Genomic DNA, 72,089 nt, shown 5'->3' on the forward strand with positions numbered 1-72,089 from the left:
TTTGTGCAATTTAAATGCAATGTTTATCTTAATGCATCTTTTAGTTTAGTAATGTTTAAAAAAATAGTATTTCCACTCTTTTTCAAGTGTTTTAGTTTTATCGTTTAGGGTTTCTTGGTGGGACATTACAATTGGTATCAGAGCCCAAGTTTCAACACTGGGTACTCTGGTTTCATATGAGCCCATCTAACTAGACCAAGTGCTAAAACTTAGTGCATGTGTCTTCCTTGTTGATATCCTTGTTGTAAATCTGAACTTTTATTCTTGTGGTGTTGTTGTTAGGATTATGTCTGGTAAGGGTAAAGGTCATGGGCGTGGTCATGGTTGTGGCCTAGGTAGAAGTAGAGGAAATGGTCGTAGGGATACCTGTCAAAATCCTTCACCTCAGCATACTCATGAGAGTGTTGAGGCAGAGGAGCATTAGTCAGTTCACCCGAGTGAGCAGAGGGATGTGAGTCAACATAGTGATTAGCCTAGTGTTTAGCAAGTTCCTAAGAGGGATGAGTTGTGTCAGATGTTTCAGGAGGTCCTAGCTTGATTAGGTCATAGACCTAAGGTTAGGCAGTAGGATGATATGCAATTTTGTGAATCTCACCAATTTGAGCATGTGGATAGAGATAGAGAGAGGTCCCCTAGGAGGAGAGAGTATGCAGTTGATCAGGAGGTAGCAGTTGTTGGTCACATGAGGGATTTGTTGAGATCTCGCCCTCCTAAATTTGATGGTTCAGGCAGTGGACTGGAGGCTGAGACCTGGATTATTCATTTGGACCAGTGTTTTTCCATGCATCTATATGGTAGCAACACTAAGGCGAGATGTGCTATCATGCATCTCAGAGCTTTTGCTTCTACCTAGGGGAGACTTGAAGAGCAAAAGATTAATGTGGACATAGGTTTAGGGATCATTTTCTTTCAGTTCAATGGAGGCAGGGTCATGTAGATGATTTCCATGAGTTGTGCCAGTTGGGGATGATTGTAGAGCAATATGAGAATAGATTTTAGGAGCTCAAGTGTTGGCATTATGTGAACCAGTATGAGGACATGATGACATTGTATGTTGTCATTGATGTCAATATGCTTAAGAAGAGAGAACTGGTATAACATTGTGAACCGGTATATGTGCCAAAGTGAAGCAGTGTGTTTCTTCAAGGTGAACCGACATGTTGATATGGGAACCGGTACATGGAAGCTTTGTATGACTACCAGTTGGTAGTCTCAACTTCAGGGTTTCCAGTTGAAGTGCTTCAAGCCTGTGTGACTCAATCGGTGACTTTGTGTGATGAGTTAGCATTGTAACGAAGAACAGACCATGTTTCCACGTCAGCCTTGTGCTCATGAAGGATCTTGCATGAAGGAGATTGTTCCCTTCTACCTCAGGAATTTGTGAAGTCTGTAAGCAGTGAAAACGCATGATGGGTTATCAACTGCCATGAAAGCGGTGGAAAATGAACGATGGAGAACGTCTTGAGATCGGTTCAAGACTATTGCATTTAATGCAATGTGCTCAATGGTTAGGATTGAATCATTTGAATTGCTTAACCTAACAGGTTTAGGGTTTAGGGTTTATGCTACCAACCTATCTGTTTCCTATAAGGTCGTTGTTGTGTTTCTTTCTGAGGTTGTTGGCAAAAGTTGTGTGTGTGTATCCAAGTGAAGAGATACGTGATTCTTTCCAAACTAGAGGAGAGAAGTGATACCTATAGAGTGTAAGTGTAGAAGGTGAAGAGGAGCTAAAGCAGATCTGCATTGGCATTGAGTGTTGTTACTAGATCATTGTAATACCTATTGATCTCTAACCACTTCAACAGTTGGGAAATCCCTTAACAGGGTAGCTTTAACCAGCTTACTATAAATCCTTTGATAGGGTGATTCAAAACCATTGTGTTCTTGAAATCCTCTAACAAGGTAACCTTTAACAGGGTTTAACCCTTAACCGGGTATTCTAGCCATCCCTTAACTGGGTGATCTCTAACAGGATCAATTCCTAACAGAACCCATTGTATCATTCTTTAACCGGACAAGGATCCTAACAGAGTGGACTTCTAAAGAGTTCAAAAAGAGCTTGTGGGTATTAATCCCCACCGTGGTCTTTCCCAATTGGGTTTCCACATGAAAAATTTGTGTGTCATGTGTGGTCTTATTCAAGTGATGGTTTAAGTGATTTGTGTCTGAAGGTAAATCATGTTGATCTAGCTGTTTATATATGTTTCATGATAGATTACCTATTCATGTACTAGGGTAAAATGGAAATGAAGTATTAGATTGTATGAAAAGATAAGTATCAACCGATTTATGTTTGTCTCAGCTATTCTGGGTTTTGCCAGTTGTACTCTGTTTAAGACCAGTGTTACTGTTTGTCTGCCAAATCACAGTGTCTGTTGACTAACCGGTTTCAGAATTGTGTTTTTGTCTATACTGATTCAGCCCCCCCTCTCAATACCGGTTTGGTACTGTCCGTTCATCATTGAGTTACCATCAAGTAGTATGTTGGTATAGGAAATGATGAGGCTATATTGGTATAACACTTTTTGAGAGGTATGAATGATCGCATTAGTGGAGTAGTTAGCGTGTTTGAGCCGACATCTGTAGAATTAGCCGTAGCGAAAGCTTGGCTAGTGAAGCAGGATTTATCCCATACACTGGGTGGACTGTGTTGGTTCCCAAAACCACAAATTGGAAATCCTAGAGCTTTGCTAGATCTCCTACTGATTTCTCAATTAGCCATGACCAACTAACAGGAATGGTCAAAGACCAAATTCCTCTGCACTTTACGCTCCACTAGACCTAAGCGGGTATACCTTAATCTCCAAAGCACAAAGAGACTTCTTTACAATGAATTTAAACTTGTCAAATTAGTTGTTTGCAAGAATGGAAAAATGTTTCCTGCAATTGTGCTTTATTATGTTCTTTTAACTTGATTTAATCTAAAACCTTGAATATAATTAATAGTGAATGAATGCTTATAAAATAATGTTGTTGGAACCTTAAGTAATTATAAAAAAATAATACTGATAGGAATAAGAAGTATGTTTCCCTAATGAGGACCTTATACACACCAAATTTACTTACAAATAATCTAACAATAGACTAGTGCCTTATCTAACAATTTATATGTTACTTAGTGGATGAATATTTGTAATCAACTTTGCAGACAGTTTGAAAAAACTCACAAATATGCAAGAATATCACTACAATGGTTTCCTTATGTGTTGCAAGAATAACAAAAACAATTTTGTTTCCTACAAAATAGCATGTGATGGCACACTGCAAAAAATATTAATTAGATTTATCCAAAGAACTTGATTCATCAACACCATGCAACATAAAATGATCTCAAGATAAAGACAGCGAATCTTATATATTAATTTTGGAATAAAAATATATACAAAATCTAAGACTCACAAGTACTTCATGATATTCTTGCTTGCACAAAAATGACTTTTCATTTCTATAGACTTGCTTTAACATAACACTACTAGTCCCAATAAACAATTTGAAAGATAGGAGCTTGTAAATTGTGAACTCCTCTTGTATACAAATATGACTCCCTATACATATGTGACTCAAAAGACACAAATGAAAGGGCACACCCTTTCATTAGTACAAACTAAAAACTGACAAAAACCTAACTAATAACTCCCTAACTGCTATAACAACTAACAATTTTACAAAACATATTACAATGGACACAAATTAACTTTAGCCATCCAAGATGAAACCACATTTTTTAACATGTTGCATGTAGGCCTCATCCTTGTAAGTGTTGGTGTTGAAGATGACATCGAACACTGGCATCTCTATAGTCACAAAGTTTTCCAACTGGTCCAGTGTCTCTACCATGTCCAAGGTGTTAGCACGTGCAATATCTAGGGAAGCATTAAGTAATGATTGACATTATGTAATCCACACATTCTTGTCCTTAATCTTCCCTATTTCATCTATCACTTTTGGAATATCGTGTCGCACAATACCCTAAAAAATCATCATATTCAACATTCAAATATGCATCAAACTTCTCATGGTTTTTTATCAGTCTTGGGATTTTCTCAATAATTGCACTATTAGCTTGACTAGCCTTCTTATCTTGTAAGAGAATATGTAATTTCTCAGAGATTCTCCTATGTGACATATTATTATGCATATTCTTATGGTAAACTGTCCAAAAGTCTTCAAGAACTCCATTTAACTTTTCAAATCTTTTTGACAATAAGAAACATGTTGTGTTTGCCCTTATGTTCTGCATTTTCTATTTCAACTTCTTATTTTCTTTATGCAATTCCTCACACTTCTTCTTCAATTTTGATTCATTTGTTATTTGGGGTATAGGATGACCTCTACTTCTCAAGATCTCTTCATGCAGTGACTTGTATTTCCCTGCTTCTTTTACCAACATCTTCATATGTGCCTTATTCAATTTGGAAATATCAATCCCCATATTCATTGTGACCTGTTAGGTCCAACTAGGAAAGCTAATGTACTGAGAGGGGAGGGGTGAATCAGTACATCAAAATATTTCTTTAAAAACAATCTTATTGATAAACATAAATTGTGTATAGCTGATCTCATAATATATAAAGCTAAAACATAATCATAGAACTAACATCCATACACATTTCACTCCATAACACAAATATTTTGGTTACACAGAAAATCTTTGTTAGAGAGAAAAAATGCGGTGGGGATGGCACCCACAACTTCACTACTGCAATAATAAAGATTGCTCGGTTAGAGCTACATGTTTAGCTATTTCTGATAGCTTACCCTGTTAGGAGTATCAAGATCTTTAGATCTACCTTGCTAAAGGATTTTACAAACACTTTTACAAAATGTTGTACCTAGTTAAAGGCTTTACAATTTATAGACTTTGTTAGAGTCTTTTACCCTGTTAAAGGTTTCTAACACAACTCAAAATAATTCAATTAGAATCTTTAAAAAATATCTACAACTTTACATCTGAAATGTTATAGTAGACTCTATGTGCTCAATATGAAATTACCATTCTCATAGCATACCTTGGTAATTGATAAATCAACTCAGTGATCTCTTCTGTATACTCTGTCCCTTAAGTTGTTTTTAGAAAAACCTTCTCGATGACCACTCAATATCTTTGTCACTCTTCATATCTTATCTTCTCTCATTATTTTCATTTTCAAATCAGCAATCTTCCCTCTCAATGTTAGATACTCAAATCCCTCTGTATATATAGATCTTTGAGATGATGATCTTGTTCATACATCGATCATACAAACATGTTTTATCAAATGAATAAACATAGAAATTATTTCATTGGATAAACTTCCTCAAAATCATACAAAATCTTTGAATGCAATTTCCTATGTAATAACGATTCCCCGTTATCAAATCTTGTAACACGTTCCCACATATGTGTCCAAGTTCATTGAATCTAGTAAAACTTTTCCACTTGGTTCAGATTGACTTGGTATACCTTCTTTGCTACTCGGTAGACATAAGAACTTTACTCAGTAGGCAGTTCGGTATTTCTCATCTCGGTGACTAGCCTTTCTTCTATAACCGACACCCTTAGTACTTACCAACTGAATATTTTGATAGAATTAACCGACTAGAGTATATAGGATGACTTTGGACATAAAACTAATGACAAATTAGTAAATAGTAACAATCTCCCCTTTTGACATTAGTTTGGTATGTTTGACAAAACTCCTTTCAAAGTCATAACTCAAAATCTACATACTTACAAAATTTGACTAAAATTGCAGTATATATATTTGTTCAAATACATACTTCAAATACATACTCCCCTTATCAATATGATGTACATAACTTGATTTGCATGCTTCTGATGTTCCATGCTCCCCCTTTCAATGTCATCTGTACACTTGGTAGATAGTATAAAACTTTGTAAACTCTATACTATGTATACTCGGTACACTCCCCCTTTTTGACAAACATCAAAACTAGTTACCATTAGGTGGGGCAACTGGTCAAAAATAGATTTATACTTAGTACAAGCGTCGGTGAGAGTGTTGGTAAGTGCATCCTTGACACTTTCCATTACAGAATTATGAGTTGTAATATCAGCTAACAGTGAAATCAAACCATCTAAAGTGCTTCCCTTTGTTTGAGTGGATAATTGGGTACCTCGGTTGATCTGCTCTTGAACGGATGATAAATGGGGAATAAATAATGTTTGAAGAGTCATGATATCCATCCTTATTTTGTGCTCTTCATTCTAAAGTTCTAACTACTGAGCCATAAGAGTTTGTAGTTTTGTATAAAAATGTTGAATAAAATTGGGCTTGGTAGTCAAGTTATTGGAGAGATCGGTAATCTCTTTTTCAATGACTTTGGTCTTATGCTTGATATCTTTGATAAACAATGAAAATGTACATAACTTCTGGAATAAATAAATAATGTGCTTGAGTTGAGGGGCCAACTCAGCAATGAATCCAACAAGCTTGACTTTACCAATAGCAATTGTAGACACTTAAAAATAATTATTTTTAATTATTTTTAATTCCTCACATAATTAATTAATTAATTATGTTAATTCAAATTCTCTTCAATATTAATTAAATATAATTGATATTGTCACTATAGTATGTGACTGATTTATTTAATAAATCAATTCTTTTCTTTATTCTTCTAAAAATTGAATTCTCACAAATCCTTCTTAGCTAATTAATTTCAATTAATTAGTTAACCCACATGCTTCTTACAAACCATCTTCTTAATTCATCATTAACCTAATAAAGTCTTCTAGAAGCTCCCTAAACTCACTTAACCTTATTCTTCTAATTTTTAATTCCCTCCACTCATTCTCTCTCCTAGTCAAATCCTCCTACAAATCCTAATCCCACCTAACATTTCCTCTAAACCCCCTCCTAATGAGTTGCTAATGGCTAATCATCATGATTAGCCACGAAGTCAACTCCTTCTCCCTTCCATCCAACCACTACCTTTTAATGCTCTTTTCCTAGGTGAATGTGAGATCTTCAAAATCTCACAATCCTCTAGGCATCTCCTCTCCCAAGGAATTTTTAATTCATTCTTATTCCTCCAATCCCCATGATTATCCCTTTTTGGAGAATTTTAAATTCCTCCTCCCCATTCTTCAAGGAATGTCACATCCCTTTCTCCTCTCAAGGCACATTGGGAAGTCTTCCCAATGCACTTTTCTCTTCTCAAGGTACCTTGGGAAGTCTCCCCAATGTACCTTGAGGAGTGTGGAGACAAGAAATGTCTTTAAGGCATATCTCTTGGTCTCCACACCCTCTCTTGGGCCTTGTGTGAGCTCACAAGCAATCCTAGCCCTTCATCTTGAATCCATCCTAGCCATCCATTTTTTCTCTACTCTTCCTATAAATTGAGGATGCCATCCCTTCATTTTTCATCTCCAAGTTTAGTAATTTTATGCTGCCCTTTTGAGACTAGGAAAATCACTTTAGCATCCTTATCATGTTCAAATCATATCTCATCCACACTTGATCATCTCATCCTTATCATCTTAAAAATCCATTCCATTTGTGCACAACATTGGAGAGCCATCCACATCATGAAAGCAAGAGGATCACATCAAGTGGAGCATCATCCAAGGGTGCCTTCACTTCATCAAGCTCCATCTGAAGAAGAAGGTAAAAGGATTGTGTGAGGTATATACATTTTCATTATTCATGTTTTTATGCATTTCAAATTGTCTTTGATTTCATATACTTTCATGTTTGATTTGCATGTTTATTAACTAATCCACCTCACAAGTCTTTTTCCCCTCTTCATTCTAGCACACCCGGTGGGACCCACGTCCCTAAGAACTAATACTTTTCTTTTTTTTTCTTTTTTTTGAGTTTTTGTGAGTTGTGAGATGCAGGTTCCGGAATAGCGCGGCTGCAGAAAAACAAAAAAAAATCTTTGGCGGCTCTGTATTTCAAGGCGAGCGCTTTGCGCATTCTCCCATCTCCTCCTCATTCTTCTTCTATCTATCTTATGTTTCTGTTTAATTTTAATAATATGTCTAACCGCAGGAATTAGTTAAAAAACTCTGTTTCTTTACTATTTCTGTTTAATTTTAATAATCTGTCCGACCGCAAGAATTAATTAAAAAACTATGTTTCTTTTCTGTTTCTATTTAATTTTAATAATCTTTTTGACTGCAGGGAATTAATTAAAAAATTTGTTTCTTTTCTGTTTCTGCACGATCCTCATTTCTTTTTCTTTTCTGCAGGAATTAATTTTAAATTTTCTCTATTTAATTATAATCTATCTAATTGCAAGAAAGTGTGAAAGTAGGAGAGTATGCTCTTGTCTATCTAGACAATCAGAAATCCAGACCTCTGGCACTTTTCTATTATGTTGAGTACGACTGTCTGCTCTGTAAAATTTATTCTATTTTTTCACCATATCTGCTTTATCTTCACTCCATTTTCCTCCAAACTTCACTAGATCCACTGCATTGCCATTTTGCACATTTCCTTCCTTGGGGGGCCTTATCCCAAAAATCCACTTTTTGAAGCCCAAAATCCCACATTCCTCTATTTTTAGGGTTTGCCATAACTCCTTCCCCTTTTATCCAATCACCTCCAAATTTTCCCGTATTGTCCATCTCCAACTTTTGCTTCTTTGTCCCTCTTGGACAAATTTTTCCATTCCTTCAGCTCTCCTCCAAAATCCCCATTTTTTACTTGCTTGTCCCTTGGAAACTAGCAAAAACCTAGTCAAACACCATTTACCCATCAAATTTTCTTCCAAATCCACATTTGTCATTAGTAAAAAAGTTTTTATTCATGTTTTTCTACTTATTCCCAAAAATTCAAAAATAATTAATATTTTTGTCATTTTGTTGTCTTTTGCAGGACGCTTGTTGAAGACTCCATTTTTCAAACTACTAATCAAGTTGTTTTGCAAGTTGCCTAAGAAATCCGACCAAACATTGTGCATTTATTTAAATTAGGCACCTAGATATAAAATAAAATGGAATGAACCATTGTCTTATGTGTCTTTAAGAAAAGCGTAAAGGTAGGAGAGTATGCTCTCGTCTAGCTAGACGATCAGAAATCCAGACCCTCCAACCTTTTCTTGTTTGATTGCATGTTTACCTCTAGCGGGCCTGCCCTCCCAACTTGCTCTTTGAGAAGGTAAGAGGGGAATGACCCAAGTGAGTACACCTGGACCTGGGGTTCCCAACTCACTATAATAAATAGGTCATTGACTACGAAAGGGTCAATGGTTGGGGCTATATGAGAGTTCACTCTCACATTGGGTGCTTAGTAGGATCCTAGAGATCTCAATCATGCTTGTGTGACTAATAAGTTCTTGGTGCTTCGTTGGGCTATTGGCCTCAATTGCGCTTGTGCAACTTCGAAGGGTAGCTCCTAATGGGAAGACTTACTAAACACCTTGTTCATAGTGGCCAAAAACCTTCTAGTCATTGGTGCAGGAGGTCGGACCTCTGAAGCCGCCCATATTTTTACAGCCCTTAGTAGAGACACAAAGTTCTCCATGAGTATTTTTCATGGGAATTGATGTTTGGCTGCCCCAAGAAGTGAGTGTCGTGGAGGGGAGCCAGTGGGGTCAAGCATATAAGTGTCCGCTCTGGGTAAGCATAGCTGGGAAACTGATTGGGATCCAATGACTATTGTCCTTGCCAGCCTTAAGAATGTTGTATATTAGCATGAGTGTCTTTGAGATGATATGCATTTGATCATTGTGTTTGCTTTGTTTTATACATACTTGCCAAGAGAAGACTAAAAACATATCACTATCCCCAAACACTTTGCAAAAACACTTGTCAAGACACAAACAATTGTCCAAGTCATTACCCACACAAAGTCCAAAATTGCATCAAAATTCCATTTAGACCTCATCATTAATCAATTGGCTCTCATGCTTGAAGGGGAATCCTCTCCAAGTACCTTTTGCCTAATCCTTTTGAGTCAATCAAGACTCTTAACTCACGTCTTTACTTTGCTTAGGGTCATTAGTCAACCCTTGGTATAAGAGAGGTTCTTTAATCATCAATCCAAGGTCTAAATTCTACACAACTTGGCCATCACCTTACTTGTGGTTGCATCCACCACCTAAAATCCTCATCCAAGGACTAAGGTGTCAAATCCTAATCAAATCCGGGCTCTAATCCAAGAACCATACCAATCAACAAAATCCCTTGTCATAAAAGACAAAATCCAAAACTCCACAAATATCTTGCTAAGTCCTTTCATCGCAAATTTCCCCCTCCAAACCTTTCCAAGGTTATTCGTGTATGGTTACAACTCAATCCCAAAAGAGAAAGATGGTTGAACAACAATATGGCATGCTGGACATTAGTGCCCTATATGAAGATCCCATGCAAGATCCTACACAAAGTGGGCAACCTAGCAATCAAGATCAAAGCCAAAATCCTAACATGGTTAGCCAAGATGAACTTTCTCCGGAAGTGTAAACTTTCCTAGCGGATTCTTATAACCAAGAGATGATCGAAAAGTTTATTCAAAAAAGTCCTACTGCACTTCTAAAAACTCTCCTTGAAAATGGAGCTCAACTTCTGCCTGAATTTAATAGATCCACTCTCGCCCAACAACCACAAGGAGACCTCACTCCCACACAAAGTGTTGCACCTATTATTGAAACTCAATCAATTGCAGCCCCATCAATCATCCAAGCTCAATCAATGCCACCTGTGGCACCTCCCACCATGGTCTCCATCCCATCTTCTTCCTCCTTACCATCTATACCACTATCAAATCTGATCTCATCTATTCTCCAACACACTTCTATACCACCTCCTTCCATTCAACCACATATTTCTATTCCTCAAACTTCCCTTCCTACCAACAATGTCACAAATTTCATCCGGGCTGTACTCAATCTCGTCACAATAGTTTGTGGACCGCAACCAACTAGCACACAAATCCCAACGACATTGGTCCTCACATCCCATGTTCCCGCCTTCTCATCATATCAATACATTGGTGGTGGTGCATCTTCTTTGGCTCACCCAATTCTTGGGGCAAATACAATTCATCATTATCAAAGTCCACAACAACACCTCATCAAGGAAATTAAAGACATGAAAAATATCATCAAGGACATGAAACAAAGGACTAATAAAAGGAAAACTTACTCATTTGAAGAGTTTTTCCCTTGTCCTTACGACCCGTCTATATCAATTGCACCCTATCCCTCAGGATTTGAGATCCCCAAAGTCACCAAGTATGAAGGTAAAGGAGACCCCCATGACCATGTCTAAGAATTCCACATCTTATGCCAAGAAGTCTCCTATAGTGACCTTTATCTTCACAAACTCTTTCCCAAGAGTCTCATGGGAGACACCCTGGCATGGTTCTCATCTCTACCACAAGGTTCCATTGTCTCCTTTCCAAACTTGGCAGAAAAATTTGTGGCCCACCATGCTTACAACATGGTTAATGATGTTTCTATGATGGACCTATGCAATACAAAACAAAGGCCTGAAGAAACCTTTGCCAATTTCCTACAAAGATGGCGACATCTTATCAAAAAATTCCAGTGGGACATGCCAGAACAACATCAAATTGAACTATTTCAAAATAACTTGGTGCCTAAACTTTCGAGACCCTTAATATCCCAATGTATCAAATCCTTCCAAAAATTAACTGATAAGGGCCTCGCCCTCGAACGTGTCTTGATGGAGGAAGGAACCTTGAAACATTACCAAAAATTAACACAAAGTTCTTCCTCTTATCATAACGACAAGCCAAAATTTTGGTCTAAGAAAAAAAATGTGGTCAATGATGGTGTAACTGATGCAAAGCGGGTCCAAACCATGGCCACTCCCCTAAAATCCACCACCAATAATCATCAATTCAATAATCAAAACAATCAAAATCAATCCCAAAAACCTCACAACAATGTCTCAATCCAGGGATGACCACCCCTATCAAATAACAAGACCCCAAGAGACTTCACTCCTCTTGCTGAGCCCATTGAAATGGTGTTTCAAAAACTTGTCCAAGCAGGTGTAGTGGTTTTTCCAATCACTCGCCCATTTGACCCCAATCAACCTAAACCAAGATGGTATAATGAAAATGAGTATTGTGAATACCATCGTATCAAGGGACATGATACACGAAAGTGTATGAAACTGAAGATCTACATACAAGATCTCATTGATAGAGGTGAGATTGAAGTAGAAAATGCAAAACCTGATAATAACAATGACAAACTCAAAATGTACCAGGAACCCTTCCCAAAGCATGATAAAGGAAAAGGCTCATCATCTAACGCAATTGGTTATGACTACTCTAATCACATAACCGACTTTGATTTTTTAGTAGGTCACATTGAACCTGTAGACACTCATGTCAATGTCATAACCATCCAAGGAGTTCATCCTCCTTCTTCCCAAAACAGACCAAATCCCTCTAGGATAGTCATTCAAGGCGCCATGCCTTCCACCTCCCATTTCCAGAATGACTACAATGTAACTACACGCCGAGGTAAAGTCACCATCCAAGGAGTCCCTCCCCCACCAAACCCCCCACCCATGTCTTCCACCCACCGATATGACCTCCTTGACCAACTTGGGAAGACACCCATGCAAATCTCTATTTTGGAACTTCTCAAGACTTCCCTGATCGATAAAGAAATTTTGGAACAAGCCCTTCTTGAATCACGTGTTCCTGATAACATCAACGCCACCCAATTCCAAGCCCTCATTGGAAACATTTCTGCCCAGCAGCACCTTGTATTTACCTCCAAAGATGCTCCCATAGATGAAGACCATAACAAACCTTTGCACATTGAAGCTCTTATCCACAAGCACAAGGTCAAACGTATCCTGATAGACGGTGGATCTGGGCTTAATCTGTGTACATACAAATTAATAAAACAATTTGGACTTTCTGAAGACCTGGTAGACACATCAGGAAGGATCACAATAAAGGTATATGATGATGCGAAAAGAGTTTCAAAGGGCATGATCACCTTACCTCTTCAAGTGGGCCCCATTATAATTGAAAGCCCTTGCCAAGTACTAGATCTTGATCTCCCCTACAACATTCTCCTTGGTTGGTCATGGATTCACTCCTTGAAGGCTCTACCCTCCACCTATCACCAATGCATCAAATTCCCCTTCAATGGAAGAGAGATAACCATTAAAGTGATCCACAACCCTTCCAGTATTGCAAACTCCTAGAGGAAAACCATCTGTATCATTGCCCATTAAATAGACCCTCGCCAACGCCTCCATCTGACACATCAAATGTTGCCTCCACATCATCCCAACCAAATAATCAAATCAAGATCTTGGACAATGGTTGTGGAGAATACAAATTGGAGGATGTCTTATTAATAGGCAACCTCCCTCTCTCTCCCAAGTCATTTGGAAAACCAAAAGAGCTCAAAAAGGACCCAAAACTAGTCATACAATGCCAAAATACCACCTTCTAGCAATGGGGCCCACTTAATGAGGAGAGCTTTGAAGCAGATGTCTCTTCCTGGTTGTACTGGGAAGAGGATGATGATCTAGCAAGAATATCCAAAAAAATGTACCCAAAAGCATCTGCCATAGTTGAAAGAATGGGTTACAAAGGACATGACCTGGGACCAGAGGAGAAAGGAAGAAAAGTACCCATAAATCCTATCTCCTACAGATACAACAGAGGCTTGGGGTACACCCTAGTGCCTAAGATTACTATCATTGGTGCCCCTTCTAGTCGTTCTTCAGATATCGAAAGCGTTGACGAAGAGGAATTCCATGAAATGCCTTATGAATACGAGAAAGATATCTTCCTTGACACTTACATCAATACCATCACCCCCGTAACCCCTCCCACTTCACACGAGCTACATCTTGTCCATCATGAACTCATTGACTAGGGCCAACGAGACAAACCCACTTTAGATATCTGTGTCGATGATAATGCTCTCATTGCTCTCTTGACGGCGTGAAACCTGGAAGATTGTAATAGAATCGAGGGTATTCAACTACATGAAAAGGGATACTTTGGTAGTCAGGTCAATGCCCTTAGCCACAAAAAAGATAATAAAAGGAAAAGATATGATTCCCTAGGTGAAAACCTCCCTGAGGCACCTTTGGATGAACAAAAAATAAAAACAAAGGGCATATCCGAAAGTGAAAACTTGGAAAAGGCACTTGACGAGGAGGGACTTAACCTCCCTATCATTGGTTACCTTCCACAAGACAAATCAAAATTGCTGATAGAAGAAACAGACAAAATCAACATGGGCACCGAAGTCATTCTGAAAAATGTGCTCATTGCCAAATCCCTCACAAAAATAGAGAAACAAGACTTCATCAACTTCCTTACAGAGGTAAAAATCAATTTTGCATGGTCCTATTCTGATATGCCAAGGTTGGATCCTGCCTTGGTGGTTCACAATCTCGTTGTCCGCCAAGAAGCAAAACTTGTAAAACAAAAACTGCACAAAATGCACCCACATATTGCACTCTTGGTCAAGGTGGAACTCCAAAAGATGTTAGAAGCAGAATTTATCAAACCAGTAGACTACGTTGAATGGGTCTCTAACATTGTACCTGTCGGCAAACTTGTCAGGGGCATCCACATCTGCACAGATTTTTGAGATCTAAATAGAGCTTGTCCTAAAGATGATTTCCTGCTCCCCAATATAGACATGATTGTGGACCTTACAATAGGACATGAAATGCTATCGCTAATGGATGGGTTTTTTGGACACAACCAAATCAGGATAGCAGATGAGGATCAGCATAAAACCACATTCACAACACCATGGGGTACTTTCTATTATCAGGTCATGCCTTTTGGTCTCAAAAATGTTGGAGCTACATACCAATGTGCCATGACAACAATTTTTCATGACCTCTTACACAAAATTATGGAGGACTATGTGGATGATCTGCTAGGCAAATCTAAGACAAGACAAGAACACATTCCCATTCTAGAGCAGATCTTTGAAAGATTAGAAAAATACAAACTACGCCTGAATCCCAAAAAGTGTATCGGGAAAATTATTAGGGTTCATTGTTTCCCGCAGAGGCATCGAGGTCGATCCTACAAAAGTAAAAGCTATCATGGAAATGCCTCCGCCAAAAACTCTCAGACAACTATGCAATCTCTAGGGAAAACTCCAATCTGTCAAGCATTTCATTTTACAACTAGCAGACAAGTGCCATCCATTTGTACACCTGTTGCATAAAGACACAAAATTCAAATGGGATTGCTTATGTCAAAAGGCCTTTGAGAAATTAAAAGAATATCTAGCATCACCTCCAGTTTTAATGCCACCTACCCCTGGAAAACCCCTCATTTTTTACATATGTGCTACTACAGTGGCATTGGGGGCATTAGTGGCGCAAACAGATGATCAAGGGAAGGAACACGTCATTTACTACATTAGTTAGATATTGGTAGGATATGAACTCAATTACACCCCCATTGAAAGAGCATGTTTGGCACTAGAGTTTAGCACACAGAAACTACAACACTATATGCTAAACAACAAGACAAAATTAATTGTTAAAATTGATCCACTTAAATATTGCATGTCAAAAGCTGCTCTCACTGGTAGAACCACCAAATGGGTCATGCTCCTAAGTGATTTTGACATCGAATATATGGGCAAAAAGGCAATCAAGGGACAAGTCATTGTAGATCAGTTGGCTGAAGCTCCACTTCTAGGTGACCATCCTATTCTCATAGAATTACCAGATAAGTTCATTATGACTGTTTCTACATCCTCCACATGGCAATTATACTTTGATGGCTCCTGCACCCAAAATGGATCGAGGGCAGGAATATTATTGGTCACACCTCAAGGAGATGGCATCCCCGAATCATACAAGATAGCCTTTGCATGTACCAATAACATAGCAGAATACGAGGCACTCATCACAAGTTTGCGTCTAGTTATCCACTGGAAAATAAAGGAGTTGCAAGTTTATGGTGATTCTCAGCTCGTTATAAAACAAGTCAATGATGAGTACTAGACAAAAGATGATAAAATCCTTCCTTACTATACCATGGTTGAAGATCTTAAGAAACATTTCACAACAATCACATTTAATCAAATCCCATGAACAAACAACAGGGTTGTAGATGCAATGGCCACCATTGGCTGCCTCCTTCAAATGTCAACACACAATTAGAAGTGTGAGTTCTTGGTTGAGAAATTATTTGTACTAGCATATGACCTACCAGAGTCTGAAATGGTGTGTGTTCTTGTTGGTTCTGAGTCCCCTTGGTACCAAGAAACCTTCGCTTTCCTCAAAGACAACACCATTCCCCCACATCTCACAAAAATCCAACAACAAACCTTCATCCGCCGATGTGCTCATTACACCATCCTCGGCGACACCCTATTCAGAAGGCATTTCGATGGTTCCCTCCTAAGGTGTTTAGATAAACAAGAGGCGGAATGGGCATTACGTGAAGTACACGAGGGTATCTATGGGGCACACTCAAGTGGGATCACATTAGGTAAAAATATTTTGAGAACGGGATACTATTGGCCTAAAATGGAGGTAGATGCATATAATTATATGAAGAAATGCATCCCTTGCCAGCAACATGGTGACAAAATTCATGCACCGTCACAAGAATTGCAGCCATTTATAACACCATGGCCCTTCTCATAGTGGGGGCTCGATCTCATTGGGAAAATCCACCCTTCATCTTCCAATGGACATAAATTCATTATCACCACCACCAAATACTTCACCAAGTGGATAGAGGCTATCCCTCTTACTTTCACCACCGGCAAGCAAATATCAAAATTCATCCTGAACTATCTAATCTGTCGGTATGGCATCCTAAAAGTTATTATCACAAATAATGGAAAACAATTTAAAAATCAGGATGTCAAAGAACTCTGCCAAAAATTCAACATCCAACATCGCTTCTCCACCCCATATTATCCCCAAGGCAATGACCAAGCTGAGGCTTCTAATAAAACCTTAATCAAAATCCTCAAAAGGCAGTCAATGAAGTTGGTCATGATTGGCACCTCCAACTCCATCCCACTTTGTGGGCCTACCGCACCTCCATCTGCACCCCCATAGGCACCACCCCTTATTCCCTATTCTTTGGCTTCAAAGCCATCCTTCCCCTTGAGATCAAGATCCCCTCTCTAATGGTATCGCTACAAGACATCCTACCAGAGGAAGAATACAGAATTGCCTGCTTGCAAGAGCTAGAATTGTTAGATGAAAGGTGCCTCAAGGCCTTGAACCATCTCCGGGTATATCAAAACCGCTTGTGGATGAGTTATCACAAAAGAGTCAAAACCCGAGAATTTCAAGTTGGTGATCTTGTAATCATGGAGAATCAAAAAAATCTACAAGAAAGAGAAAAGAAAGGCAAGTTTGAGCCTAATTGGCTTGGACCATATGTAATCACAGCAAAATATGGATCAAGAGCTTATCAGTTGGCTACTCTTGAAGGTGATCCTTTGGATGATCCAATGAATATCATGCACCTCAAAATATTTTATGCTTAGTCCTCAGAAAGTCTTAAATTGTCAAAAAAATCAAGAAAAAAATTAAAATTAAAAATTAAAAATAAAAAATAAGAAAAAGATCCTGAAAAAAATCATCACTTTGGTGAAAATCTGGCAAACAGGTGCCTTATGACACGAAAAAATTAAAAAAGAAAGAAAAAGAAAGAAAAACAATTCGTCCATTAGTGAAAACCACTTTGTGGCGCTATGGACAAGTACCTTGGTGAAAACCTCTACACAGGCGCCAAGGTAAATAACCTGATCCACTGTCTATCATGTTGATACTACAAATAATCTGCCATCCATCCCACCCATGTGCAGCATTCCTTCTTTTCTGCCTCCTAATAAAGCATGTGTATGATGATGAGTCTTCACCTGAGTCATGAACAAGGAATGTCCCATTAAAACTGAGCTTTTATGCCTCTGTGTAAGCTTCAAGAAGTCTTGAGAAACAATCCCAAATCCACTAGTCACTCTCCAAAACCATAGAATCACTTGCCTAATCCAAAAGCCTACTTTGCCCTAGCGATGACCCCTTCCCTCACCTGGCAACCTAATCCTTCATCCTAGTTCTACTCTTGGCAAGAGGTATCATTTGGTCGCAAGGAAGTGACTTGTTAGATTTTGTTAGATCTTTTCATATAGACTTGCATCTTTTGCCCTATGACTGCCACTATTTATGGCTGCCTGGGTTCTTCCATATCCAGATAGGTTATGATAGGCGCATACTGGGGAATATTTCATAGTATGGGATGTTTGGGATCCTTCTTGTATAAACCGGCGACCTAGTACTAGTGTTTATCAACACTTACCTTCTCGTGTACAAGAGGTATCAGTGTGTTTGAGGGTTTCCTTGCACGAACCCACAACTTTGTATTAGTGTTTCTTAACACTTGCATTATTGTGTGCAAGAAATTCCTGTTTGTCTACAGAGTCAGTCCATGCCCTGGGTTTCTCATGGCATCCTGATTTCTATAATCAGTGGTGCAATCCACTCAGGGCAACATCAAACTAGGTTGGCTCTCCACATTTGTTGTGCACAAACTCTCACCATCATCCCATCAAATCCTAAACTCAATAATCCCATGGAGTTCTCAATTTCCCCCACTTCCCATCTATTCCATATTCTTTTATCTAAGATCATTGTGTTATTATTGGCATATTCCCTCTTTTTATTAATTCATTCACATCATGTAGAGTGCATTTCTTAGATAGTCTTTTTTTCCATAAAACATTTACCATATAAGGTTGCATCACATAAATAAAATATACACTCATCCATATAGCATTACATCTAGACTGCATCATAAATCATTCACACGTGTATTTATACATAAAGCATAAAAAACACTCATCCTGCACATATATATATAAAGAGGAAAATATGTCTGTCATGATGCAATGACCCCTCATTGGGTCCGTTGTAGCGTATATGGGCCCCCGTGAGGGCCCATCTTCCCCTGCGGTCTCACCTCTACTATTCTTCTTTCCAAATTCTTCACGACTGCTTCATATTTCTTCCTCATTTATCCCTTCCACCCTGATTCTTCTTCCTCTTTTTTTTCAAGAATTTTTCATCCTTTTTTCAAAAAAAATCTCGAGGGGGCATACACCTCCCATGCTTTACACTGGGGCATCCTTTTCTTCTTCTATATTCTACACATCGCCAAAATGTAGACACTTAAAAATAATTATCTTAGTTATTTTTAATTCCTCACATAATTAATTCTAATTCTGATCATGTCTTATACAGAATGAATCATTCCTAAAACCAGACATTGCGCTCTGATCATGTCTTATATAGGATGAATCCTTCCTGAAACTAGATGTTGTGATCAATCATGTCTTCTACAAGATGAATCCTTTCTGAAACTAGACATTGTGATCAATCATGTCTTATACAGGATGAATCCTTCTTGAAACCAGATGCTCTAATCATGTCTTATATAGGATGAATCCTTCCTAAAACCAAACATTGTGATCAATCATGTCTTACACAGGATGAATCCTTCCTGAAACCAGATGCTTTGATCACCTTTGTCTTATACAGGATGAATCCTTCCTGAAACCAGACTGAATCTAGATCTTATCAATCTAATCAAATAAGATTATTCTTTGAATCAACGCTTCATCACACCTCGCTTTAAAGAGGGGCAAAATGTAGACACTTGAAAATATTTATTTTTAATTATTTTTAATTTCTCACATAATTAATTAATTAATTATGTTAATTCAAATTCTCCTCAATATTAATTAAATATTTGATAGTATGTGACTGATTTATTTAATAAATCAATCATTTTCTTTATTCTTCTAAAAATTGAATTCTCACAAATCCCTCTTAGCTAGTTAATTTCAATTAATTAGTTAACCCACATGCTTCCTACAAACCATCTTCTTAATTCATCATTAACCTAATAAAGTCTTCTAGAAGCTCCCTAAACTCACTTAACCTTATTCTTCTAATTTTTAATTCTCTCCACTCATTCTCTCTCCTAGTCAAATCCTCCTACAAATCCTAATCCCACCTAACATTTCCTCTAATCCCCCTCCTAATGAGTTGCTAATGGCTAATCATCATGATTAGCCATGAAGTCAACTCCTTGTCCCTTCCATCCAACCACTAGCTTTTAATGCTCTTTTCCTGAGTGAATGTGAGATCTTCAAAATCTCACAATCCTCTAGGCATCTCCTCTCCCAAGGAATTTTTAATTCATTCTTATTCCTCCAATCCCCATGATTATCCCTTTTTGGAGAATTTTAAATTCATCCTCCCCATTCTTCAAGGAATGTCACATCCCTTTCTCCTCTCAAGGCACATTGGGAAGTCTTCCCAATGCACTTTGCTCTTCTCAAGGTACCTTGGGAAGTCTTCCCAATGCACTTTTCTCTTCTCAAGGTACCTTGGGAAGTCTCCCCAATGTACCTTGAGGAGTTTGGAGACAAGAAATGTCTTTAAGGCATATCTCTTGGTCTCCACACCCTCTCTTGGGCCTTGTGTGAGCTCACAAGCAATCATAGCCCTTCATCTTGAATCCATCCTAGCCATCCATTTTTCCTCTACTCTTCCTATAAATTGAGGATGTCATCCCTTCATTTTTCATCTCCAAGTTCAGTAATCTTATACTGCACTTTTGAGCCTAGGAAAATCACTTTAGCATCCTTATCATGTTCAAATCATATCTCATCCACACTTGATCATCTCATCCTTATCATCTTCAAAATCCATTCCATTTATGCACAATATTGGAGAGCCATCCACATCAAGCAAGCAAGAGGAGCACATCAAGTGGAGCATCATCCAAGGGCGCCTTCACTTCATCAAGCTCCATCCAAAGGAGAAGGTAAAAGGATTGTGTGAGGTATATACATTTTCATTATTCATGTTTTTATGCATTTCAAATTATGTCTTTGATTTCATATACTTTCATGTTTGATTTACATGCTTATTAACTAATCCACCTCACAGGTCTTTTTCCCCTCTTCAGCAATTGATTTCTACACTTCTTCAATCATCTTGGCAGTTAGCTCTTTGTCTTTTAATTTTCTAAGGTATTCTAATGTGTCTACTTCTGATGTTTCTAATTGAGTGAGTAGTTCATCTGGTTGCATATGGATGTCAGCATCTTTATTCACGGTAGCTTCAGGTAGCATGTCTGTCAATAATGCTTTGACCTTCTGAAGTACTCAGTTCTTCTTTTGAATAGTTATCTATTTTTCATGTTATGTTTTGGCTGTACACAACTCTCTAAATTCAATAAGTGCTTGCCCTTTTAGTTTTGAAATGTCAAAATTTGGCAACACAATAGGCTTTGACAGATCTATCTTAAAACTATGCTTCTTTGCTTTCTTCTCTTTGGATGATGATGCCTTCACCAGTTGAATGAGTACAATGGCTTTGGAGGCTTGTTCTTCCTCAGTTTGTTGCTCGATTGAAGCAACACTTTTGTCGGTTCTTGTAGCCTTTGATGTATCCTTCGGTGTTTCCTTGATTGGGGTCTTAGTGGCAAAAGTTTCAGTGTTTGCAGGTGCTTGAGAATTTTTCTCACATGTGACCTGAGAGATAGATTCACCTTGTGTAGCCTTTTGATCCTCTTTACCTTGTTCTATGTCCTGAGGTTTCTTGGTTGACACTTGTTGAGTTACCAGAGGATAAGACTTAACCTATTCCAAGACTGATTCACTTGATATCAGTTTGGCATAGGCATTTCCTTCTATCATCTCTTCTTCATGTTCCTCAATTTCCATGACATCCTCATCTAGTTGAATAGTTGAAGCAGGATCTTGCTCGGTGATGTCAACTATTTCCACTTCACCTTCAGGCACTTCAGTCCAAATTTTGAAAATTTCTTGCCATTTTTCTTTAGTTTCCTTCTCTACTTCAAGATAAGGGCCATTCATCATTTTCAAGGCCCTTTGCTTTACTTGAAAATCCATCTGGTATTTTTTCAAATGTTTTCTTATATCATCTACCGACATGTCTAGAAAGAGATGTACCAAAACTCTTTCTCTTACCTGTTTCTCCGAGTCCATAGCATATTTCCATCTGTTGTCAATATGAGAGTACAATTCTTTTGGAAGAAAATCAATTACTTCCAATGGAACTACTCAAAATTTGAGAAGTGTACACACTACTGACTCTTCTATTTGCCTCTTCTCTTCTTCTATTTGAGAGTCATATTTTACATACCTAAATGATCCAAATCCTCCATATTGTTTCAAGTTTGCACAAAAATTGTCAAGACTCTGTACATCTTCCTTTGTACTTTTAACAATCTGAAATTTATTTGCATCTTCAGATTCTGTGTCACTTGACTCCTTATTCAAAATGAGTCTCCTGGTCGACTTTCTATAAGTCTTTGTAACCTTAAGCAATTCAACATTTTTCTGCCTCTTCCCGGGTGACATTGCAGATGATCTAGTGTTAGGTCGCTTAACTAGTGGAGTCGGTGATACCTTAGTTATATCCTATTTCTTTCTTTTCAAAATTTTGCCCTTTGGTAACTTGGTGCTCAGTGTAATTGCTACTTCTTGAGCTTTAGATTCTTCCTCAATTGTAAGTTGATCATTTTTCCTACCTGCTGGCTTAGTAGGTGTGGAGGTAGAACCTTCTCCAAATTTCTCAGTTAAAACTAAGAAATATACTCTTCTAGAGTATGCTCGGTTAAAAGCAAATCCTGTTAAAGATTATAAACACATTGCTAGATGTGACCCAGTTAAGGGATTTCCCTCGGATCTGTTAGGATATTCACTTTGTTAGAAGTGACCTTGTCAAAGGATTTCAAACACTCATTTAGAATGTCACCTTGCTAGAGGGTTTACAAATAAGACTGTTAAGTCCACTCGGTGAAGAGATTTTTTGTCACTTACAAAATAACAGTAATAAAAATATATCTGCAACTTCACATCTAAAATGCTAAAGCAGATTATTATTTGCTCAAAACAATCCTGTCATAGGACTTATCTTGTCCCTCTGTTGGGCTCCTTACTCTGTTATTCAAATAGTTCTTCAAGCTTCTATGCTCGGTAATCACTATGTAGCATCCATGTGCTTACACTTGCCCGCATACATTGTTCATCAACAATTTCTTATTTATAAACAATTTTCTAACCGCTAAATCTCCTTGATCACATTTCCCATGATCAATCTTAGCCATCAGATCTTCAATATTGACTAGGTTCAATGCATCCTTTGATCTGAAAATGTTTTACCTTGCCTAGGAACTTGCATTCCTTTCTTGGAACTTGCACAAAGTTACTGCAGTTCAATTTGCACTGTAGATCTTCCTGCCGATCTTTCTTTGCCATAGATCCTTAACAAACTTCATGTGCGGCATACCAATCATTTATACATCTCCAGCTCATCATTGTCCTTCATTAAATAATGCTTTTATTCATCTAATATGCTCTGTCATAACTCGGTAAATACTAAACTTTACTCGGTAGACATTCTGCCTTCATTAACTGATATCGATAACCTTAGGGTTTACCGACTAGGTATCAGAGCACATGTTGCAAACATTGGGATCTATGGTGTCGCGTGTGCCCTTAGTTGGTGTGAGGTGTATTGACCTTATGTGCATGTTTGTCCTCCCTTGTGTATGTGAGTGATTGAGCAGAACTTAATTGGTGTGTAACGTGGGTGTTCACACCTTGTTCTCACCTTCTTGATTTTGGTGTTTTGAGTGATTGATCATGCTTATTGATGTCTTGGTCTATGATTACTCATATTCTAAAAGAGAGTCGTATGTACCTTTCTTATTGAGTGTTGTACTCTTTGGACTAATCCATTTGGGTTGGTCAATGCTTGTCTGGAATTTGAAAGTGCGAAATGTGCTTGTTTAAGATTATGATCTAGCTTAGTGTTGTCCACTTGAAGGACTAGTATGGTAAATGTTGAATGCTTATTTTGTAGCAAATTGAATGGTTATAACCCTTCCTCCTCTCTCTCCCTCTCTAGAAATTAGAATGTTTGGGATATGTGTAATTACCTTTGCTTTAAGTTTTTTCTTTTTTTGCGAGAGAAAAGGTTGTGACTTCTTGAACCCTTGTGTGAACCCTATGACGCTTCTATGTTTTAGATAATAAAAGGGCTTTGGGTTTGAAAGTTCATATTGGTTATTGGGAGAAAACTGTATGTTTACATTAAAGAATTCTCCATGTCTATTGTAGGAGTAACGTAATTAAATTCCATCTTATGTAATGTGCATTAATATGCGAATAACTGTTATGTAAAACTACTTTGTTTGTAAAAGAGGTGTTAAAGGGAACATGTTATAGTAGCTTTGAGAGTGTATTAATGTGTTCCACAAAATATTGTTTTAAGTGTTGCATTAAACTAGTTGAACCGAGGATCTATTTTAGCAATGCTCCAGTGAACTTGCTTTTGGGTATATGTAATTACCTTATTATGTTTAGAAAGTGCAAATGAAAAGCTTGTTTGATGTGCATGCATTAAGATGTATTATCTTGTTGATAGCTCCTTGCTTACCTTTTGATCGTAAATTGATTTTCAATAATAGTTTGCAAATTATGATATGTGTCTATATTGTATTAGAATAGTGAGTGTTCTCAAGAGGTTTGGTATTATCAAAAAGATTGTCTGTTTTGATCTTTGTTGTTTGGAAAACTAGAACATTCTGTTGCAATCATGATTATTGGAACATCATGTTAGGCTATTTGGAAATCCTTCTAAAATGGTAGCGAAATGAAAATCATGCAATTAAAATGATAGGCTTATAGTGAGAAAGTGTGATCTTGTTGATCTTGTGTCTTTGTAGGAAATAGTTGGATTATCAAACCCTCTTTCCCTTCCCTTTTCCTAGATTATAAGATTTTTAGAAATGGTATTAAAGAATGCATTGATTTAAATAGAATGTTTATTAAGCATGTGAATACGAATGCTTAGTGAAATTCGAGAAACATATAGGAATGATGTTATTTCCTTATGTAATTGTGAATTGTTAATAATTTCAGTACTTGAATCTAGAGTAAACTTGATTAAGTTATTCATGTGGGAAGCATTATTTAAACCTTCCTTGAGTAGATGATAGCGTACTGAAAAGTACTCCCCATAAATGTGATTAAACAAGTACTGGTGTATTCATGTGTATTGTAAGAAACCAGTGCTTATTATATGTGCCCATGGATTGGTGAAGTAATCAACCATGGAGGATATGTTGCTTATGAGTATGGGAAACCATATTGTCTATGTGATGTTGCTTATTTGTTTCCCTACTGAGTACCAAACCTTGGGTTGTGGGTAAATCAGTATGTTAGGGGGTAGTAGTCGAAGTCACCATTCCTTAAATAGTATTGATCGGCGTACAAGTAATGTCAGCGCGAAGTGATTTTAGCCTCTTTATTTTGAGGAATGATATAGTTATACAATAAAATTGTATCAAAGGTGTAATATTTTCCCTTTTGATGAATGTATTTATAAGTTTATGTGTGATAGCCCGTTCCTCTCTTTTAATTGAGCATTTTGATGGCATTTATTGAGCATAGTGATGGTGTATTTTGGAGGATCCTTTGTCTTGTCTTCATGAAGGTAGGTTTATCCACATGAGCTTCCAGTTAGTATGTGTTGGTGGGCATGTGGGTGGACTTTAGTCATGTATACCTCTGGCTTATGGTGAGTATCCTTCTAGATATGTCGCTATGCAGAACGTGACCTGTGTGTGCTTGTTTCCGTGAGGTACACTACCATGCGGGATATGTCCATTGCGTATCTTCTCTGCTTGGGGTATTTCCATGCCACGTGATGACGTGATGCAGGGTGATGTCGAGGTGAACACCGCCATGCCTTGTGGGTAGTGTGACTATGTTGCACCACATGAAGAGCTACTGCAATAGCTAGATGATTGTTCCTTCCTTCCTCGTTGGTGGCTAGATGCTAGTCACATAGTGATGTTATGTGCAATTGTGATATTCTTATTTATTCCTTTGGGGATCAGCAATTTATTTTACTTTGACTTTGAAGGTTTAGCCACAATCTTGTGATCTTTTGCTTGCTTGATTTGGTGTTGCAAATTCTGGATTATTTTCTTGCCTTACTATTGGAATTGATGATTTATTATCTTTATTCATTGGTACTTTCGTGGCTAAATTGATTTATCCTTATTGTTTTTGTATGTTGGTCTTGTGTTGAAATGTGAAATTCCTCTCCAAGGACGTATGAGATGGTCTTGATAGAGTGTGTATGAGGAAGTAGACGTAAGGAACCTTGAGGATGGGGGTATGTGAGGCTATGATGTAGCTAGGATCCACTACTTACCTATGTGTGGTGACTATCTCTTGGAGGCTAACCACCTTACTGTGAGGCCTCACCTCGACTCAGTTTGACATTCAGTGGATTTTATATTTTAGACTATTATGGGTACTTTATTTTGATGCATTTTGAGACTTAGAACTTATATGATTTCAGGATATTGGATAACATTGCTATGATTTGATGATTTACTTACATGCTTTATGGGATAGAACACTACATGATTATTAGATAGGATGATAATTGCAATGATAGATGTCGTCATTGAATTTGCAGGACTTTACTCTGAATATAGAACTATGATGTATGTTTAGTTTATGTGAATTGGGATGAAATTGCTTATGTGAAATTTGCTTGATAAAAGATGTATTCAATCTGTGCGGATGGAAATTGTATGCAAGTGATGATGTGCATTGTTATATTATGGAATTATATTATATTTGGATATTTGGAAGTACTAATGTGTAAATTGAGATGCGCAGGAAATTTACCATGTGACCATGGAAAATTACGGAGAATCAAACCTAGACTTATCTATGTTCGTAAGCCAGGGTTTGTCTATTTGGAGAGACAACACCCCATTTGTGTTGTATTTTATTCGTATCAGTATATGCTGCATGTGTGTTATGTGTTATTTAAATTTATTGTAAAAAAGCCTCAAGAGACAATTTCATGTTCATTTTTGTAAAAGTATTTTATTAGTGTCACTTGACACATGTGTCGATTTAAATTTAAATATTTTATTTTGTCTCTTGATGGGAAAGTGTTAATTATAATTAATTTTAAATAAAATAATGTGTTGTCAAAAAGATATTTTGAGAATATAATATTTGGAGTGGTCAACTTATGTTTGACCCGAAAATAAACTTCAGGGGGGTTTAAAATGGGTTAAATGAACACCTAGGGGTAGTTTATTAGGGTTTCCTGAAGCCCATAAGGTATACCTAGGGGTTAGGGGTAATTTTAGGCAAGTTTCTACTTTATAATGATCTTTTTAACGCTTTAAAAATTGGCTTTTTTGAGTTGAGCGAAAATTGAAAATTGAAGTGAAATCAAATCAAGATATTTTCCTTTTGGGAAGGAAAGTCTTTTTGCATTTTTTGCTTTCTTCCTTCTTTTTGGTTTTTTTTTTTAGAATCCTGTGAGAACTCAGAGAGTGAGCTTCTTAAGGAAGATTTTTGGGAATAGCTGGTTAATCACCCACTCTCCATTTTTGGAGACAGAAGAAAATTTGGAAGAAAAAATAATGTTATGGGATAAAGAATTTGATTAAGAAAAAAAAAAAGAATTGTTGATTGGGCAGCTCTTCTTCAGATATCATTATAACCTTTGGGCAGACTAAGGTTGGTTTCAATTTTTACTTTTAATGTCTTTTTCTTGTTTATTTGTGAAAGCTGTTGAATGAGAAATCTGTATTCTTGAAAATGGATGTTTGAAAATCTTTTTGTGTTTTGTTTTATAAATGAATGTGTTTTGGGAGTTTTCTCAAGATCTCTTACTCTTGGGAGAGAAGAGGATCTTGAGGGTGGTAGCAGTGACAGCCCTCGAGTGAGAGACTCTCTTTTGAGAGCGATCACAAGGGATCTTGGTGTGACCCTTGTTGCATGGCCTGTTTGTGCAAAGGGGGTCATAAGGAGGGTTATAAGGCTAGAATGCCTTTGGGGGGCATAAGGATTAAAGGGTTGAGATTCTTGATATTTTTTATTGGTGCCATGAGGTGGCTTCTTGTTTATTACATACTTGCAGATTCTCCTCAGGGTATTTGGTCCACTACCACCCTTTGAAAATGTACACCACCAGAGTGTGGTGCTGTGAAAGCCAGGTTGGGAATGTGTCTGGAATATTTGTATGTTTTGTGTTCCTTTGTGTTTGCCTGTTTGTTACCCGTCTAGGAATTGGTTCTCCGAGCTCGGGGGTGGCTACCAGTTAGCCTAGGCTGGGAGGTGAGCACTCCGTGGTCATTTTTGTGTTTACATTATGCAGGAAAATACAGAAGAAAGTGAATAGGAGTCATGAAAGAGATATAGAAGATTGTTATTGAAGATACTTGAAATTCAGTTGCAGATGTTTGTTTACAAAGTTGTTATAGAAATATGCCTCAATCATAGAAAAGAGAAGCAAGTTGTAATTTTGTGGAAGTAGACTTGAAGTCTTAATGTTTTGACCTATTCAGAGAAAGCATTCTGTAAATTTGTAGAATATCTTTGATATGTTTTAAGAAAAAAAAAGAAAAGCTTGTTATTTTATTTCTAGTATATTTAAAAAAGAAAAGTTAATTAGTGATGCATGCAAAGCTTCTTGTATTATGGAAGAAATAAAAAGGTCTGTTTTCATTTAGATTTTACCTGTATTTTAAATTGGGACAAATTAGAAGTTTATTTAAGCTGAAAACTTTTAAGTATTTTAAATGAAAAATAAAGTTGTTTTATGTGAATATTTTATTTTAAAAAAAATATAAATGGATTTCTTTATTTCCAGAAAAAAAAAAATATAATGCATCTTTCTAAAATGCTTTAAATTGTATTTTTGTTTACATTGATTTAGAAGCTTGTTTTATAGAGGAATATATATATATATATATATATATATATATATATATATATATATATATATATATATATATATATTTGATTTAACTTAATGTTATCTTTTCCTTTATTATATTAGCTTAAAATTTTGCATGTAAAAATTCTCTTTAAAAAAAAAATGTATATATAAATTTTATTTGGAATTTAGAATTATCTTTTTATCTATGCTTATTAAGTTATGTAAATACCACATATATATAAATATATATATTTATATATATATACATATATTTTTAAATGTTATAGTTGAAAAAAAAAAAAAAATTTAAAAAAATAAGTTTGGGTCCCCGCGGACTCCACTGTGTGTACGCACAGTGGACGACCGCGCGGCGCCCACTGTGTGCACACACAGTGGAACCGCTTGTGGCTCCCACTGTGTGGGCACACAGTGGTGCCGCCAGCGGCGCCCACTGTGTGGGCACACAGTGGTGCTGCGGCGCCCACTGTGCGCTCACACAGTGGCGCGCGCGCGGCCCAAATATGCCACCCAACCTCTGCGACCTGCAAATAATTGTGAACATGGCCGCCTGTAGGGTCATCGGCCCAGCAAGGAACTTCCAGTGTTAAAAAAAAATGGGTTAAACCCTAGCCCGAAAGGGGCTAGGGCAGTTTAGCTTTTAAAAATAAAAAAAATAAATATGTTATTTGGTTTAGGTAAAGGTTATATAAGAAATTAGAACCCTAATTAGGGTTGAGGGAATTAAGAGATAATAATTAGAAAGTTGCAATGGATTTTGAGGTTAGGATTAAAATATTAATATATATAAGTAAAATATATATATAAATATATATGTTTCCATATAAATATATATATGGGAATATATATATATATATATATATATATATATGTTTTTTTGAGTTTTTGTGAAATAAGAAATTAAATTATAAATATACAAAATATATGCATAATCAATATGTATATATGTACGTTTTATATGTACACAATATTGATTTGGGGTAAATTATAAAGAGAAAATTAATTAAATTTGCTAAGACTATATAGTCATAATGGAGGATAAATTAAAATATATCTCCTAATACTTTTAGAATGTTTAATCTAATAAAGCTATTAACTAAATATCTTTTGGAGATAGAATCTAAACCAGTAGGTTTTCCGCAATTAAATTATAACATTTTATCGAAGCTTAGTTCGTTCGGAATTAGTCAGAATTTAATAATGAAATTTTCTTTAACGCTCGTCGCAAGAGTGTGCTTGTTAATTAAATTAGTATCTTTTAAAAAAGAATTGTTCTGTTTTTGCCCTAAATTTTGGGCATGACATTTTGGTATCAGAGCAAGGTTTCCACACTAGGAGCCTTACTCACTTACGTTTCGCCTTACAATATTTTAAATTATTTTGTTAATGAAATTCTGAATTTAAATAAATTTAATTCTAAAAGAAATAAATTAATTGTTTTGTCTTATTTCCTCTTAGGATGCCTCCGTTGACGCGACAAGCTCGCAAGCGCGGACGGGGTCCTAGACGTGAGCACCTAGCTCGCGATGAGGAAGAGAGGGAGGCATCGGTTCCAGAGGAGAACCCAGGAGCACCTCCCGAACAGCCAAATGAACCTAACCATGACCTTCTAGCAGCCATTCAGAACCTTATTGGCATTGTTCAGGAAAGGATTCCAGCAGAGAACCCTTCGGTTAGGAGTCATGACTCTGGGAGTCATAGATCTGTTGATAGAGAACGAAGCAGGAGCCCGGCTCCGATTCCTGTAGAGAGCTAGGGTGGTAATGAGCCAGAGTCAGTGCATATGCCAGGACCACCTCCTGCGGTGGAACCAGTTTATTTTGAGAGAGGTCGTCGAGATCCAGGGGATCTCATCAGAGAGGTCATGCGCCTCCAACCACCATCCTTCGGAGGTTCTACAGATGGAGTAGAGGCCGAGGCATGGCTTCTGAGTCTTGAGAGGTGCTTTGCGTTGTGTTCTTATGAGAGCAACTTGAAAGCACGTGTTGCAGTTCATCTTCTGAGAGGGACAGCTTCCACCTGGTGGAGACAGGAAGAGTACAAATGCGGATTAGTACCTGATACACTCACTTGGGAGATATTCACCGAGAGGTTCCGTGAGAGGTACCTATCAGAGCACTTCAGGCAGCGTCGTATAGACGAATTTCATGATCTCCAACAAAAAGGATTGTCAGTAACCCAGTATGAGAGTAAATTCTTTGAGTTGTTGCCATATGTAGATTATCTAAAGGATGAGAAACTTCTTGTAAACCACTTCATCAGGGGATTGAATGTCGGTATAGCCGGGCCTGTTAGGATGTCCGCTCCAGAGAGCCTTCGGGTTGCTGTAGAGAAGGCACTGATTGCCGAGGAAATTCAGGTTAGACCACAGGACAATAGGGATCGGTATCAGAACCGAAGTCCCGCACCTCAGACTTATGGATTCCAGAAACCACATTGGAAGGGGAACAACCGAAATTCTCAGGGGTTCTCCAAACCCCCTCCTCCACAACAGACACCACAGAACCAGAGGCAGAAGCCTCCACAGTATCCGCAGGGCTCCAAGCCCAAGCAGTGGGAGACTCAGGGACATAAACGTGATCAGAGAGCACAGGGGCAGTACACACAGCCGACGGGGACTCAGCAGTCCTCCAGGGGTGGGTACAGCGGATCCAGTAGGATAGGAGGTCAGGCTTTTTCTAGGCCTCAGGGTGCCCAGTTCCAGGCACGGGGTGCTTGCTTTGCATGTGGAGCCATGGGGCATTTGGCGAGGGATTGCCCTCAGGGACAGGTAGCAGGGAGTCAGCGGATGGCCGCTTCAGAGCCGACAGTTGGTGATATAGGCAGGTCCCATAGAGTATTCGCAGCGGTTGACAACCGCCAGGCTGATCATCAGGCCACGGTTATCGAATCTTCAGGTATTATCAGAGGTAACAATGTATCTATTTTGTTTGATTCAGGAGCTACTGACTCCTTTATATCTCCATTGGTTGTGGAGCGTTGCGGGCTAGTGGCAACTAGGCAGGATGTCAGTTGGGAAGTGGAATTAGCTTCAGGGGCTAGAGTGTCAGTGGAATCAGAGGTTAAGGCATGTCAGCTGCAGATTGGCAAGACCACCACTTTAGTTGACCTTAGAGTGACTCCACTTGGATCTTATGGAATCGTACTTGGCATGGATTGGCTTTGTGCCCACAGAGCCAAGATGGATTGCCGCCTGAAAAGGATCGAGTGTGAGGATGATCATGGTTCGCCCATAGTTATCACCGGAATTCAGAGGCCCGTGTCTCTTCGTATGATTTCTGCAATGCAGCTTAAGCGGAGCATGCGGAAGGGATGTCAGCTTTTTGCTATCACTATCAGTGACAGAGGAGAAGAGGAGGAAAAAGAAACATCGCTAGATGACCATCCTATCCTTCAAGGATATTCAGATGTATTTCCTTCAGAGTTACCGGGAATGCCTCCCCGCAGAGAGATTGACTTTCATATAGACCTAGTACCAGGAGCCGAGCCAGTTTCTAGAGCACCTTATAGAATGACCAAAAATGAGCTTAATGAACTTAAAATCCAGCTTGAGGAACTTCTTGAGAAGGGTCATATCCGTCCTAGCGTATCCCCGTGGGGTGCACCAGTCATCTTCGTTAAGAAGAAGGATGGATCTCTACGATTGTGTATGGATTATCGGCAGCTAAATAAAGTAACCATCAAGAACCGATATCCTTTGCCCAGAATTGATGATTTATTTGACCAGCTTCAGGGTGCCAAAGTCTTTTCCAAAATAGATCTGAAGTCAGGATACCATCAGTTGAGAACAGTGGAAAGTGATATCCACAAGACCGCATTTCGCACTAGATATGGTCACTATGAGTTTACCGTAGTCCCCTTTGGACTTACGAATGCCCCAGTAGTTTTTATGAGTCTCATGAATGGGGTGTTCCGTACCTTTCTGGACCGTTTTGTTATTGTGTTCCTCGATGATATATTGATATATTCTCGGAATGATAAGGAGCATGAGGAGCACCTGAAACAGGTATTGCAGTGTTTGCGAGATAACCAGTTGTTTGGCAGCCTATCGAAGTGTGCTTTCTTTCGGTCTGAGGTCAAGTACCTTGGACACGTTATTTCCAGTGATGGGATCTCAGTTGACCCATCAAAGATTAGGGCTATTATGGATTGGCGAGCGCCTACCAGTGTGACAGAGGTCAGGAGTTTCATGGGTTTAGCAGGTTATTACCGACGTTTTGTCGAGGGTTTCTCCAGAGTCGCACACCCTATTACCTCTCTTCAGCGTAAAGGGAAGAAATTTGAGTGGACAGAGAAGTGCGAGAAGGCCTTTCAGGAACTCAAGAAGGCACTTACTAGCGCTCCTATCCTTGTTGTACTAGATCCTTCAGCTGATTTCATGGTCTATACAGATGCTTCCCTAGAGGGTTTAGGGGCAGTTCTTATGCAGGGTGGTAGGGCCATAGCTTTCGAGTCTAGGAAACTTAAGACTCATGAACTTAATTATCCCACTCACGATCTTGAGCTCGCAGCAGTAGTGCATGCACTTGTGAGGTGGAGACACTTCCTTTTAGGTCATCACTTCGAGTTACATTCAGATCATCAGAGTCTTCAGTACATCTTCACTCAGTCGAACCTTAATGCACGTTAGAGGAGATGGATGGAGTTCTTGTGCGAATATGATTTTGACATTCACTACATCAAGGGAAAGGAAAATGTTGTTGCAGATGCCTTGAGTAGGAGACGTCATGAGGTTTACACCATATCCATGGGCACAGACTTGAGAGACCGTATGCTTTGGCACTTGCCAGAGGATGGATGGTATGCAGAGGTTTGTCAGGTATTACGTTCTTAGGTTACTCTAGAAGGGAAATTTGCGGATTATTCTTTGGAGTCCGATGGACTGTTACGCCACAGAGGGCGCATTTATGTACCTTCCTCCGGAGGGTTGCGAGAGTTCATTGTCTCGGAAGCTCATAGAGCTCCTTATGCTACGCATCCCGGGGTTAAGAAGTTGCATGCAGACTTGAGGCAGTTGTATCATTGGCCGGGTATGCGGCAGCTCATTGCTGAGATAGTAGCTCGGTGTCTCGAGTGTCAGAGGGTAAAGGCGGAGCACCACCATCCAGGTGGGTTGCTTCAATCTCATGCTATACCAGAGTGGAAGTGGGATACTATATCCATGGATTTCATCATTGGTCTCCCTATGTCTTCTCGTCGCCATGATGCTATCTTGGTGATAGTTGACAAGTTGACCAAAGTAGCTCACTTTTGACCAGTTCGTACTACATTCATAGCTCCAGCAGTAGCACAGGTGTTCTTGCGAGACATTGTTAGACTACATGGCGTACCCCGCAAGATTATTTCTGACAGGGATTCTCTTTTCACTTCCACCTTTTGGAAGTCATTACAGGCAGCTATGGGCACTAAGCTCAATTTCAGTACAGCATATCACCCGGAGACAGATGGTCAGACAGAGAGGGTCAATCAGGTGTTAGAGGATATGCTTCGTATGTACGTCATGGATCATTAGACCCGATGGGAGGAGTATCTTCCTTTAGTGGAGTTTCCCTATAACAATGGGCATCACACTTCTTTGGGGATGCCACCCTATCAGGCATTATACGGCAGGCCTTGCAGGACGCCCTTGAGTTGGGATCGCATAGAGGATAGAGTTGCTATTGGTCCTGAGTTAGTTCGGGATATGGAACAGCAGGTGGATTTGATTAGGCAGTGTCTCAGAGAGGCTCAAGATAGACAGAAGAAGTATGCCGATGCAAAGAGGATAGATCGTAGTTACTTGGTTGGAGACAGAGTTTTCTTGAGAGTGCGACCGCATAAGAGTCCAATCCGTTACGGAAAGGGTTCGAAGCTCGCACCTCGCTTTGTAGGACCTTTTGAGATTCTGGAGAGGATAGGCCCAGTTGCCTACCGTTTAGCTTTGCCACCTAGCCTGTCACGCATCCATGATGTGTTTCATGTTTCAGTTTTGAGAAAATATATCTATGATGAGTCTCACCTTTTAGATTGGGATGCCTTGCAGGTGGAGTCGGACGGGCAGCTAGCTTTGGAGCCCATTCGCATTTTGGCACACCGGACATTGGCCCTTCGAGGTCGAGAGCTGGACCAGGTTAGGGTCCAGTGGGATTGTTATGATGAGGTTACGGCTTCATGGGAGGACGCAGCACGTATGAGATCAGAGTACCCTCGCCTCTTTGATGAACTCTAGGAGGAAGTTCATGCCTAGAGGGGGAGGATGTGAGGCCTCACCTCGACTCAGTTTGACATTCAGTGGATTTTATATTTTAGACTATTATGGGTACTTTATTTTGATGCATTTTGAGACTTAGAACTTATATGATTTCAGGATATTGGATAACATTGCTATGATTTGATGATTTACTTACATGCTTTATGGGATAGAACACTACATGATTATTAGATTGGATGATAATTGCAATGATAGATGTCGTTATTGAATTTGCAAGACTTTACTCTAAATATAGAACTATGATGTATGTTTAGTTTATGTGAATTGGGATGAAATTGCTTATGTGAAATTTGCTTGATAAAAGATGTATTCAATCTGTGCGGATGGAAATTGTATGCAAGTGATGATGTGCATTGTTATATTATGGAATTATATTATATTTGGATATTTGGAAGTACTAATGTGTAAATTGAGATGCGCAGGAAATTTACCATGTGACCATGGAAAATTACGGAGAATCAAACCTAGACTTATGTATGTTCGTAAGCCAGGGTTTGTCTATTTGGAGAGACAAAACCCCGTTTGTGTTGTATTTTATTCGTATCAGTATATGCTGCATGTGTGTTATGTGTTATTTAAATTTATTGTAAAAAAACCTCAAGAGACAATTTCATGTTCATTTTTGTAAAAGTATTTTATTAGTGTCACTTGACACATGTGTGGATTTAAATTTAAATATTTTATTTTGTCTCTTGATGGGAAAGTGTTAATTATAATTAATTTTAAATAAAATAATGTGTTGTCAAAAAGATATTTTGAGAATATAATATTTGGAGTGGTCAACTTATGTTTGACCCGAAAATAAACTTCAGGGAGATTTAAAATGGGTTAAATGAACACCTACGGGTAGTTTATTAGGGTTTCCTGAAGCCCATAAGGTATACCTAGGGGTTAGGGGTAATTTTAGGCAAGTTTCTACTTTATAATGATCTTTTTAACGCTTTAAAAATTGGCTTTTTTGAGTTGAGCGAAAATTGAAAATTGAAGTGAAATCAAATCAAGATATTTTCCTTTTGGGAAGGAAAGTCTTTTTGCATTTTTTGCTTTCTTCCTTCTTTTTGGTTTTTTTTTTTAGAATCCTGTGAGAACTCAGAGAGTGAGCTTCTTAAGGAAGATTTTTGGGAATAGCTGGTTAATCACCCACTCTCCATTTTTGGAGACAGAAGAAAATTTGGAAGAAAAAATAATGTTATGGGATAAAGAATTTGATTAAGAAAAAAAAAAAAGAATTGTGAATTGGGCAGCTCTTCTTCAGATATCATTATAACCTTTGGGCAGACTAAGGTTGGTTTCAATTTTTACTTTTAATGTCTTTTTCTTGTTTATTTGTGAAAGCTGTTGAATGAGAAATCTGTATTCTTGAAAATGGATGTTTGAAAATCTTTTTGTGTTTTGTTTTATAAATGAATGTGTTTTGGGAGTTTTCTCAAGATCTCTTACTCTTGGGAGAGAAGAGGATATTGAGGGTGGTAGCAGTGACAACCCTCGAGTGAGAGACTCTCTTTTGAGAGCGATCACAAGGGATCTTGGTGTGACCCTTGCTGCATGGCCTGTTTGTACAAAGGGGGTCATAAGGAGGGTTATAAGGCTAGAATGCCTTTGGGGGGCATAAGGATTAAAGGGTTGAGATTCTTGATATTTTTTATTGGTGCCATGAGGTGGCTTCTTGTTTATTACATACTTGCAGATTCTCCTCAGGGTATTTGGTCCACTACCACCCTTTGAAAATGTACACCACCAGAGTGTGGTGCTGTGAAAGCCAGGTTGCGAATGTGTCTGGAATATTTGTATGTTTTGTGTTCCTTTGTGTTTGCCTGTTTTTTACCCGTCTAGGAATTGGTTCTCCGAGCTCGGGGGTGGCTACCAGTTAGCCTAGGCTGGGAGGTGAGCACTCCGTGGTCATTTTTGTGTTTACATTATGTAGGAAAATACAGAAGAAAGTGAATAGGAGTCATGAAAGAGATATAGAAGATTGTTATTGAAGATACTTGAAATTCAGTTGCAGATGTTTGTTTACAAAGTTGTTATAGAAATATGCCTCAATCATAGAAAAGAGAAGCAAGTTGTAATTTTGTGGAAGTAGACTTGAAGTCTTAATGTTTTGACCTATTCAGAGAAAGCATTCTGTAAATTTGTAGAATATCTTTGATATGTTTTAAGAAAAAAAAAGAAAAGCTTGTTATTTTACTTCTAGTATATTTAAAAAAGAAAAGTTAATTAGTGATGCATGCAAAGCTTCTTGTATTATGGAAGAAATAAAAAGGTCTGTTTTCATTTAGATTTTACCTGTATTTTAAATTGGGACAAATTAGAAGTTTATTTAAGCTGAAAACTTTTAAGTATTTTAAATGAAAAATAAAGTTGTTTTATGTGAATATTTTATTTTAAAAAAAATATAAATGGATTTCTTTATTTCCAGAAAAAAAAAAATATAATGCATCTTTCTAAAATGCTTTAAATTGTATTTTTGTTTACATTGATTTAGAAGCTTGTTTTATAGAGGAATATATATATATATATATATATATATATATATATATATATATATATATATATATATATATATATATATATATATATATATATATATATTTGATTTAACTTAATGTTATCTTTTTCTTTATTATATTAGCTTAAAATTTTGCATGTAAAAATTCTCTTTAAAAAAAAAATGTATATATAAATTTTATTTGGAATTTAGAATTATCTTTTTATCTATGCTTATTAAGTTATGTAAATACCACATATATATAAATATATATATTTATTTATATATATATATATATATAGATACATATATATAAATATATATATTTTTATATATATATATACATATATTTTTAAATGTTATAGTTTTAGAAAAAAAATTTAAAAAAAAAAATAAGTTTGGGTCCCCGCGGACTCCACTGTGTGTACGTACAGTGGACGACCGCGCGGCGCCCACTGTGTGCACACACAGTGGAGCCGCTTGCGGCTCCCACTGTGTGGGCACACAGTGGACGGCCACAGCCGCCACTGTGTGGCCACACAGTGGTGCCGCCAGCGGCACCCACTATGTGGGCACACAGTGGTGCCGCGGCGCCCACTGTGCGCTCACACAGTGGCGCGCGCGCGGCCCAAATATGCCACCCAACCTCCGCGACCTGCAAATAATTATGAACATGGCCGCCCGTAGGGTCATCGGCCCAGCAAGGAACTTCCACTGTTAAAAAAAATGGGTTAAACCCTAGCCCGAAAGGGGCTAGGGCAGTTTAGCTTTTAAAAATAAAAAAAATAAATATGTTATTTGGTTTAGGTAAAGGTTATATAAGAAATTAGAACCCTAATTAGGGTTGAGGGAATTAAGAGATAATAATTAGAAAGTTGCAATGGATTTTGAGGTTAGGATTAAAATATTAATATATATAAGTAAAATATATATATAAATATATATGTTTCCATATAAATATATATATGGGAATATATATATATATATATATATGTTTTTTTGAGTTTTTGTGAAATAAGAAATTAAATTATAAATATACAAAATATATGCATAATCAATATGTATATATGTACGTTTTATATGTACACAATATTGATTTGGGTAAATTATAAAGAGAAAATTAATTAAATTTCTAAGACTATATAGTCATAATGGAGGATAAATTAAAATATATCTCCTAATACTTTTAGAATGTTTAATCTAATAAAGCTATTAACTAAATATCTTTTGGAGATAGAATCTAAACCAGTAGGTTTTCCGCAATTAAATTATAACATTTTATCGAAGCTTAGTTCGTTCGGAATTAGTCAGAATTTAATAATGAAATTTTCTTTAATGCTCGTCGCAAGAGTGTGCTTGTTAATTAAATTAGTATCTTTTAAAAAAAAATTGTTCTGTTTTTGCCCTAAATTTTGGGCATGACACTTACTCAACAAGGGATGTTCACGAAGGTCCTGTATGGAAGGTAGCACCGCTATGGTGTGCCTAGCACCATCGAGCCTTGAGTGAGATATTGGATATTTATGATCATATTGTTGTTATGAGATCAGGCATAAAGATGCTGATCGTGCATGTTATCTTTGACCGAGCATTAGACATGCTCACATGTGGCCTTTTGAGTTATGCATTCCAATTATGTGGATGGTTATTATGTGTATCATGGAGTAAATTGTGTTAACTTGTCACTATGTTATGGGACATAGTCATTGGAAAGGTTTTTGTATGCATGGCAAGTGTAAACAATTGAGTTTTTTACATTGCTCTTATTTCATGAAAGTAACTTGATTGTAGAAATTGATATTTAAAGTTAGTTCTTTGCGATAAATTTTTTGTGAAAAAGATGGATTGGTAAAAGAAATTGATCTTGATGGCATGTTTTCTTGTCATGTTGGTAGATGAGTATGGTAATTGTTGTTTACCTCTTTGTAATGCATTAATTTGGTGTAATGAAAGACAGAAAATTCTTGTTTCTCTACTATGATTGTGGATAATTCCTAGAATGTTATAAGAAATGTATGGTTTTAGATGTATCTTGCCAATGGGTAATGGCATTCGTAGAGGATTTAGCATTAATGTTTCATTTATTTATGGAAAGATTCTTATGTGAACTTAATATTCGTTGAATGAGTTTCAGAGCTAAAGTGTGTGACATGTTCTCCATCTAGCCTTACGACTTCCAGGAGTAAGTCAGAACCTAGGGGGGAAGAATGTAGTACCCCTGCCCTAATCAATTTCTAATCTCAGTTTGACCTTGGTTAGTTTATCATAATATAGTGTTATAGTCAAATGTTTTGATTTTAGTGCATACCTGTTAATGTGGTTTTCGCACTAGTTTGTATGCAAGTTTATTAGTCTTCCTATTTTGTGTTATTATCTCGGGCTAACGCTTTCATTAAGTTTATATATGTATGTATGTGTGACTCTTGGTTGCAGGAGATTTCAAGTACAGTGTCGCATGGGTGCGAGGTTCGTCTCCACCTAGATTTGCAAGTTTGAGTGTACCTCTCTAATCCTTAGAGTTGGATTAGGTGGTCGTAAGACCCTCGTTTGACCATAGTCGTGCTCAAGTGAGCATCGGCAGTCATCGTCGGTATTCCCTTTGGCTGGGTTTGCGGGTCGTCTATCTGTTTGGCTTCTTGGGTTGTGTGTTTGGTGTGTATGGTTAAATTGAACAATTAGTCCTTAGTATTTAACTTGATTAAATATGTGTTTGTGCATTAAAGATTAATGGACTAAATTAAACAGGATTTCTTTATGTGATTAATCGTTAATTGAATTGCTTGATTTAAATTGGGAGCAAGTTCAATTAAATGGTTAAATTTAAATATTAAATGCATTATGTTTATGCTTAGGAAAAGAAAGATTTAAATTTAATTGCAATAGAATTAATTTTATCTTCTTGGCATTTTGGAAATAGAAAAGTTAAATTCAGTTATTTGAGAAAATCAATTTTTAAATTGAAGAGTAAATTTAAATTATTGATATAGTTTAAAAGAATGATTTTTGTGAATTATTTTAAATAAAAATTTTAATTCCAAAAATAAATTTTTGGGTCAAACCTTTCCCATTTAACCTAGTCTTTTGGAAAATATGGGGCATTGAATTCTTTGGAGAAAAATATATTTTTTGGAAAATATTTTGGATGAAAGATTTGGGGATTTTGGAAGGAGAAGGATTTCTTGAGCTACAGGTTGGGGCTCTTCATCAGATCCTTTCCAGGAATACTTGTTGAGGTAGGAATTCTGGTTATCAATTAATTATTGTTTAAATTTTAAAAAAAAATGGGCTTGAATGTTCTTCATACAATCTTGGTTTCAAATTCTCCATTGATTGCCCAAGATTAAGAACTATTGTGGAAATTAGTTAAGATTGGTTGATTGCTTGTTTCTTGTCTAAAAAATGAGCCTCCTTATGCCCAAAAGATTATTTATTTGGTTGGTTATTCCAACAAATTCTTTCTATTTTAGAAAACCTCTTCTTGCTGGAAATTTTTATTTTAAGTCTCATTATGAGACTGTTAAAAAAAAAATGAAATGGGGTTTGTCTTTTTAAAAGAAAAATATATTTATATCAAAATTATATATCATAAAATCGATTTGTTTGTTTAAAAATCGAATTGAATGAAAATATATATATATTATGTTTGGGGGTTTGGAGAAGCGGGGAGCGGAGCTCTACCCGCCGCCTTCTCCCCCTGCGCAAGCCATAATCGGCGATGGTCGTAGCAAGCTGCGTCACAGGCATTATGTTTATGCTTAGGAAAAGAAAGATTTAAATTTAATTGCAATAGAATTAATTTTATCTTATTGGCATTTTGGAAATAGAAAGGTTAAATTCAGTTATTTGAGAAAATCAATTTTTAAATTGAAGAGCAAATTTAAATTATTGATATAGTTTAAAAGAATGATTTTTGTGAATTATTTTAAATAAAAATTTTAATTTCAAAAATAAATTTTTGGGTCAAACCTTTCCCATTTAACCTAGACTTTTGGAAAATATAGGGGATTGAATTCTTTGGAGAAAAATATATTTTTTGGAAAATATTTTGAATGAAAGATTTGAGGATTTTGGAAGGAGAAGGATTTCTTGAGCTGTAGGTTGGGGCTCTTCATCAGATCCTTTCCAGGAATGCTTGTTGAGGTAGGAATTCTAGTTATCAATTAGTTCTTGTTTAAATTTTTTTTTTAAATGGGTTTGAATGTTCTTCATGCAATCTTGGTTTCAAATTCTCCATTGATTGCCCAAGATTAAGAACTATTGTGGAAATTAGTTAAGATTGGCTGATTGCTTGTTTCTTGTATAAAAAATGAGCCTCCTTATGCCCAAAAGATTATTTATTTGGTTGGTTATTCCAACAAATTCTTTCTATTTTAGAAAACCTCTTCTTGCTGGAAAATTTTATTTTAAGTCTCATTATGAGACTGTTAAAAAAAAAAATGAAATGGGGTTTATCTTTTTTAAAAGAAAAATATATTTAAATTGAAATTATATATCATAAAATTGATTTGTTTGTTTAAAAATCAAATTGAATGAAAAAAAATATATATTACGTTCGGGGGTTTGGAGAAGCGGGGAGCGGAGCTCTACCCGCCGCCTCCTCCCCCTACGCAAGCTGCAGCCGGTGGTGGCCGCAGCAAGCTATGACCCTCGCAGTGGCCGCAGGGCCGCGGTGGCCACGTAGGCATCATCCGTGGTTAGGGCACGGCAGTGGCCACCCAACCCCCGCATAAGGGAGGTGGGCCCGGCCCTCGCCACCCCCCCTTTGTATCTTTTTTTTATTATTTTTTTTTTAGTAAAAAAAAATAAATAAGTTTATTAATTTAAAAGTATTTTTTTAATAAAGTTTTTAATTAATTATAAATTAATATTAATATATATTTATTGATGGAAATAAATGTATACATGTTAATTAATATTTAATGTGAAAGTTGAACATTATTAAATTATTAATAATATATATTTTATTAATGAAAATTAATATATATATATTAATTAATATTTAATTTGATTATTAGGCATTATTAATTGTTAATTGTGTATATTTTATTAACCGTGGGTTAATAAATATATATGAATTAATATTTAATCCTTTTGGACCTGTAATATTAGGGAAGCATCTTTTTGAGAAAAGATAGAATATTATTTAAATTGGAAAAAATTTAGAGATAAAATATACATTATTCAGGAGTATATATTATTTGAAGATTTGAATGTTATCGGTCATCTAGATATGTTAGAAATGAATATGTAATCATTGGACATTAGGAATTTAAATGACATGCTATTGGTATAATTGGGAATTTGATTAGTATCATTTGGAAAAATTGTTAAGTTAATGATAATCTCATTTAGTAAAATGAATGGTTTAATCAATTTTTTTTTTCCTCTGTTTGAGAAATAGACAATGGTACTATTGCAAATTGTGGTTTTGTATTCACCTTGCCATGATGTTTTCCTGTTAGTGTATTTTGGAAACTTAGATCATGTAGAAAACTTGATCGACATTTAATGTTTAAATCATTTCGAAAGATTGTATCTGTTGGTTATTGCCTATGCAAGTTTAATTAATTATTAATTAATATTAATATATATTTATTGATGGAAATAAATGTATACATGTTAATTAATATTTAATGTGAAAGTTGAACATTATTAAATTATTAATAATATATATTTTATTAATGAAAATTAATATATATATATATATTAATTAATATTTAATTTGATTATTAGGCATTATTAATTGTTAATTGTGTATATTTTATTAACCGTGGGTTAATAAATATATATGAATTAATATTTAATCCTTTTGGACCTGTAATATTAGGGAAGCGTCTTTTTGAGAAAAGATAGAATATTATTTGAATTGGAAAAAATTTAGAGATAAAATATACATTATTCAGGAGTATATATTATTTGAAGATTTGAATGTTATCGGTCATCTGAATATGTTAGAAATGAATATGTAATCATTGGACATTAGGAATTTAAATGACATGCTATTGGTATAATTGGGAATTTGATTAGTATCATTTGGAAAAATTGTTAAGTTAATGATAATCTCATTTAGTAAAATGAATGGTTTAATCAATTTTTTTTTTCCTCTGTTTGAGAAATAGACAATGGTACTATTGCAAATTGTGGTTTTGTATTCACCTTGCCATGATGTTTTCCTGTTAGTGTATTTTGGAAACTTAGATCATGTAGAAAACTTGATCGACATTTAATGTTTAAATCATTTCGAAAGATTGTATCTGTTGGTTATTGCCTATGCGAGTTTAATTTATGTATTCGCTTTTGCTTAAGTAATGGCAAGCCTTGCTTTGTTTGATTGGACCATGTTGTATGGTTGATTTGGGTACCTGTTTCTGTCCTCGGTCTCAAGTTGACTGTTATTTTGTTGTGGTGTTGTATTGGTCATATCCTTTATGTGGGTGTCGAATGATGATTCGTGGTTGACCACAGTTGGTCAGGTCTCTGGTTAGAGTACCATTAGTAAGTGTACCTCTTTTGAGTCGTGTTTGACCAAATGGTTGTTCCCTCCTTTTTGAACTTCATTTGCTTGACCATATGTGTTCCTTGGTTTTTTGAGTTCGTCTGAGTTTAGTCTAGTGTCGTATGGGAAAGTGGCTTTTGATTGGGGGTCGCACCCAAAGTGGCTGCTGGGTAACCCATCGAAAGTGAGTCTAATAAGTGATAACCTAACAGTAGATTAGAATGTTAATCTCTAAGTAAGATAATTGTGCCTCATACATAGGCCGAGTGCTAACACAGACTCGACATGATGTGAGAAGGCCTGAAATGGAAAACCATCATCCTTATCTTCACAAGAGGATGTATGGGTCCACATGAGGCTTGGATGGGCCAAAGGTTTAGACTAGGTGGTCAAGGCAACCCAATGTATGGGGCTGGAACCTATGAAGATCTGTCATGGTAGCCATACTAGGTCATGTGATGACACTTGTCCCTATGTTCGCTAGTATGTTGTTGTATTGTCCTGATAGGAGCACATTTGTAGATCATCCTATTGTCTATGCCCTTGTGAGTACCAGCTTTATGTTAGACCTTTGGTTGCGATGACTCAGTTTTGTGGATGTCCTAATGGACTTTTGTATTAGCTTCGATTATGTTCAGTTGGATCCTTTCCTTTTCAGGGATCATTTATGTATTTATTGACCGATGTGGTCATTTTTATATTGATTATGTTTCGCCTTGATGGCAGGATTGTAAATTATGAAAACCTCATGTATTCTTAACTTTATTAATTATCAGAGGGGTCTTGCAGTTGAGTAGACCCAGAGATGTAGCCCTTTAGGGGTGAACTCCGAGATCATCTTGGTGTTATGTGATACTTTTGTCCTTATGTTTCATGTTTAGTATTAGCATATATGCATGAAATTTTGATAGATTGTATAAGTGCGTTAGAAGAAACTAATCTTAAATGCATGTATGCAGTCCTCTCTTAGATGTAGTAAATTATATCATGAAAGAATGTAGCTTAGAGTAATAGAATGAATTCAGTTATTGTTAGGGAAATTAAGTATGCATGGAAAGATCTCATAAGTTTATGATGAAATTCTTGTGTGTTAGAATATTAGATGCATGGCTTATATTTTAATGAAAAGTTTGAATGTAAGGTATGAATGAATCATAATGGATAAACATTAGCATGTGATTTATATTTTCATTTTCTGAAAGAAATTATCCTTATTTAAGAATTATCTCATTATAAGATAATCAGCTTATTGGATTTATTAGTGTGAATTAAGTGAATTGTGGAATTAAGTAATCACGTTGGGAAATTGTAAGGCCTTCCCCAAACCAAGCTTTGTTTAACTTAGTTGACCATGTTTGACCTATTAATAAAGGCTTTATAATTCAATAGAATGGACTATGTTAGACAGATAGATTGGTGAAAAAGGTAATTGAACCAAGTTATAGGGTTATTGCACCTTTTGGTGTACATTTTGATATGTTATGAATTCGAAATCCTAAAAGATCCATTGATTGGATAATCTTGATTTAACGTATGTCAGCTATGTCTGGATGTAGAACGTATATGATTTCGTGATTTGATAACATTGATGAATGTTGATGCTTCATTTATATGCTTTATGATAAAGAACTCTATATGATTCTAGAATAGGATAAATTGGAGAGAATGTATGTCATTATTGGATTTGCACGACTTTATTATGATGATAGAATTAAGATGTATGTTTTATGTGTGGACCAAAATTATGAGAATTGTGATAATTGCTTATGTGGATTTAATTGGATATGAGATATATTGAATTGTTCAAATGTAAATTGTATGCGAAGTGTTTGATGTGTATTCTGATTCATGTGTTTAATATTATACGTGGTTATTGGAAATTACTAATGTGTATTGGAGTGGCGCAAGAAAAAATATTCATGTGACCATGCAAATATTACGGAGAACCAAACCTAGACCTATGTATGTTCATAAAACCAGGGTTTGTCTATTTGGAGAGACAACACCCCATTTGTGTTGTATTTTATTCGTAACCATAAATGATGCATGTGTGTTAAGTGTTGTTTAATTGATTTATGTAAAATCCACAAGAGACACGATTTCATGTATAAATTTGTAAAAGTATTTTCTTTGTGTCACTTGACACGTGTGGATTTATGTTTGAATTTTTAAAATTGTCCCTTGGTGGGAATTGTTTAACTATAGCTTTTCAATTATTGTGATGTGATTTCCATAAATGCCTTGGGTAAAGAATCTTTGGGATGGTCAACTTAAGTTTGACCCAAAAATTAACTTCAGAGGGGTTTAAAAGGGGTTAAATGGACACCTAGGGGGAGTTTAATAGGGTTCCCTAAAGCCCATAAAGTATACCTAAGGGTAAGGGGTAATTTTAGGCAGGTTTCTACTCCCATGTGACATTTTAGACACCCTAAAAAGTAGGTTTTCTAAGTTGTGTGAAAATTGAAATTAGAAGGCTTGAGCTAAGTGGTTAACCTTCCTTTTTGAATAAAAGTTCCCTTTTCCCATTTTACCTTACTTTCCTTTTCAGTTTTAGAAACTTGAGAGAACTCACACTAGTGTCTTCTTAAGCAAGAAAGAGAGATTTTGGGGGTAATCACCCACTCTCCATTTTTGGAGACAAAGGAATTTTGTAAAGAAAAAAGATAGAATTTGGTTTGAGAATATTAGCTAAGGGTAGAAAGAGAAGAACCGTGGAATTGGGCTGCTCATCCTCAACAAAACTAGTATACCTTTGGGCAATTTAAGGTTGGTTGTATTTTTCTTATAATGATTTTCTTATTGCATTTGATTTGAAAGTAATTTTTGTGTAAAAGACTAGTTTCCGTACTTGTTCTCTTGGAAACTTATTTGGTATTTTATGTTTGTGCATTGTATATGTTTTGGGAGTAATCAAGACCTCCTACTCTTGGGAGAGAGAAGGATCTTGTGGGTGGTAGAAGTGATAGCCCTCGAGTGAGAGACTCTCGTTATGAGAGCAATCACAAGAAAATTTATGTGACCCTTGCTGCATGGCTTGTTTATGCATTGGGGGTCATAAGGAGGGAAATAAGGCATGAATACCTTGGGGGGCATAAGGAATAAGGGGTTGATTATGTTATACTTGATGTATTTGGTTTGCCATGAGGTGGCTATATGTTTTAGTTTGTCATGAGGTGGCTATTTGTTTTACCATACTTGCAGTCTCCTCAGGGTACTTGGTCCACTACCGCCCTTGAAAAGATATCACCAATGTGTGGTGTAGTGTAGCCCGGGTTTGGGAGTGTGCTTCAGTTTGTGTGTATTCTGTCTTCTGTGGTTGTATGTTTGTTACTTGTCTAAGGCTTGGTTCTCCGAGCTCGGGGGTGGCTACTAGTTAGCTTAGGCTGGGAGGTGAGCACTCCATGGTCATATCCTTTGATTATTTGCAGGTTGTTGGAAGGAACGATTTAGAACAAATGGAGATTTGATGGAGTTATTTGTTGCAGAAAACTATTGGGAATATATTTATTATTTGTTTAAAGTTCTCATTTATTAATAATGAGAGACCTATTTGTAAATGATGATAGTGTCTTTTAAATGTAATTTAAAGAAATGTACTACTTTAGATACTGCAACAATGAAGTGAATAATTCTGGATTTAGTTCCTAAAAGTTTTGAAATTGGAATTTGTTGAGTATATATTATTTTGAAAAGCAAGAAAATTATTTCCTCCTTTTATGCTTCTGAAATACATTACGAAAATAAAGAAATAATTTAATGATTGCATGGAAGTTACTTTGAATACAAATGTTTCAGTTAATTCCTAATTGCATGGTTAAATGTAAAGGATTCTAGATAAATAAAGTTGCAGAAAATAAAATCACATATTTATTTGCAGAAATTTAAGTCTAGAAATTAAATGGACTATCTAGTTTTAATAATCACATATGTATATAGTTGTTGTTAAAATTATTGAACTCTGTTATTTACCTTTTTGCAGAAAATAAAATCTAGAGATGAATAGCCTATTTGATTTAAATAATATCATATTCTTAAGTTGCTGTATAATTTCTTGGTTTCCTCTCAATCATTATTGCAGAATATAAATCTAAAACTATTTAGTCTAACTCTAATTTATGGTATTTAACTTTTAAAAAATATATATAATAATACCTTGATTTACATCTGAGAATTAATAATAATCTATTCTATGTTTTGAGAGGAAAAAAATAATAATAATTTATATTGGCTTAAATGAAAGTTTAGCCCTAAATCCTATGAACATTCAAAATATTTGCATATAAATAAATAAATAAATATATATATATATATATAAACTATACGTATATAAGTGAATATATATATATATTTATATTTAATTTTAAATTATATTTACATATATATTCTAAATTATATATATATATATATATATATATATATATAAAATTACATTTTATATTAAAAAGAAAAAAAAGGGAAAGGGGTCGGGCTCGGGCCGAACCACTGTGCAATGCACAGTGGACGGCAGGGGCCGAACCCTATGCACGGCACAGTGGTGGCCTTGGCCGATGCCACTGTGGGCGTCCACAATGGATGGCCCAAGGGCCGCCACTGTGGGCAACCACAGTGGGCGCCGTCGTTGCGGCCGTCCACAATGAACGACCCGAGAGCGGCCACTGTGGGCGACCGCAATGGTCTCTGCCACTGTGGTAACCCACAGTGAGCGACGCCACTCCGCCTAAAACCCCTGCCACCATGACCTCCGCCCAGCACGATACCGCCCCTACGTAACACAATTGAAATGAGATAAAGCCCTAGCCCGGGTAGGGTTAGGGTAAGATGAAAGAAGAAACAGATTTTTTTTAATGTAGAACAAATTAAAGGATATATATAATATTTTGTTAGGGTTATACATGTATGATTTTAAATATGGAAACATAATTATTTATATATATAGGTTTATATATATATATATATATATATATATTAGATTTAAGATTTCATTTAGTGTTTATACAATAAAGAGAAGGGTTTTAGTATCTACTTAAATATATTTTAGATAAGATGTTGAAACATTTATATTTAGAAAATAAATAATGTTTCTATATATTTGTGTTTAAGTAAAAAGGAGATACATAGTTTTAAACATGATTGTATAAATTGTCTATAATGTTAGGATAAATATTTTACTAAGTGTTTATATTTAACATATGTCTCAAAATAAACATATGGGTATATTTAACAAAAGAAAAGTTGTTTTAAAATTGGAGTTAATAATTTAGGAAATTTATTCTGTTGGTAGTTATTTGACTATAGGGAATAATTTCATACCAACTTAATATAGGTTCTAGAGATTAAACCTTATAGAATGGTTTTCGTTATGGGTTTAAACAACCCTTTAGTCGATCTAGTATAAACTACATTTTAATTATGTTAAAATAAAATATAGACTTTCATAAACTAAGTGCTAGGACTAATTTAATTAGTTCCTAAAAGAGATTAATGGTTTTCTATTGGAGATTAATTATTTCTTCGTCAATTATTTTAAAGAGGTTGATTAAATCAATCTGTTGACTCAATTTGATGAGATAATAAAATTAATTCATTTAGTGTTCCAATCTAAATTAAATTATTAAAAAAAAAGAGTATTAACAGGATGATGGGAACTTGATACTTATTAAATATTGACGTTGAACCAAGTAAATTTATTAATGTCTATTTAGTAGAAATGGTTCTAATTAAGTACTAAAAAGCGCAACGAAAATTAAAGGGGGGGGGGGGGGGGGGGGGCGGGGGGCTCTTGAATGAATTTAATATTACCCTTATAAAATTTATCCATTCCACTTAACAATAGTAGTTATTGTAATATTTAATATCGATTAGGAATTTGTTGGGAACAACTTGTTAAGATATGTCAACTCATTAAGCAATGGTTAATTGTAATTTAGTGTTTTGTAAAAAAAAAAAAAATTGTTGGTTGTGTTTTGCCCCTAAATTTTGGGCATGACATTTTGGTATCAGAGCCCTAGGTTCGTACACTGGTGAACATGGGCTACATTCATAACTTAGTTGAAACCAAACCATGGCTTGAAGTATAACACCTAGGTGGAAACTTGTGAAATAACAAAGTGAAAATTCTGGTAAATCATTAGATCAACATATATCAATTCAAGGGGTTCCAAGGGTCACTAAAAGCCCTAAAATTTGAACTGATTAGTCATAAGGCTTATAGCATAATAAAACCCCAAGGGCTCGAAAATTTCAATTATTATATGAAGTATTTTCGGTGTTTTATAACAAAAGTTAGTACTTTTGTGCTTATGAGGTTACCATTCAATTGGAACCTAAGCGCAATAATTGTCCTAATCAAATCAAATATGAGGAGTTAATTCTTCAATAAAATACTCTTGATGATAACTAAAAGAATGCCATCCGTCGAGATATGTTCTTGACATGGCAAGACAAGCAAGAAAGTTAGACATAAGATAAAGGCACAATAAACAAGATAAATAAGAATCAAGGCAGATCAAAATAAAATTTTAAGCTATGTGAAATTATGATGGTTAAAAAGATCAAGGCCACCATAGGAGACAAAAATGAAGGAGAGTTAAGAGGTACTCTTGCCAATAGTAGAAAGAAGCATTAACCTATCCTAATGACTAGGTACCTTACGAATGTGTTCATGTTAGATTTCTTATTAAGAGCATTTGTTAGACAATGTTTGTAGCAATATAGTGAAGCTAGAGTTGGATAACCTTAAAGTTAAGAACTAAACTAATGTATGACAATCCCCTTGATCAGAAAACCCTAGTAATACTATAGGTGAGTTAAATAAGGAGAAAGGAGGCATGAACTTCTTGGGTAAAAACATGTATTTACAATAAACCCTAAGTTCATCCGTGGTTATATAATTGGGGAACAAGCAAGTAAAACCTCAACTAGTTCCGTTAAGAGAAGATAATCTGGAAGAAAGTAAATAATGGAAGAGAGAGTAGAGTTGATTTAGGAATCATACCAAAAAAAAATCCCCATTGAAGTGCAAGGAGTGTAAAAGTATTAGGATCCTATAATCTAGAAATGTGTAACTAGATGTCATTCAGAAACTAAGAAGGAAAGTGCAACCCAATCATGGTTAGTTGCTAGGTACAAGATAGTACTATGTAACACAATTTAACTACTAGGCACAATCGAAGAAGCTTTGCAAACTTTGGCACTCAAGTGTGAAAGTGTGCAAAAACATTAAGTATGGATGAAGCAACATGCGGATGGAAATGACTTATGGAGAGATAGTATAGCAATATTTTAATACCAAAGTTTTAATGAAAGATCAGTTGGCAGTATATAATCTTTTAGGGGAACAATGATAAGGAGCCGAACTAGGTGGCTAGCTATGGGAGAACTTGGAAATTTTGGGAGTCTTAAGACATTGGTAAGTATTGGACATCCTTATGTTATACCATAATTGGGTAACTAGATATTAGGATGGTCAAATGGTTGATTTAGATTGAAGAGATCGAAGGTTGTGATATGCCGAAGTTGGCTAGTAAGTAAATATAAATAAGTAATATGGAATGAGATAACTTTCCTTTTACTAAATTTTAATTAAAAGGATGGGTGTTGGTCACTTTCGAGTGCACACCCCCTTGATTTTATAATAGCATAAGTGAAATAGGAGAGAATAAGTTCACTCTTCGAGTTGTTTAAATTATGTCCTGAAATATGTGCATAGAAATTGTTGCCAACCATTATCGACCTTACTTGACAATAAATCCACCCCAAATGGCTCTTAACCATAAGTGTTAGTAATTTGGCAACAAGCTCCTACCTAATGAAGGCAAGTGAATGTTAGAGGTGAAAATATAAGAGGCTAACATAAGGTGCTAAGAAAACAAATGATGTCCCTAGTAAAATTATATGATTACATTATACAACCCTAAGTGGTTCTAAGTAAACAAGTGTCGAAATTGTACCAAACTATCAACCGAGTGTGTAAGACATGAAAGTGTCGATACTTGAACTACCATGTAACATTGAATCAAGGCTTAGCATATTAAGATAATTAATGGAAGTCCAAGAGGAATGGATGGAGAATGGTAGAGTTAGTGCAATCACCAGTTAGATATAATTAAGGATGTTAATAACCCTAAATAGATAGTGGATTATATCGGAAAGTGCTGCTTGAAATAGTTAGCACATGAAGGTTAAAATGGAACATGATTTATAAAAACGAATGCGATCTCTTGTGTATAAGAATGTATTTCATAAATCGATAAAGGATTTTAAAGAATCTGAAATCTCAAGAGTCTAATAATCACTTCCTAACACACTCAGGACACGTGATCTTGGGTGATGTGCTGCGGTTACTCCCTATAGCATGGCTAGAATGGTCATCTTGTTTCGAGTTTGATTCAACATTAATTTTGATTTTCTTTAAAGAGTATATTGTGTCACTGGGGCTAGAAGTTTCTTTTTTTATTTATTTTGTTTATGAAGAGAAGACCACTAAATTTATGTTTCTTTTTATATGAACTATGGCACTTGTCATGTTTCTAGTTTTAATATTTTTCAATTGCCGACATTTTTCTTCTTTTTATTGGACTTGGCAGAAGTAACTTGTATTTTTTAAAAGTGTCAAGTGGTCATTTTGATGGTTGATATAACTAGCCCTACTGATGTGATTTGTGTAATATCTATCATGTTTGTGGAACCACTGATAGCGTGTCAAGGGACAATACCACAAGAAGTGAAATTAGGCACAAGAATTATCAAAGAATGTGTTTTATCAAATTAAGATAAAGGAAGGAATATTCTCCTAAATAAAATTAATTACGAGTAATCTAAAAGAGAAAATTTATAACAATAGTGTGACCTAGACCTAATGAATTGCGAAAGTAATGATTGTCGACTGGTAAATTTGGCATGGGTATGGAGATTACCTTGAAATGGGATTGTAGTGTACCTTAATGTTTGGAAATGGTGAATAATGTTTCCTATAAAACTTAAACCTTGGAGCCTAGAAATATAAAAATATTTTAATCCCTAGTGGTAGAAAACTACCTATATAAGGGCAGAATTGAAGAACCTAAATTTGATTTTGCCTTGCCACCTAAGAAAGTTGGAAGAAATTATGCACCTAGGATGATTTAGCAAATAGTGTATTAACACCCTAATGAGGTGCCTCGAATGTAGAATAAGTAGATTTGTTGTGGTTAAGTGTGATGTCAATTTTCTTAAGTAACATGCATGGACCAAAATACAGTAGGACAAACATGCTTTTAAACAAATCCTAAACAAAGTAGAACTCCTAGAAAATCCAATATGTGTAACCTTGATTGTGGGAGTTGATGTGTGTTATTGATATGATTTGGATGGCGCAATAATGTAAGTTGTTGAAAGATAGAACTTTGCAAACACCTACCTGAGATCAAAGGGAAATGTAATAAAAATACTAAGAACTTAACCTTGTGAAGATAGTAAGTTAATTACAATAATAAGTTGATTTTGGTATTTCATCCTTCTAGTAGGCAAGGTAAGAGTTTGAGTAACTTATGGAAATGGAGGGAAAGGTTATGTCCCTACTTCAAAATTCTACTCATGCGACTTCCAGGAGTAAGTCGAACTCTAGGGGAGGAGGATGTAAGGCCTTCCCCAAACCAAGCTTTGATTAACTTAGTTGACCATGTTTGACCTATTAATAAAGGCTTTATAATTCAATAGAATGGATTGTGTTAGACAGATAGATTGGTGAAAAAGGTAATTGAACCAAGTTATAGGGTTATTGCACCTTGTGGTGTACATTTTGATATGTTATGAATTTGAAATCCTAAAAGATCCATTGATTGAATAATCTTGATTTAACGTATGTCAGCTATGTCTGGATGTAGAACGTATATGATTTCATGATTTGATAACATTGATGAATGTTGATGCTTCATTTAGATGATTTATGATAAAGAACTCTATATGATTCTAGAATAGGATAAATTGGAGAGGATGTATGTCATTATTGGATTTGCAGGACTTTATTATGATGATAGAATTAAGATGTATGTTTTATGTGTGGACCAAAATTATGAGAATTGTGATAATTGCTTATGTGGATTTAATTGGATATGAGATATATTGAATTGTTCAAATGTAAATTATATGCAAAGTGTTTGATGTGTATTCTGATTCATGTGTTTAATATTATACAAGGTTATTGGAAATTACTAATGTGTATTGGAGTGGCGCAGGAAAAAATATTCATGTGACCATGGAAATATTACGGAGAACCAAACCTAGACCTATGTATGTTCATAAAACCAGGGTTTGTCTATTTGGAGAGACAACACCTCATTTGTGTTGTATTTTATTCGTAATTGTAAATGATGCATGTGTGTTAAGTGTTGTTTAATTGATTTATGTAAAATACACAAGAGACACGATTTCATGTATAAATTTGTAAAAGTATTTTCTTTGTGTCACTTGACACGTGTGGATTTATTTTTGAATTTTTAAAATTGTCTCTTGGTGGGAATTGTTTAAATATAGCTTTTCAATTAATGTGATGTGATTTCCATAAATGCCTTGGGTAAAGAATCTTTGGGATGGTCAACTTAGTTTTGACCCAAAAATTAACTTCAGAGGGGTTTAAAAGGGGTTAAATGGACACCTAGGGGGAGTTTAATAGGGTTCCCTAAAGCCCATAAGGTATACCTAAGGGTTAGGGGTAATTTTAGGCAAGTTTCTACTCCCATGTGACCTTTTAGACACCCTAAAAAGTAGGTTTTCTAAGTTGTGCGAAAATTGAAATTAGAAGGTTTGAGCTAAGTGGTTAACCTTCCTTTTTGAATAAAAGTTCCCTTTTCCCATTTTACCTTACTTTCCTTTTTAGTTTTAGAAACTTGAGAGAACTCACGCTAGTGTCTTCTTAAGCAAGAAAGAGAGATTTGGGGGGTACTCACCCACTCTCCATTTTTGGAGACAAAGGAATTTTGTAAAGAAAAAAGATAGAATTTGGTTTGAGAATATTAGCTAAGGGTAGAAAGAGAAGAACTGTGGAATTGGGCTGCTCATCCTCAACAAAACTAGTATACCTTTGGGCAGTTTAAGGTTGGTTGTATTTTTCTTATAATGATTTTCTTACTGCATTTGTTTTGAAAGTAATTTTTGTGTAAAAGACATGCATGTTCTCTTGGAAACTTATTTGGTATTTTATGTTTGTACATTGTATATGTTTTGGGAGTAATCAAGACCTCCTACTCTTGGGAGAGAGAAGGATCTTGTGGGTAGTAGAAGTGATAGCCCTCGAGTGAGAGACTCTCCTTATGAGAGCGATCACAAGGTTTTTTATGTGACCTTTGTTGCATGGCTTGTTTATGCATTGGGGGTCATACGGAGGGAAATAAGGCATGAATGCCTTGGGGGACATAAGGAATAAGGGGTTGATTATGTTATACTTGATGTATTTGGTTTTCCATGAGGTGGCTATTTGTTTTACCATACTTGCAGTCTCCTCGGGTACTTGGTCCACTACCACCCTTGAAAAGACATCACCAATGTGTGGTGCAGTGTAGCCTGGGTTTGGGAGTGTGCTTCAGTTTGTGTGTATTCTGTCTTCTGTGGTTGTATGTTTGTTACCTGTCTAGGGCTTGGTTCTCTGAGCTTGGGGGTGGCTACTAGTTAGTCTAGGCTGGGAGGTGAGCACTCCATGGTCATATCCTTTGATTATTTACAGGTTGTTGGAAGGAACGATTTAGGACAAATGGAGATTTGATGGAGTTATTTGTTGCAGAAAGCTATTGGGAATATATTTATTATTTGTTTAAAGTCCTCATTTATTAATAATGAGAGACCTATTTGTAAATGATGATAGTGTCTTTTAAATGTAATTTAAAGAAATGTACTACTTTAGATACTGCAGCAATGAAGTGAATAATTCTGGATTTAGTTCCTAAAAGTTTTGAAATTGGAATTTGTTGAGTATATATTATTTTGAAAAGAAAGAAATTTATTTCCTCCCTTTATGCTTATGAAATACATTACGAAAATAAAGAAATAATTTAATGATTGCATGGAAGTTACTTTGAATACAAATGTTTTAGTTAATTCCTAATTGCATGGTTAAATTTAAAGGATTCCAGATAAATAAAGTTGCAAAAAATAAATTCACATATTTATTTGCAGAAATTAAATGGACTATCTAGTTTTAATAATCACATATGTATATAGTTGTTGTTAAAATTATTGAACTCTATTATTTACCTTTTTGCAGAAAATAAAATCTAGAGATGAATAGCCTATTTGATTTAAATAATATCATATTCTTAAGTTGTTGTATAATTTCTTGGTTTCCTATCAATCATTATTGCAAAATATAAATCTAAATCTATTTAGTCTACCTCTGATTTATGGTATTTAACTTTTAAAAAAAATATATAATAATACCTTGATTTACATATGAGAATTAATAATAATCTGTTCTATGTTTTGAGAGGAAAAATAATAATAATAATTTATATTGGCTTAAATGAAAGTTTAGCCCTAAATCCTATGAACATTCAATATATATATATATATATAAACTATACATATATAAGTGAATATATATATATATATATATATATATATATATTTATATTTAATTTTAATTTATATTATATATATTTAAATATATATTAAATTACATTTTATATTAAAAAAAAAAAAAGGGAAAGGGGTCGGGCTCGGGCCGAACCACTGTGCAATGCACAGTGGACGGCGGGGGCCGAACCCTGTGTATGGCATAGTAGTGGCCTTGGTCGGTGCCACTGTGGGCGACCATAGTGGGCACTGCCGCTACGGTCGTCCACAGTGAACGGCCCGAGAGCCACCACTATGGGCGACCGCAGTGGTCGCTGCCACTGTGGTAACCCACAGTGAGCGGCGTCGCTCCGCCTAAAACCCCTGCCACCATGACCTCCGCCCTGCGTAACACAAATGAAATGAGATAAAACCCTAGCCCGTGTAGGGTTAGGGTAAGATGAAAGAAGAAAGAGAATTTTTTTAATGTAGAATAAATTAAAGGATATATATAATATTCTATTAGGGTTATACATGTATGATTTTAAATATGGAAACATAATTATATATATATATATCTTAGATTTGAGATTTCATTTAGTGTTTATAGAATAAAGAGAAGGGTTTTAGTATCTACTTAAATATATTTTAGATAAGATGTTGAAACATTTATATTTAGAAAATAAATAATGTTTCTATATATTTGTGTTTAAATAAAAAGGAGATACATAGTTTTAAACATGATTGTGTAAGTTGTCTATAATGTTAGGATAAATATTTTATTAAGTGTTTAAATTTAACATATGTCTCAAAATAAACATATGGGTATATTTAACAAAAGAAAAGTTGTTTTAAAATTGGAGTTAATAATTTAGGAAATTTATTCTGTTGGCAGTTATTTGACTATAGGGAATAATTTCAGACCAACTTAATATAGGTTCTAGAGATTAAACCTTATAGAATGGTTTTCGTTATGGGTTTAAATGACCCTTTTAGTCGATTTAGTATAAACTACATTTTAATTATGTTAAAATAAAATATAGACTTTCATAAACTAAGTGCTAGGACTAATTTAATTAGTTCCTAAAAGAGATTAATGGTTTTCTATTGGAGATTAATTATATCTTCGTCAATTATTTTAGAGAGGTTGATTAAATCAATCTATTGACTCAATTTGATGAGATAATAAAATTAATTCATTTAGTGTTCCAATCTAAATTAAATTATTAAAAAAACAGAGTATTAACAGGATGATGGGAACTTGATACTTATTAAATATTGACGTCGAACCAAATAAATTTATTAATGTCTATTTAGTAGAAATGGTTCTAATTAACTACTAAAAAGTGCAATGGAAATAAAAAGGGGAGGGGGACTCTTGAGTGAATTTAATATTACCCTTATAAAATTTATCCATTCCACTTAACAAAAGTAGTTATTGTAATATTTAATATCGATTAGGAATTTGTTGGGAACAACTTGTTAAGATGTGTCAACTCATTAAGCAATGGTTAATTGTAATTTAGTATTTTTGTAAAAAAAAAAAAAAAAAATTGTCAGTTGTCTTTTGCCCCTAAATTTTGGGCATGACAGAAACTTTGTAGGTGTTAGTTGATGTCTTCCGCTATGTAATCTAAATTTTTATATCTAGTTGTATCTTAATGTTGTGTTTATCTTTAAAAAAATTTATTGCACTCCATTCATGTGTTTTTGCTTTATCCCTTCGAGGTTTCCTGGTGGGGCATTACACTAGGTTCCTTAGGGTTTACCGACTAGGTTCCTTGCTCGATAACATAGTATTTTATTAACCTTACAATCAACAACATATGTAGGATATCAAAACAGTCCAAACATCATGATCTTATCATTGTCTAACTCGGTAATAGTTTCCCATTGAATAACTTATTTCTCCCCTTTCTTATCACATTCTTTCTGTGTCTTTTACCAACTACTTAATTCTCTTCAAATCAATCTTCCTAAGATATGGCAACATCATACTAAATCAGAAAATCAATTTCTTGGCATCAATGACAAAATAATGTTATAAAGATAGTTATCATCCTTTTTTCCGGTTATATCAATAGTCTTCAACAACCTTCTCAATATCCTTAATGAATATCAACAATCTCCTTCTATTGAAAATGCCAACAATCTCCCCCTTTGGCATTGATAGAAAACCCAACTTTTAAATGGTAATACCAACAAGATATTCAAATTGATTCAGATTCAGATTGCTATTAGACTTCTCCTGTTATCCTTGAGCTGTTAAAATCTCGTGAAGTCTTCTTTCTTTTGTTTTCTTCTCCCCCTGTCATTAGTCTTTTGTTATCTTCTTCATTTAGGACTTTACCATTTAGTCTTCTCCCCCTTTAACAACAATGCCAAAAAGTAAAAGAACTAAATCATGATTTCTTCCTCTGTGAAGTGATTTGCCTTGTTGTGTATCATTTCAGTCTCGGTCAGAGCAACTTGTCTCTTTCACTATTTCCTACACACCTTTAGAAAACCTTTTAAAGTGCGTAAATCAGCATCAATCCACACATAATATTCTATAGATTCATCAAATTGATGCTTTCACCAAACTCTATCAGTGAGTAGAAGATAGGGGTAGGACCCCTAACTTGCTTCTGAGATACTCAAAAGTGTCCCTTGGTAGTGGCTTTATGAAGATGTCTGCTAATTGCTCCTTTGAACTGATATATTCCAGCACAACTTTCTTCTCTTGAACTTCTTCTCTGAGATAATGATACTTTATAGATATATGCTTTGTCTTAGAGTGCATTACTGGATTCTTTGAAATGTTAATGACACTAGTATTATCACAGAATATAGTTATAGGCTCGATAACTTTCTCATTTATAACTTCCAATAGTTGTTTCATCCATGCTATATTGGTACAATTCAATGTTGTAGCAACATATTCAGCTTCTGCTATTGATTGTGAGATACATCTGTGTTTCTTGCTAAGCCAACTCACTAGTCTTTCTCCTAAAAAGAAAGCTCCACCTCTTGTGCTTTTCCTGTCATCTATGTTGCCTGCCCAATCAACATCAGTATAAACTTTTAAATCAAAATCTTGTCTCTTTTCATATACTAAGCCATAATCTTTAGTGCCTCTCAGGTATCTGAAAATTCTCTTGATTATTGTCATATGGGTTTCCTTGGGATCTGCAGAAAATCTTGCAACAATACCTACTGGATGTGCTATATCCAGTCTACTATTCACAACATATTGAAACTTCCCAATCATAGATTGGTAAAGTGTCTCATCAACAGATGCAGATTCATCATTCTTTGATAGTTTATAGTTAGTAGTCATGGGAGTACTTACTAGTTTAGAATCCTCGATTCCAAATTTCTTCAAGATTTCCTTTATGTACTTGGATTGAGTACTGAATATCTCATCTTTCATTTGTAGTAACTATATGCCTATAAAATATTTTATCTCACCGATTAATGACATCTCAAATTCTTTGCTCATTTCATTTCCAAAGTTCTTGCATAAGGAGTCATTACCACAAAAAATAATATCATCAACAAATATGGCTAAGATCAGTATTCCATTGTTCTCATCATTCTTCATGTACATATTATTGTTTTCACTTGTCCTTATAAAACCAATCTTGATTAAGTAAGAGTGCAGTCTCTCATACCATGCTCTAGGTGCTTGTTTCAGACCATATAAAGCTTTGTTCAATTTGCATACCTGATCTTTCCTCTTGTCTTCAACAAATCCTTTAGGTTGTTCAATGTAAACTTCTTCTAGTATACCATTCAAAAATGCAAATTTAACATCCATTTAATATACCTTGAAATTTTTCAAAGTAGCATATGCCAACAATGTTCTTACTCCCTCAAGTCTAGCCACAGGTGCAAAGGTCTCACCATAATCTATTCCTTCTTCTTGAGCATAGCCTTTGTAAACTAGTCTTGTTTTGTTGTGAATGACCTCACCTTTTTCATTTAGCTTGTTTCTGAAAATCCACTTTGTACCAATTACATTTTTGTCCTTCAGTCTTGGGATCAATGTCCATGTGTCATTCTTCTTGATTTGATCAATCTCTTCTATCATAGCATTTACCCAATCTTCACTATTAAATGCTTCTTTTACTATTCTCGATTCAAATTTAGATATCAAACATGTGTTCTGTCTCAGTTTGTTCCTTGTCATCACTAGATCATCCTTATCTCCTATAATCTGACTTGATGCATGATGTCTTTTGACATATTTGGCTAATATAGGCTCGATAGGCTCTATATGATCTTCTTCATCACTCGGTAACTGGACATTATCTTCATTTTCTTCAGCAGGTTTCTCGGTAGGGCTTCTCAGTTGAACATAAACAAATTCTTCATAATCTTCTAGTTCTTTGGAATTTCCTTCATCATTTATTTCTGCAAATTCATCAATTTTCACATTTGCACTTTCTACTATTTTGTTAGATGATTTGATCAGACATTTAAATGCTTTACTTCTAGAAGAATAACCAAGAAATGTTCCTTGTTCACTTTTCTGATCAAACTTTCCATTTCTGTCATCTTTGTGAACATAGCATCTACTTCCAAAGATTTTAAAATAAATTACATTAGGTTTCTTGTCATAGCAGATCTCATATGGTGTCTTCATAGTTCCTTTCTTCAGTTGAACTCAATTCAGGGTGTAAACTACAGTGTTGATTGCTTCTCTCCAAAATGTTTGAGGTACCCTTTTTTCTATCATCAGGTTTCTGGCACAATCTACAATTGATTTGTTTCTTCTCTCGGCTATCCCATTTTGCTGAGGTGTTCTCAGTGCAGATACTTGTCTTTTTATACCATGATCATTGCAGAATAAGTTAAATTCATCAGAAGTGAACTCTCCTCCTCTATCAGATCTAAGACATTTTAGTTGTCATCCTGTTTCATTTTCAACTCTTGCCTTGTACCATTTAAACATTTGAAAAGCTTTTGATTTTTTTTTAAAAAAACATAACTAACATCATCCTTGAGTAATCATCCACAAATAATATGAAATACTTATCACCATAATAACTTTGAACTTTCATAGGACCACAAAGATCAGTGTGTACTAGATCTAAAATTCCTTTAGAAGTATAGGACTTACTTTTAAAGCTTGATCTTGTCATCTTACCCATCTGGCATCCTCGGCATATAGCATTCTCAGGTTTGTCAAGACTCGGTAGACCTCTTACTCAGTGCTTCTTACTTATTTTGATCAAATTATCAAAATTTACATGATAAAACCTTTTATGCCATAACTAGGTATCATCTATCTTTGCATAAAGACACTTGTTTCGAGTTGAGTCAAGATGTAATGTGTTACCTTTCCTTTGTGTCCCGATAGCAACTAACTTTCCATGCTTGTCATGAATTTTGACAATTCCTTTCTGAAATTCTATTCGGTATCATGTATTGTTTAGCTGTGCTACACTCAACAAATTGTATTTCAATCCTTCAACCTAGTATACATCATCACATTTAGCATTGTCAAGAAGTGTTATAAATCCTTTACCTTTCATCGGACATGGTGCATCATTACCAAATCTTACATAGCCTCCATCATAGTCTTCAAATTTAACAAACTTGTATTTATCACCTGTCATATGATGTTAGCATCCACTGTCTATGATCCAAGAATCATTATTATTTATGTGAGATATTAGGGCTTTTTCTTCATACCTTTCTTCATCTGATCCATCTTTAATAGCCACATAAACAACTTCCTCAGTATCAGTTTCATCTGATTTGTCATCGCTGGATTCCTCATCAGCTACTAGGCATGTCTTTATGTCTCTTCTTCTGAAGTCTCGATGTCCTCTGTATTGGTTGTCTTTCTGCCTGTTATCGCGGTATTGTCTCTTTTCACTAGATTCTTTGTCAGGGCAATTAGAAGCCATATGTCCTATTTTATCACAATTGAAACACTTCAAAGGTAGCTTTCCTTTATACTTACCTTTTCCTCTCGGTAACCTTTTGGCTAATAATGCTTCAAACTCTTCTTGCTTCTTGATTTCCTCATACAGTTTGTGCACTTCTTCCATGTTCTTACGAAATCTTTCACTTGTTCCACTATGATTCCCTTCAGAGTACTTACTCATTCTATCATTGTAATCATCAGATTCACCAATATGAAAAGAACTGAATGCAGATTCAACTTTATTTACCGAAGACCCACTGTTATCAAAATTACTTAACTCAAATGCATGTAGCTTACCAATAGTAGCATCCAAATAAACTAGCATGTTAGGTACAGACCTCAATTCATTGATTGCAGAGACTCGAATGGCATAAACAAGTAGAAGGGTTCTTAACAACTTACTTGTTACATCCTTTTCTTCAATAGTTCCTCCTGCTCCTTTAATTTGAGTGACAGTCTCCTTTAACCTTGTACTATATTGGGTTATGTTCTCACCTTCATTCATTCTCATAGATTCAAGTTGTCCTCTTAAACTATCTACTTTTGTTCTTTGAACATGTTCATCACCACCATATATAGATATGAGCTTAGTCCACATTGCTTTTGCATCATTATAGCCTTCAAGGTCATTAAACTCTGAGTCGGTCAATGCTGATGTTATTTCAATCATAGCTTGAATGTGTTCTTGCTTTGCCTTTATCTCTTCTAAGGTCATTGGGTTGGTGTTTGGTGGTATGTAATCATTATCCAAATAATATGTTGCATATTCTCCAATTCCTGATAAATGTAGCTTCATCCTTTTATGCCATGTGGAGAAACTTGACTTGTTCAGCTATGGTGCATCCCTTTTATACATCTTCGGATCTTTGCCTCAAGTACCTTTAAACTTTTCTTCCAGAATCCAAAGCTTTGATACCAATTGTTAAGTTTTGATACTAAATGTAAAGAACTTATGCCAATAGCTAACAAGATGAGAGGAGGGGTGAATCATACAAACTTAATCTTCCATAAAATCAACAGATTCAACCCCGGTAACATAAGCTTCAGCAATATAACCAAAAACTGCTAAACATGCAAACTCATTAACACATAATCATCATAGCACATATAACACCAGATTTAACATGGAAACCCAAATAGGGAAAAACCACTATGGGATTTCGGACGCACTAAGAAGTATACTCTTCTAGAGTATGCTCGGTTAAAAGCAAATCCTGTTAAAGATTATAAACACATTGCTAGATGTGACCTGGTTAAGGGATTTCCCTCAAATCTGTTAGGATATTCATGTTGGAAAAATGGTGTCTCAACCTTGCATTTATGCGAGGTTACTATTTATAGTAAGTTTTTATTTGAGCACGAAATAGTGCGAAACTCTCCCTGAAGCTTCTGGTTGGCTAGATAAGCATTCCGGTAAAGTTGCGTCGCAAGGTCACAGCTAGTTTTGAAGATATTAAAGTTTTCGTCTTGGAGGGGTGCAATAAAATGTTTAAACTTAATTTTGGGGACTTTAGAGGCTCCGAAACGCCCTGAAAAGTTGTCATAACCGGCAAAGCCGGTTACAAGGTGATAGAGCACTTCGCGAGCTTTCCGGCGCTTCAAACGGTTTGTCAATCGGACACCCGGTTCTCAAGTTATGGCCTCCGGAAGTTTGTACTCCTGAAATAGGAAAAATAATTTGTATCGAATACATAAATGAGCTGTAAAAGGGAGCGACACGTGTTGATGTGTGCTTTAACATGTCATAGGGTATCTAGAAGGGAGATAAGGTCGGCTACACCTTATTGGGTGGTTTTAGCCCATGGTTTTGTAATACCGTTTGACGGTTTCCTGTATTGTATCTCCTATTTATGAGGTGTGTGAGATAGAGGTTGTGTGTAAGAGTCTTATGGCTATTGAGTTGCCTCTGAATCTCTGATTAATGGTACTCCTGCGAAGAGCTTGCTCTGCAAGTATTTTGTAATCTGTTTTTGATTGCTGAATAAAATATTGAGCTGCTTTTGGAGGGTGGGGTTTTTCTCCCGAAAGGGTTTTCCCCACGTAAATCATTGTGTTGTGGTATGAATGCTATTATATCTATTTCTATTTTCTGTAACTGTTGTAACAATCTGAAAAAGTTTTGCATTACCCTCCTCTCAAGGTTAGTGTAGGAAGTTGTTTCCGCTACTTTACTTCCTTACAATTCACTTTGTTAGAAGTGACCTTGTCAAAGGATTTCAAACACTCATTTAGAATGTCACCTTGCTAGAGGGTTTACAAATAAGACTGTTAAGTCCACTCAGTTAAGAGATTTTCTGTCACTTACAAAATAACAGTAATAAAAATATATCTGCAACTTCACATCTAAAATGCTAAAGCATATTCTTATTTTCTCAAAACAATCCTATCATAGGACTTATCGTGTCCCTCTACTGGGCTCCTTACTCTATTATTCAAACATGTCTTCAAGCTTCTATGCCCGGTAATCACTATGTAGCATCCCTATGCTTACACTTGCCCGCATACATTGTTCATCAACAATTTCTTATTTATAAACAATTTGCTAACCGCTGAATCTCCTTAATCACATTTCCCATGATCAATCTTAGGCATCAGATCTTCAATCTTGACTAGGTTCAATGCATCCTTCAATCTGAAAACATTTTACCTTGCCTAGGGACTTGCATTCCTTTCTTGGAACTTGCACAAGGTTATTGTGGTTCAATCTGCATTGTAGATCTTCCTGTTGATCTTTCATTGCCATAGATCCTTAAAAAACTTCATGCGCAGCATACCAATCATTTATACATCTCCAACTCATCATTGTCCTTCATTAAATAATGATTTTATTCATCCAATGTGCTCTGTCATAACTCGGTTGCAACTCAGTAAATACTAAACTTTACTCGGTGGACATTTCGCCTTCATTAACCGATATCGATAACCTTAGGGTTTACCGACTAGGTTCCTTAGGGTTTACTGACTAGGTTCTTTGCTCGGTAACATAGTATAGTATTAACCTTACAATCAACAACATATGTAGGATATCAAAACAATCTAAACATCATGATCTTATCATTGTCTAACTCGATAATAGTTGCTCATTAAATAACTTATTTCTCCCCTTTCTTATCACATTCTTTATGTGTCTTTTACCGACTACTTAATTCTCTTCAAATCAATCTTCTCAAGATATAGCAACATCATACTGAATTAGAAAATCAATTTCTTGACATCAATGACAAAATAATGTTATAAAGATAGTTATCATCCTTTTTCCAGTTATATCAATAATCTTCAACAACCTTCTCAATATCCTTAATGAATATCAACAATCTCCTTCTATTGAAAATGCCAACAGGTATTGCAATATATTATCGGTTAAGATCTATGCGAGTTTGGTAGCTTCTAGTATTTGCTCGGTGTGAAGACCACATATAGTTTTTCTGCTTAAACCAACACTTCTCGGTATTGTGTCCATATCTATTGCAGTTTTTGCAAAACCCCTTGAATTTTGCCTTTTGATAATTTCTAATAGACTTTGTCCTACATTGATTAGATGTGTGACCATACTTATTGTAATTGTAATAATAACCATCAGACGTAGTGACATTCGGTTGCTTACCTTTTCTGATTCGGCACATGTTGGCAGTATGTCCTTATTTTCCATAGAAATTACAAATAGACTTCTTGCCTTTCATCTTGTCTTTGTTTCCAGCCTTCTTTGATGATTCTCCTTTCTCGGTGGTGTTGATTCCTTTTTCAGTAGAGTTATTTCTTTTGTAACCGAGTCTGGCAGATTTGTTGGGTGATCTTATGTTTAGTTGCTCATCCAACATTCTTGACGCTTCATAACTGTTCTTCAGTGTTTCTTTTGACTTATTTTCTGCTTCAAGTTCATCAGTAAATCTAGGTAATTCAAGTTTCAATGCTTGGTTCTCATTTTGTTTTAGAGTTGCTTCATGATGTGCATAACCTAATTGATCAGATAGATTGTGTTGAATTCCAATCATCCTTGTGATTTCATCATTCTTTTCAGACACCAATGCTTCTAGCTGTTGTTTTTCTCTTTCTAAATCTCTTATGTTATCCTCAATTGTTCTCAATGCATCAAGATTTTCAGTCATCTGTGTGTTGAAGTACTCATGTTCCCTTTTCATTGCTTTTAGTTGATCATTTAGTGCTTTGTTCTTTTCTTTCAATTCTGCAATCATTTCTTCAGACTCTTCGGAGATGTTGTTCTCAGATAATATCTCAATTTGTTCCACCAACTCTTGCGAGTCCTGTAAATCATCAAACAATCTTCTTCTGACTTTCAGTGATTTTTGCATTTGTCTCTGCATGTCTGCAATCACTTGATTGGCATGATCCAATTCTTCTTGAAGATTCACAATTCTGCGTGACTGTTTATAGCCTTCCATTGATAGCATCTTTCTCTTTAAGTTGTAAAACCCTTTTCCAAGAGTAGAGCTCTGATACCAATTGTTAGGTCCAACTAGGAAAGCTAATTTATTGAGAGGAGAGGGGTGAATCATTACACCAAAACATTTCTTCAAAAACAATCTTACTGATAAACATAAACTATGTATAGCTGATCTCATAATATATAAAGCTAAAACATAATCATAGAAATAACATCCATACACATTTCACTCCATAACACAAATATTTTGGTTATGCAGAAACTCTTTGTTAGAGAGAAAAAATGCAGTGGAGATGGCACCCACAACTTCACTACTGCAATAATAAAGGTTGCTCGGTTAGAGCTACATGTTTAGCTATTTCTGTTAGCCTACCCTGTTAGGAGTATCAAGATCTTTAGATCTACCTTGCTAAAGGATTTTACAAACACTTTTAAAAAATGTTGTACCTGGTTAAAGGCTTTACAATTTATAGACTTTGTTAGAGTCTTTTATCCTATTAAAGATTTCTAACACAACTCAAAATAATTCAATCAAAATATTTACAAAATATCTACAACTTTACATCTGAAATGTTATAGCAGACTCTATGTGCTCAATATGAAATTAACATGCTCATAGCATACCTCGGTGACCTTTTCTGTATACTTTGTCCCTTAAGTTGTTTTTCAGAAAAGCCTTCTCGGTGACCACTGAATATCTCTGTCACTCTTCATATCTTATCTTCTCTCATGATTTTCATTTTCAAATCATCAATCTTCCCTCTCAATGTTAGATACTCAAATCCCTCTGTATATATAGATCTCTAAGATGGTGATCTTGTTCATACATTGATCATACAAACATGTTTTATCGAATGAATAAACATAGAAATTATTTCATTTGATAAACTTCCTCAAAATCATACAAAATCTTTGAATGCAATTTCCTATGTAATAGAGATTCCCTATTCTTGAATCTTGTAACACGTTTCCACATATGTCCACATTTCCACTCAGTTCAGATTGACTCGGTATACCTTCTTTGCTGCTTGGTAGACATAAGAACTTTACTTGGTAGGCAGCTCGATATTTCTCATCTCAGTGACTAGCCTTTCTTCTGTAACTGACACCCTTAGTACTTACCGACTGAATATTTCGGTAGAATTAACCGGCTAGAGTATATAAAATGACTTTGGACATAAAACTAATGACAACTTAGTAAATAGTAACAGTGACCATGGGGTCCACTTCAACTTTTAACTTCATCATATGATCGAAAGCTTTATCAACGTCAATTATTTTTGGCTTTTTGTTTGGGGGATAAAGAGCCCAAAAAAACATAGCTTCCTCATCTTGGTCATACCTTCACCCAATGAAAATATCATCAACTCCCTGAATATCCAATTTCAATTCTTTATTTTTTTGAATTTAATAAACTATCAAAAATGTATGAGGCACTCAAATCCTAGCTAGAAAAAACAATAATCCCCACCTCTGAAAGTAATTGTCTCCCTCTTTGAGGGGTCATCACAGCCATCTCTGCATCCATCTTAGCTTTCAGCCTCCTTGTTAACTCTACCTCATTATCTGGGGTGATATTAGGGATTACATCCCTCAATCTCTTGCCTTTGAATTGATACAAAAAGGTCCTAAACTCTTTAGCCTTAACAAAAATATCATCAAACACAAAATTGTTGTGCTCCTCCAATCTGGCATCAACATCAACATTCATCCTTCCAATAATTTGATCATCTGCTTCAGTTTCCTCTTCTCTTTCAGGCATTTTAAATCTTGAGACAACCTCATTTTCACCTAATTCACTTTCAACTTCTTCTTCTTCCTCCATTTCCTATAGTCTTTGTCTTTTTTCTTCTAGTTTCTGATTCAAATCCTAAAAAAATTGCATAGCTTCTTCAAACTCCTTGTTTCTAAAGATATCCAAAGCTTCAATATGCTCATGAAAGTAATCACCAAGATGCTGCTTGTTTTTTGCACTAGTGTATATAGCCCTCTGGGTCATAATTTTTCTTGCTTGTGTGCTCATACAGATTATAATCCTTTATTAACTTTATGTCAATAACATCATAAGCCTTTGTTGATACAATGGTGAAATCACCAAAATGTAGAGTTCCAGGTAAGAAAACTTGCTTGTGGGCACCCCCAAAGTGATGTGCATTAGAGACACTTAATTGCCTTACAATTTCCAGATATGCAATTCTATCAGGCACCAATCTTGGTAACATATAAGGGGCACCTTCAAACCCATAAATTATAACATATGAAAAATATTGGCATACATACCAATCACCCTAATTATGGTTTATCCTTGTATCTCCATGCTTATGGGGTCTAAGAAATATGTTAATTTCTTATGAGAATAATCCATCACAAGAAACCCCGAAATCTTTGTATAATGGTTGAACAAAATGATAGTTCTGATACTTAATATAAGTACAGATCCAATAGCCAACAAGATGAGAGGGGGGGTGAATCATACAAACATCAAATTCAACCTCAGTAACATATACTTCAGTAATATAACCAAAACTGCTAAACATACAAACTCAAAAGCATATAAACATCATAAACCTCATAACACCAGATTTAACGTGGAAACCCAAATAGGGAAAAACCACTGTGGGATTTCAGACCCACTAAGAAATATACTCTTCTAGAGTATGCTCAGTTAAAAGAAAATCCTATTAAAGATTACAAACACATTGCTAGATGTGACCCGGTTAAGGGATTTCCCTCAGATCTGTTAGGATCTTCACCTTGTTAGAAGTGACCTTGTTAAAGGATTTCAAACACTCAATCAGAATGTCACCTTGCTAGAGGGTTTTACAAATAAGACTGTTAAGTCCACTTAGTTAAGAGATTTTATGTCACTTTCACAAAATAACAGTAAAAAATCTATTTGCAACTTCACATCTAAAATACTAAAGCAGATTCTTATTTTCTCAATACAATCTAGACATAGAACTAATCTTGTCCATCTGTTGGGCTTCTATACTCTATTATTCAAACAGGTCTTCAAGCTTCTGTGCTCGGTAATTACTATGTAGCATCCATATGCATACACTTGCCCGCATGCATTGTTTATCAACAGTTCCATATTTATAAACAATTAGCTAACCACTTAATCTCCTTGATCACATTTCCCATGATCAATCATAGCCATCAGATCTTCATGCTTGACCAAGTTCAATGCATCTTTCGATCTGAAAAACATTTTACCTCGCTTTGGAACTTGCATATATTTCTTGGAACTTGTGCTATGGTATTGTGGTTCAATCTGAACTGTAGATCTTCCTGTCAATCTTCCATTGCCATAGATTCTTAATAAACTTTATTTACGGCATACCAATCATTTAATCAATTCCAACTCATCAACTTCCTTCATTAAATAATGCATGTAAACATTTAATGAATTCTGTTACAGCTCGGTTACAACTTGGTTACAACTCGATAAATACTAAACTTCACTCGATAGACATTCTACCTTCATTAACTGATAGCGATAACCTTAGGGTTTACCGACTAGGTTCCTTAGGGTTTACCGACTAGGTTCTTTGCTTGGTAACATAGTATAGTATTAACCTTACAATTTACAACATATGTATGATGTAAAAACAATCTAAACATCATGATCTCATCATTGTCTGACTTGGTAATAGTTGCCCTTTGAATACCTTATTCATCCTCTTATTCATCATAATCTTTCCTGTGTCTTTTACCGACATCTTTATATTCTTCAAATCATACTTCTCAAGATATGGCAACATCATACTGAATTAGGAAATCAATTTCTTGACATCAATGACAAAATAATAATATCAAGACAGTAAACATCCTTAATCAGTTATATCCATAATCATCAACAACCTTCTCAATATCCTTATTGAAATGCCAACAATCTTCCATTGTCTATTATAATGCCAAATGCTAACACAAAAAGCTCTTCAAATTTGACATAATGGGATCTCATGAATCAAGAATCCCATAGTGATACCCACAATTATATTGGTTGCTCCTGCCCATCCTTACCATAAACATTTAATTTCAATTCTTCAGGCCACAACCCCCTGGGTCGTCTGTAAAACAAGATAACATGCATCAATAATGAATTAAATTTAAAAGATTTGTCAGGGTTACTCTGAAGATTCAAGAAACCCTCGTGCATTTTTTCCACAATATAGGCAGCATAATCAAATTGTCTTGGCTCATGCATTTTTGTATCTACAGCAAGTACTAAAGGTCCTATTCGAGCCACATCTGGAACCTCAACTCCTCCCAATTGACCACATGCCATGTACGTATACTGCAAATACTATCTAAAAATGTTGATGTCGAATGGGGGCTCATCCTCATCTCTCAACTTCCCTTTCTCGGCCTTATGGATTGCCAAGTTCCACCCGTTCTACATAGTATCCATCTTTGTATATTCTTCTTCTAGCTTCTCAAAAGACAGAGGCACATCGGATTCGAAACCAAGACCAAAAACCTCATGAATGGTAGCTACTGAAAGATGGATGAATGCATCACCATTTGGTAATTGGATGCATCTTTTCATGGAATTATAAACCCTATCCATGGTTTTCAACAATTGAATATTCACAAAGATATTAGGGACCACTAGCTTACCCAATCCAGTCATCCATGGGTTTGAGACTGGGATCAGCTTGCTCCTTTGTGAGTAATGATATAAGAAAAATTCATTTCCTCTAACCCTAGTTCGAACATCACCAATTTTCTTAAAATCATCCTCTAGCTGGTCACAGATAGGCAAATTGACCTTAGACCCTCGGGACTTGGCTCCTGGTGAGCTCATCTGGTCAATCATGTCCTGATTTAACTTCCGCTTCTGCGCACTTTCTCCACCTTTAGACTTCTTTGAGGCATTATCAGAAACTTCAGTGACCTTCCTCTTTCCTTTGGAACTAGAACCCTCCATATTTGAATCCTTCAAGCTTTCTAAAATTCAATTTTCTACAGTTTAGTTTCACTTCAATCTCTTTGTTCACTTCAATCTGTTATGCAAATTCCTTATACAAACTTCCATATATATATTTGATACATTAGGAGCATTTACTCAATTTAATTTATGCTATGATCTGCCTCATGTAAACACAGAGCTATTCGTTGCTTGCATTTAATAATGGCTAATCAGCAGAACTCCTCCTGATGATTCAATCACTTGGCTTCACCAATATTTTTGATCGGCATAGGTCTCTCTAATCACTTCATCGGGCATC

This window comes from Cryptomeria japonica, chromosome 5 (assembly GCF_030272615.1).
Source record: "Cryptomeria japonica chromosome 5, Sugi_1.0, whole genome shotgun sequence".
Classification (NCBI taxonomy): Eukaryota; Viridiplantae; Streptophyta; class Pinopsida; order Cupressales; family Cupressaceae; genus Cryptomeria; species Cryptomeria japonica.